The 68,849-nt window shown below is 36.4% G+C and overlaps 2 long non-coding RNA genes across 2 annotated transcripts; one reads left to right on the top strand and one right to left on the bottom strand.

The window, feature by feature from the left end:
- Positions 1–8,830: 8,830 nt before the first annotated feature.
- Positions 8,831–54,096, bottom strand: LOC116575183. Its single transcript, XR_004279639.1, has 3 exons — positions 54,021–54,096; positions 36,740–36,846; positions 8,831–9,013 (listed from the first exon to the last, which is right to left on the bottom strand). It is a non-coding gene; the product is annotated as an uncharacterized LOC116575183 (long non-coding RNA).
- LOC116575184 lies at positions 26,112–30,888 on the top strand. Its single transcript, XR_004279640.1, has 2 exons — positions 26,112–26,188; positions 30,612–30,888. It is a non-coding gene; the product is annotated as an uncharacterized LOC116575184 (long non-coding RNA).
- Positions 54,097–68,849: the final 14,753 nt, after the last annotated feature.

The following is a 68,849-nucleotide window of genomic DNA, read 5'->3' as shown; positions in this document are numbered from 1 at the left end:
CTTTCATAGAAAGATCTAGTTCTTGGATCTGTTGCCTCTTGCTGTACCCTGGAGGGGTAGCTGTTAAGAACCCTTTCTCCATTGGTTATAGTCTTATGGGAACCCCTGAGCATAAGTCCCATTGGCCTCCAAAGCCAAATGATGGAAAGGTGTCCCCCAGTAGCAGTTGAAAATACCAGGGCAACAGACAAGGGTATAAGATCCTTTCTTTATGATATCAGCTGAAGTGAGGCAGAGGGAAAGCATAGTAATTGTGTTTACCAGCCTCAGTTTCCTAAAAATATCTCTCTAGGTCCCATAAATGTGCCAAACCAGAAGTCTGCTCCTCAGGCCATAGCTCCTGGTCAAGCAAATAAGCCTCTCTCTCAGAATGATTAGGGATGTGTTTCAGCCTGCTATTTGTGCAGTGCCTGGGGGTAGTAGATGGTAAACCATCTTTTTAACTGTTATACTCCCACGGCACCCAGGAATACAAACCGACAGGCCTTCAGAGCCAGGCAATCAAGAGATGTCCCCTGGGTTGCTGCTGCAAAAGCTGGGTCACCAGATGTAAGACCAGAGCACCAGACATGTGTGGAAGCTACCCTTCAGAAGATACTGGCACCTTGGAGTGTAGCAGAGGGAACACATAAAAATGGTGCCCACTGACTAGAACAAGGAAAGGGGGTGAGCAAAGATAGTATCCTCCAAAAAAAAAAAAAAAAAAGAAAAGAAAAGAATTTTAAAAAGAGGTAGTTCTGCAGGCTTTAACAAAGCAAAGAGAGAAGAAAAAATGACACCCACCAGCCGGTGTCCCCAGAGTGTAACCTAGGAGGACACTACCGCTTAGAATGAAGTTTTAGAATTTGCAAATGAGTCTTTTTCACATCAAGTCTGGGTGCTTTGCAAAAGGTGCTTCTGCACTGGGCCCTGAGGCAGGTGAGTCTGCATGCACCCTTTTGCTGCATACCACAGCACAATGGATCTTGTTGGCATGAGCCTTGTTAATCTTCAAAATTAGATGTTTGGGGGGCTTACCTCTCAGATGCCAATCTTAACAGTTGGGGTTCTTGATATGATATGCCTGATGAACTCTTTGTTTCTCAGGGACAAGTGTTAGGTTTTGGTTTTCTTCCTGAGTGTGAGTCACTGTGCTGGGGTGGGGCTTATTGTGACATAGGCTCTCAGCTTTTCCTACCTACTTTAATGTACTTTCCCTTTCATTTACATGACGTGAAGGGATCACTCTGCCAGTTTTTAGGTTCTTTTCAAAGGAAGTTGTTCCACGGTATAGCAGTTGATTTGGTGTGTCCATGGAAGGAGGTGAGTTCAGGATCTTCCAGGGTCACTATCTGGACCTGTGACCAGAATTTACTTGTTAAACTTTTCCCTGATACAGTGGGTTTCCCATGACTACTGATATCACCATATCCTTTCCAGGCTCTAACATGGATCACAAAATAATTAACTTAGAAAATCTCAACTGCGAGAGGAGTTTTTATTGACAAGGAGCAGAAGGCATCAGGACCTTCTTCCTCATATGTACAAGAAAGCACCTTTATTTTGCATCCCAACAGTACCAAGTACCTGCATCTGCTGATGTATACGTTGATTTCTTTTTATTTTTTTATTTTTTTATATATATTTTTTTAATTTTTCTTTTTAAGATTTTATTTATTTATTTGACAGACAGATATCACAGTAGGCAGAAAGGCAGTCAGAGAGAGGAGGAAGCAGGCTCTCTGCTGAGCAGAGAGCCCGATGTGGGGCTAGATTCCAGGTCCCTGGGATCATGACCTGAGCCAAAGGCAGAGGCTTTAACCCACTTAGCCACCCAGGCGCCCCCTATACGTGGATTTCTAGACTGCATGTCATTGACATTTTTCAGTCTCTCTAACTCTGTCGTTTGATAAAGGGATTTTACACACTGCTTTTCTGCTTTCTCTGCAAGCATAGAAGTTAGCATTAATTTTGTGGCACTTTAAAATTATCTCAGAAATGGTATCCTTTGTGTCTGATTTTTGTCATGGTAAATGTAGCTATGGCTACGTGGAAATTTTGGGCTCATCGCTATTTTAGCAACAAAATTTATATATTTCATACTGCAAGTCAATTGTTTTGGACCAGAGAACCCATTCTCCTTTGGTACATGATTATGCAAATTTTCCAAGGCTTTATCCCTCTATTTCAGAAAAGGTTTATGACACCACTCAAGAACAAAAAACAAATGAACTACTGCTGCAACAATATCCCATTTTTAGTTATTTATTATGCATCACATTCACATTTTATTATGCATCCTATTCACATTTTTTTCTTGGGCAAAACAACATTTGCAGATTTGCTTGCTTCATCCATAAATATTCCTACTCAATATTAATATTGAAATGTTTGCTACTTATGTTTAGAAGTTATTAATTATAGAGTTTACTGTTTTTACCATTACTTTTACATGTTAATAAACAGCTTTTGAGCCACCAAATCACTTTTGTCCATAAGAGCTATCACAAAAACAGTAGTAACAATGTATTTCTAAATATAATGAATGAAACTGATTCCATTACATGAAAATAATAAGAAAGACAAAATAATCACTATAGTCTTTACAGTAGATGAGCGTATTTAAAATTAAATGATTAAGGGACGCCTGGGTGGCTCAGTTGGTTAAGCAGCTGCCTTCGGCTCAGGTCATGATCCCAGCGTCCTGGAATCGAGTCCCACATCAGGCTCCTTGCTCGGCGGGGAGCCTGCTTCTCCCTCTGCCTCTGCCTGCCATTCTGTCTGCCTGTGCTCGCTCTCTCCCCTCTCTCTCTCTGATAAATAAATAAAATCTTTAAAAAAAAATTAAATTAAATTAAATTAAATGATTAAGATAGTTACCAGATTTGGGGGGAAAAATCTCAATTCTCATCTCTCAAAAATAGGCAGTATATGTGAATAAAACTATATAATCACACTTTGCTATAAAACTACCATATTTCCTGTCAATTTTTAGATAAATAAATCACAACCAGGGACCCCAGCAGTATCCAGACCAAACTTTGATCAATACAGTGTGAAAAAGAACAGAGGAATGGAATGATTAAAACAACCAAACAACTTTAAAATGTCTATAAAATGAAATCTCCACTGTCAAATCTATGAAAGTGGTTAGTAGTAACAGTAACATCACCAAAGAATTTTTGTAATTCAAAAATTTGCATTCATCGAAGAAACACAAACTCGGACTTCATTTTGTGCTGGACAGAGGGACTTAAGGTAAATGATTAGCACTGTGACCTAATAACACATCTAGCACAGAAATTAATGTTTTGATTACATATTCTTCAGTGGAAATTATAGTTTGGAAGTTGGGTCTTATTTTAAAACCAAACCAAGTAGAGATCATTTAGTGCTGATGATTATAAGACTTCAACTCTTCAGAACTTTAAAAGACACTTGGAAATCAGCTAATAAAAACTCTCCACTACTGTTACATATCTGTGTTTCTCTGCTTTACCTCACAAGTAGTAAGAAAATACCTCCTGAGTCAGCCTAGTGCAGTTTTGGACAAGTCTAGTATTTAGGAAATAAAAGTATATATCCAAGTTATCCAATATAAATGTATTTCTTTATATAAAGATAAGCATCACTCTCCACTTCTAGTATCGTCTTACTGACCACATGTTGATCCTCTAAGTGTAATACAGAGTACATCTGTTCTAGGTTCTTTTTTTATTTTATTTTATTTTATTTTATTTGTTTTGACAGAGAGAGATCACAAGTAGTCAGAGAGACAGGCAGAGAGAGAGAGAGAAGGGAAGCAGGCTCCCCACTGAGCAGAGAGCCAGATGTGGCACCCAATCCCAGGACCCTGAGACCATGACCTGAGCTGAAGGCAGAGGCTTTAACCCACTGAGCACCCAGGTGCAATACAGAATTCATCTGTTCTAGGTTCTGTGTAATAGCACTTGAGATGTTTAAAAGCCATTATATCTGCCTTTAATCTTTCCATCTACAGGCTACAGTTTCCAAAGCTTCCTCATCTAGTCCCTGCCTTTCAAACACACCCTACTCTGTCAGTATCCCACTTAAACCATGGTATCAGAAATGAACATCCGATCTAGGTGTGGCCTTAACATGCTTAGTAAAGTGGGAACATCATTTGCCTTTTTCTGGACAAGTATCTTTTTCATTAGTGTGTTTATTAATGTGCTCCCATTGGTTTAGGGCAGATACATCCTATTAGTGACTCTAGTTGAGTTTTCCACTAACTATAACCTTTTTCATACATATGACTACTAAGCCCCATTTCCATCGTAGATTTGTACAGTGCTGGTTTTGGATGTACATGCATTTCCTGCTGCATGAGTATGGGAGAGTACAAATTTCCTTTTTAAGTATAATTCTAATAACTTTACCCATCATTCCATTCTTGCAGTATCATTGAAGATCGTGATTCTGGCACTGGCTAATGCATTCCCAAATTCATGTCTTCTGAAAACTTATACTATAAAATTCACTAATAAAAGAAATGAAAAAATATGCCACAATTCATGTTGTATACAAATATAGATATGATTGTACTTAAGAAATGTCTATGAAAAACTAGTTTGTCAGCACTTTTACAGAGCATCTATTCAGTGACCTGAAAGGGGTCATGAGAGATGCTGACAGAGTCATGAAATCCAGCTACTCTGAGTCTACTACATTTCCTGATCCAGTGTCCTTATAACACTTGTGAAAACATTCTAGAATAACACAGTTCTTCACTAAACCAAAGAAGGAGCTCAAGTAAGATTTGAGAGTATCTTAAAATTATACTATAGATGATAAATTTGTCTCATTAAAATAAAACAAAGACAAGATGGTGTATTTAGAAATCAACTTGAATTAACTGAGCCTGTGACTTAGCTAGCAAGCCATGCCCATAGTTAACTTATGACAGCTGGCGTTTCCTTTACTTAAAAGATATAACTGGCCTGAATTTGGAGTTTTTATGAAGCAAGGTAGGAGTCTCTAAATTCTGAAATGATGCTTTGTGTTACACAGGCATGGGAGAGGCATTCAAAGTACATCTTTCTAGAATTATTTTTTTTAAAGATTTTTATTTATTTGACAGACAGACCACAAATAGGCAGAGAAGCAGGCAGAAAGAGAGAGGAGGAGGAGGCAGGCTCCCTGCTGAGCAGAGAGCCCGATGTGAGGCTCCATCCCAGGACCCTGGGATCATGACCTGAGCCGAAGGCAGAGGCTTTAACCACTGAGCCACCCAGGCGCCCCTCTTTCTAGAATTAAAAGAGTGTGTCCCATCTTTTGAATGTCACTAATCCATATCACCCAGGCTGACCTTCTGTTTGTTCCAGCAGCCCCTACTTTTTAACATAGAAGCCTTGGCATGGGTTTCTACAGTTTCAGATAATGTTTAGCTATTGAGCATGATCTTCAGTAGAGAGGAAAGACGTCAGAGAGGGACTGGCCCATGCCTCCCCCCAGTCACCCTAGCCTTCAGCACGAAAGATACACAGCAAGAGAGCTTTAAGGAGCCCCCAGAAATCACAAGCTCAACTGAAAAATAGGGACATGAGTGAGGGAAGCAGGCAGGTTAGGAAACTAGAGAAAGAACTCCATCAAAACAGAATAACAATTATGAAGTTCCAGCAACTAGTGCCATACAGGATCACAGGCTTAGAATACTGAGTCTTCTGATTATTTTCAAGAGAAGCCAAAAATCTGAATTTTTGAGTACATGGTACCATTGAGAACCTAAACAGCCAGATGTAGCACCAGAGGAAGGAAGGAGGCAGCTAGGTGCTGAGGATTTGCCCGAAGCTCTGGGATACAGGAAGAAGTGAGAAGAAAGTAGTTTCCCATGCTGTTGACCTGTCTATTTACCACAGCTCTCAAGGGTAGGTAGGAGAAGGCAGAAAATTTTGACCAATACCACAAAGTGTGTGATTGTTTGAAGTATTGCCATATTACGTACCTTGTACAAAAAGGAATTAAAATGCTAGAAAGAGACATGAACCAATGGAAAATAGTTTTCATTTCTATTCCCTTAACTCAGTGATGGAGAAGGCCTTTAAGATGCAAGGCTTTCTTGCCTCCATGGTTAGGAAAGACAGCAAGTGAAGAAATGTACATGGTGTGCTTTCTACTTCAGAGGCTAAAGTGTGGCTACATCATCACTGGAGACCTCAAACAGACCACCACTCAGCCCTTTACCCCCAAGAATTTAGGTTTTAAAATGAGCTTCAGGATTCAATACCCTAATGCTTTGTATTAAAGACTTCTTTTTAGGGGGGATAGAAATTAATATGATTTTATAATTTAAGATAATTTTTTAAAATTATATCATTCAACCAAAAATTTGTGTTAGATCCTAAAGTAGACTGGGTGGGTATAATTAGTGTCTTAATTTGGGTTCCCCCAAAAGCAGATGCTAAAACAGGGTTTATATATGAGCAGTTTATCTGGCTGAGGGATGGGGGAGTGAAAGAAGCAGCTGACTGAAAAAGCAAGACAACTACTACTGTGGGAGTGGCTGGGACTTAGTCCCCTGGAAAGACTGTGAAATATGCACCATAGGTCTAATTGCCTAAGGGGTGAGGGAGCTGAGGTATTTGCACACCAACTAAGTATTTTTGGTAGAGGGGTGCTGGTGAATATGGGGTGGTGCTAATTTCTTGCATGAGCAAACTGACTTTCCTCAGCTTAAAAAAATTTTTAGGGATTGAGATCAGCTGGTGTAACTTGAAGTCCTCTGAAGTATGGATGGGACGTCCACCAGTACTGTTCCACTCAAATGTCAGAGTCCTACCCTACCATAGTTTGTAGTTTAGTGGAGATAATTAGAAATAAATATAGCACAATGTGAATAATGATACATGTGCACATGTATTTGGAATTTAAATTTTCTGAGAGTCTCTTGAAGTATTAATATTCTGTATTCATTTCAAAATTATCAAGCTTAAATTATAGTTAGTATTATCTATTCATCAAGCAATTTAGTTGGTTCTAGACTTCTCCTCCAAAATATTTAATTCATAGAGTATTTTTCTTTCTTCCCATTATCTTTTTATTTCTCACCCATTTCTAATTATATCACTTAGCTGTATTTTATGTGTCATGTTGAGACACCATAAAACCTATCCTGAAACAGATTGCACAAATGAGCAAATGAGGAGAACAGTAAAAGAAAGGGAAAAGAGAGAATAGTAAGATTAAAACATGTCTTTTTATTGGATACAATGGCCCTTCAAAGAAGCAAAATTGATTCAATAAAATCTGCCTTTTCTTTCCACTTACATGTGATTTCCTGAATTAGTAAGGAGTTTTTTCAGGGAAATGTTTGTTTTTCCCTTAGAGAGTTCCTCTTAAATAAGAGAAGAGTAGATGGTCTTGCTTGAGTTGCTAATGAAAAAGTTCATACACGTAGAAAGAACTTAGGAAACTTTATAAAGCTGATCGAAAGAACAAGGTCCTAGGTAATTTATCTAAAATCCTCTGGTTAGAAGTATTATGTAAGAAGAAAAATACTGTGAGGAGTGTTAAAAAAATGGCTTCATGAACCCAGATGGCACAATGACTGAAGTAATAACAAACAAACTTGGATGAAGAACTATATCTCATCCAGAACTATTTGGATATACAAGGAGATCTGAGAGAATTTCTAAATGGATATGAGGTTTCTTTCTGGAGAAAATGTGCACAGCTGATTCAAAACATGTGATTATTTGTCAACAATGGTGTATCTTTCCACCACTGTTTATGAAGCTGGTGGCTAAGGCAGACAATAGTGTTTAAAACAGAGGCAGAACTTTAGAGTGAAGAGAGCATACTACTTCAGTTCAAAGACTTAGGTACTGATGAATCATTGAACATTACGTATGAAACTAATGATGTATTATATATTTTCTAATGGAATTTAAATTTAAAAATTAAAAAAAGATGTTTTCTACACACACATACACACAACTTTGGTTCAAATTCTAGCACTACCACTTAGTAGTAGCTGGGTGGTTGTGGGTAAGTCATTTATTTCCCAGCCTTATTTCCCAATCCTTAAAATGGGTTAGTAATAATACTACTACCTGTGATTAATACAGGAATAATACAGAATGTCTACAATAATCAAATAAAATAAAGGGTACAAAGATAATACAAATAGTGGTTGTTAGTGTATTTCTTCACTGTCAAATTAACCAATAAGGTATTTTGTTTAAGGTCCTGATATGGTTTTTATCAGAGAATGTGGGATCTTGTATTATAACTTACCTTTTATACTGTCCCTACCTCAAGTCTATCCTTGTTGAAATTATTCAGTTTTAATAAATGGATTCAGAAATAATGGTCTTTCTCACCACTTTAATATCTTGTTTTCTAATATTTTGAAATTAGTAGAGTATTGACATCTGAAATGCTTCTGATGTGGGAAGAGGTATTTCTTTGGCATTGCCTTATAAAGACCCAAAGCCTCTGTGATTACATGTGTTTATATATGTCAGATAATACATCACTGATTTTATGTAGGTCTCTATTCAAAAGCAATCTATCTGGTTAATATTTCTCAGGTCACACTACCACCACGACTTCTCCAGAGCCAAACTTCTTTATTTTGAATTCATCATATATTTTGTAAGTCCCAGTAACCAGGGTTTTGTGCTTGAGCTCATGGGCTTCGATCTCAACTTTGTAAAACACGTCAATAGACCTCTATGTTTGGCTTGTAGTCCTCGTACAATTTGAGTCAATTATAAAGATTTATTGACTACTTTACTTTGAAAATACTAATGTGGAACCAGAAAAACAAAATTTCCACACAATGCTGATTATACAAAATAAGATAGAAAGAGGGAGAGGAAAGCTCCAAACCTGTTTATTCATCATTGGCTAATAAAAATTTAATAATGGGTTTGCTGAAATGAACCCAATCATCAGGAGCCGGATCAACTCTGTTGTTGATACACTGTCAAGGCAGCCAGTTCTGCTGAGTTGTCTGTTATCTTTGGCATCAGGTGAGGTGTTCTTATATTGGTATACTGGATGTAAGAAGCTGGAAATAGCAAACAAATCAATTGGATAATTGCATCAAAATAAATCATGGTCTTCAAACATCTAATTAGATTGTAAGAACCCATTAACCAAAAAAAGTCTCAATTGATATGTAAAGAAAATACTTGTGTCAATAGCAGCTAGCTCACTCTATCCACAGAAGTGCCATTACAAACTACAGCCATAGTTATTAAAGACCAAGAAATGTCCTTTTTATGCCCATATATGATTAGAGTGTTATTCTAAAAATTGATGAGTATAAGGCACTTTCCAAACTCCAGTGGGGAGAAAAGAAATCATAGGGATTGTATTTCTTAAGAGCTTGATAGACACAACAATGTCACAGATGTCTTAAATGTTAAAAGTGTACATTCTTTACCAAAAACTTCTTAGAAAGAGACAAAGTCTCTTATTTTATTTTTTTCAATTTTTATTTATTTTTTATTTATTTTCAGTGTTCCAGAATTCATTGTTTATGCACCACACCCAGTGCTCCATGCAATACGTGCCCTCCACAATACCCACTACCAGGCTCAACAAACCTCCCACCCCCGTCCCCTCCAAAACCTTCAGTTACTTCCTCAGAGTCCAAAGTCTCTCATGTAAAGTCTCTTCTGATTATTAACTGTTCAAAATGTTTATGGATAAAGGCAGAGGAATGAATGAATATCTGAATGAGTTAAGTAAATTTTAAATATAATAATTAGATTCTAATGTTTTTCTTTTTTTACCAGTAGAATCACTGGAATGTACAAGTAATTGAGTATAAGTTGAAAAATTTCAGCAAAAGCAATACATTTCAGAGGAGCATTCTTTCTGTACCAATGCTAAGAAGAGAATGATCTAAGTGTGGAATGTCCTAATTACTGAGTTTGGATGTAATGTTTGGCATACAAATCTCCATTCTTATCTAAGACCCCAATGTTTGGATCAAGATGTAACTTCTTAGAAATATCCTAGGCAAGAATGTCTATCAGCAATGCCTCCCAGTGTATAGCCATATACTTCAGTTGAAAATGGGATGTCTTTCCTCTCAGTGTACCTCAAAGCTCAGTCCTGTCTTCTTTTTTTCATTATATTTTATTTCTTTTCAGTATTTCAGCATTCATTGTTTATGCACCACACCCAGTGCTCCATGCAATATGTGCCCTCCTTAATACCCACCACCAGGCTCACCCAACCCCTACCTCCCTCCCCTCTAAAAACCCTCTGTTTGTTTCTCAGAGTCCACAGTCTCTCATGGTTATTTCCCCCTCCAATTTCCCCCAACTCACTTCTCCTCTCCATCTCCCAATGTCTCCATGTTATTCCTTATGCTCCACAAGAAGGGAAACCATATGATAATTGACTCTCTCTGTTTGACTTATTTCACTCAACATAATCTCTTCCAGCCCCATTCATGTTGATACAAAAGTTGGGTATTCATCCTTTCTGATGGAGGCATAATACTCCATTGTATATATGGACCATATCTTATTTATCCATTCGTCCTTTGAAAGGCATCTTGGTTCTTTCCACAGTTTGGCAACTGTGGCCATTGCTGCTATGAACATTAGGGTACAGGTGGCCCTTCTTTTTATGACATCAGCATCTTTGGGGTAAATACCCAGTAGTGCAATTGAAGGGTCATAGGGAAGTTCTATTTTTAATTTCTTAAGGAATCTCCACATTGTTTTCCAAAGTGGATGCACCATCCTGCATTCCCACCAACATCCTGTCCTACACATGTTGTTTACTGACTTGTTAATTTTGGCCATTCTAACTGGTGTAAGGTGGTATCTCAATGTAGTTTTGATTTGAGTCTCCCTGATAGCTAATGATGATGAACATTTTTTCATGTGTCTCAGTCCAGTCTTGATTCTTAAACCCAAAGATCAATTTAGAGACAAATCTAACAAAGATGCTTTGGCCTCAATCACCTACTTTACCTTTCTACCACTTGAATTCCCTAGAAAATAGTTCATAACCACAGTATTTCCCAGTCCTACTCAAAAAACAAAAGGACCCATGGAACACATGGACCTTACATTTGGCTTCAGACATTCACATCTAGTCTGCCAAATCTGTCATTTTCAGTGAGTATTGAATATTCAGATTTTCCCCTTTTTTCATTTTATTTTTAAACCAGGCATCTGTCTAGGTCCAGTTATTAAATAAAAGAGAACCTGCCCACATTTGCCAACCTAGATGGAGAAGTCCTAATTTTCTTTAAAGAGGCAGTATATCTTGGCTCCTTGAAATATTGGAAACCAAGATGTAAGAAAAAAAGGGTGGGGCTAAGAATGTTTTAGAAAAGTAAGAACATATCTTCATTTCCCTGTTTCTCTTGAATCTCGAGTTTACATTCATCTTCCTTAAAGTATATGTTTGCTTAGTTTCTTTAATTTCCAATTCCACATACCAAAACTGCTACTTCTACGACAATTGAGACATATTTTCTTGCTGGAAATTGTTTTCCTACAACATATCAATAGCTAATATTAAGGACTTACCATTTGCTGCACTGCACAACATTCTTTTTTTTTCAAGTTTTGAGATGTAATTGACATTTAACATTATATAAGTTTGAGATGTACAACAGGATGGTTTGGTATGTGTATGTATTATGAAATAATTAGTACCACAAGGTTATTTAATACATCAATCACATCTGATAGTTACTGTGTATGTGTGGTGAGAACTTTTAAGATCTATCCTCTTACCAACTTTTAAGCATACAATATAGTATTGTTGACTTTAGTCATCATTACATCCTCAGGACTCACTCATCTAATAACTGGAAGTTTGTAGCATTTCATCCGCTTCACCCATTTCTCTCATCTCCCACAACTCTCTCTATTGACAACCACCAATCTATTTTGTTTCTATAAGTACAGTTTTTTCAAATCCCACACATAAATGAGATCATGCAGTCTTTATTTTTCTTGTTTCCCTTAGCATGACAACTTTACGTCTCACTCATGTTTTGGCAAATATTTCATTTTTGAAAGCTAAATAATATTCGTGTGGTGGGAAGGGGTCGTGTGATGTTTTGTTTATCCAGTGGATACTGGCCCAAGGTTTATCCAGTGGTCACCTGACATTAAATGTTGAGGTTGTATCTATGCCTTGGCTATTATAAGTAATGCTGCAATAAATATGTGAGAGGGGTGCAGATATCTCAATATAGTGATTTCATTGCCTTCAAACACATACCCAAAAGTGGGGTTGCTAGGTCATATGATAACGCTATTTTTAATTTTGGGGGGAAACTCCATACTGTTCCCACAATGGTTGTATCAGTTTATTTACCAACCAATGGTACACAAGGATTCCCTTTTTCCACATCTTCACCAATACTTGTTATATCTTGCCTTTTGCTAAAAAGCCATCCTAATAGGTATAAGATAATATCTTATTGTGGATTTTATTTGCATATTCCTGATGACTGATGGTGGTGAGCACTATTTATTCAGATCTTTTGTTTCATTTTAGATGGATTCTTTTATTATATAATCATATGAATTACTTTTATGTTTTAGATATAAACTCCTTGAGATATATGCTGTGCAATATGTTCTTATATTCTGTAGCTTGTCTTTCACTTTGATGATATCTCCTTGGCAATATACAAGATTTTTTTATTTTGATGTAGTCCCATATTTCTATTTTCACTTTGTATGCTTGTGCTTTTGAAGCTGTATCTACAAAATTATCGCCAACATGTTAAGGTTTTTCCCTATTTTCTTCCTCAGGGATTGTTGTTTTTAGGAATTACACTTAAGTCTTTAATCCATTTCCAGCTAACTTTTCTTAGAGGTGAAAGATAGGGATCCATTTATTCTTTTCTATACAAATATCCACTTTTCTAATCACCATTTATTGAAAACATGTATCTTTTTCCCATTCAGTATTGCTTATGAAGTATTAGTTAAACAGATAAGCATGGGTTTATTTTCAGGCTCTTGATTTTGTTCTATGTTTTTTGATTCTGTTCCATGTTCTATGGTTTTTATGTTTACTTTATTTCCAGTACCAAAGTGTTCTGATTACTCTAGCTTTGTAATACAGTTTGAAGACAAGAAGCATGATGCCTCCAGCTTTTTTCTCCATCCCCGCCCCAAGATTGCTTTAGCTATTCAGGGTCTTTCATAGTTCTGTATGAATTTTAGGATTGTTTTCTCTACTTGTGTAAAAAATGTCATTGGAATGTTGAAAGATGTTGCATTGAATCTATAAGTTGACTTTGAGTAGTATGGACATTTTCATAATACTAATTCTTCCAATCTATAAAAACAGGATATGTTTTCATTTATTTGTATCTCTTTCAATTTCTTTTATCAATGTCTTATTTTTTTCAGTGTAGAGATCTTTCATATCCTTAGTCAAATTCATTCCTAAATATTTTTGTTTGTTTTTGATGCCTTTTAAACTAGATCTATGTATTTTTAGATAATTCATTTTTTGTGTATAAAATATAACTAATTTTTGTATCTCAATTTGTAATGTGTAACTTTATTGAGTTTATTCTAACAGGTTTTTGTTGTTTTTTGTTTTGTTTTTGGTAGAGTCTTCAGGGATTTCTATACACACAATCATGTCATCTACAGAGACCATTTTATTGTTTTTTCCATTTGGATGCCTTTTATTTCTTTTTCTTGCCTGATTTCTCTGGCTGGGACTTCAGGTACTATATTGAATAGGTGTGTTAAGTGTGGACATTCTTGTCTTGTTCCTGATCTTAGAGGAAAAGTTTTCAACTTTTACCATTAGTATTATAATAGTTGTGTGTTTGTCATATATGACCTTTATCGTGTTGAAGTACATTCCTTCTACATTCAGTTTGTTGAGGGTTTTTATCATAAGTGGATGTTAAGTTTTGTCAATGTTTTTTCTGCATCTATTGAGATGATCACATAATTTTTATCTTTTATTGATGTGATATGTTTATTGATTTACATATGTTAAAACATCTTTTCATCCCAAGGGTAAATCCTACTTGATCATAGCATATGATCATTTAATATGTTGTTGAATTCAATTTGCTAGTACTGAGATTTTTATGTATATATATCCATCAGGCATATTGGCTAATAGTTGTCTTGTAGTGTTCTTATCTGACTTTGGTATCAGGATAATGTTGTCCTCAAAAAATGAATTTGGGAATGTTTCCTGCCTTTCAATGTTTTGGAAGAGCTTGGGAAGGTTTGGTGTTAATTCCTCTTTAAATTTTTGGTAGAGTTCACCAATGAAGCTAGCTGGTCCTGGATTTATCGTTGTTGGAGGTTTTTTATTATTGATTCAATCTCCTTACTCACTGATCTGCCCAGATTTTCTATTTATTCTTTTTCAGTCATGATAGGTTGTATGTTTCTGAAAAGTAATCCATTTCTTTTAGGTTGTCCAGTTTGCTGGCATATAATTGTTCATACTTTTATGACTGTATTTCTGTGGAATCTGATGTGATATCTCTTCTTTCATTCAGAATTCTATTTGTCCTTTTTTGTTTTTCTTTGTTAGTCTAAATGCCAGTTTCATTTCTCTTTCCAAGGAACTCTTAATTTTGTTAATCTTTCCTATTGTTTCCCTGTCTCCTATTCCACTTATGTCTATTTTTTTATTAACATATAATGTATTACTTGCCCCAGGGGTACAGGTCTATGAATCATCAGGCTTACACATTTCACAGCACTCATCATAGCACATACCCTCCCCAGTGTCCGTAACACAGCCACCCTATCCCTCTCCCCCAACCCCCCACAAACACTCCATTTGTTTCCTGAGATTAAGAGTCTCTTATGGTTTGTCTACCTCTCCATCCCATCTTGTTTCATTCTTTCCCTCCCTACTCCCCATAGCCCCCCGCCCTGCCTCCCTAATTCCTCATGCCAGAGACATCATGTGGTAATTGTCTTTCTCTGATTGACTTATTTTGATTAGCATAATATCCTCTAGTTCTATCCACATCATTGCAAATGGCAAGATTTTGTTTCTTTTGATGACTGCATAGTATTCCTGTGTGTGTGTTTGTGTGTGTGTGTGTGTGTGTAAATATCTTCTTTACCCATTCATCTGTTGGTGGATATTGCTGCTATAAACATTCAGATACACATGCACCTTCACATCACTACATTCGTATCTTTAGGGTAAACACCCAGTAGTGTGATTGCTGGGTCCTAGGGTAGCACTATTTTCAACTTCTTGAGGAACCTCCATGTGGTTTACCAGAGTGGCTGCACCAGCTTGCATTTCCACCAACAGTGTAGGAGGGTTCCCCTTTCTCTGTATCCTCACCAACATCTGTCATTTCCTGACTTGTTAACTGTAGCCATTCTGACTGATGTGAGATGGTATCTCACTGTGATTTTGATTTGTATTTTCTGATGGCAAGTGATGTGGAGCACTTTTTCATGTGTCTGTTGGTCATCTGGATGTCTTCTTTGTACAAATGTGTATTCATGTCCTCCGCCCATTTCTTGACTGGATTATTTGTTCTTTGGGTATTGAGTTTTATAAGTTCTTTAAAGATTTTGGATACCAACCCTTTATCTGATATGTCGTTTGCAAATATCTTCTCCCATTCTGTCAGCTGTTCTTTGGTTTTGTTGATTTTTTCCTTTGCTGTGCAAAAGCTTTTGATCTTGATAAAGTCCCAACAGTTCATTTTTGCCCTTGCTTCCCTTGCCTTTGGGAGTGTTTCTAGGAAGAATTTGCTGTGAGATCTAAGAGATTTCCACCTCTGTCCTCCTCAAGGATTTTGATAGATTCCTGTCTCACATTGAGGTTTTTCATCTATTTGGAGTATCTTTTTGTGTGTGGTGTAAGGAAATAGTGAAATATCATCCTTCTGTCCAATTGCTGTCCAATTTTCCCAACACCATTTATTGAAGAGGCTGTCTTTTTTCCATTGGACATTCTTTCCTTCTTTGTCAAAGATTAGTTGACCATAGAGTTGAGGGTCCATTTCTGGGCTCTCTATTCTGTTCCCCTGATCTATGTGTCTGTTTTTGTGCCAGTACCACACTGCCATGATGATTACAGCTTTGTAATAGAGCTTGAAGTCTGCAATTGCGATGCCACCACTTTGGCTTTCTTTTTCAACATTCCTCTATTTGGGATCTTTTCTGGTTCCATATAAATTTTAGGATTTTTTGTTCCATTAATTTGAAAAAAAACTGATGATATTTTGATAGAGATTGCATTAAATGTATAGATTGCTTTAGGTAGCATAGGCATTTTCACAATATTTATTTTTCCAATTCATGAGCATGGAAAGTTTTTTCATTTCTTTGTGCCTTCCTCAATTTCTTTCATGAGTAGTTTATAGTTTCTGAATACAAATTCTTCGGCTCTTTGATTAGGTTTACTCCTAGGTATTCTCTGGTTTGGGGTGCAATTATAAGTGGGATCAACTGCTTAATTTCTCTTTCTTCTGTCTTACTCTTGGTGTATAGAAATGCACCTGATTTCTGTGCATTGGTTTTATACCCTGACACTTTACTGAATTCCTGTATGAGTTCTAGCAGTTTTAGAGTGGAGTCTTTGGGGTTTTCCACATAAATTATCATATCATCTACAAAAAGTGAAAGTTTGACTTCTTTGTTGATTCGGATGTCTTTTATTTCTATTTGTTGTCTGATTGCTGACGCTAAGACTTCTAGTACTATGTTGAATAGCAGTGGTATAGTGGACATCCCTGCCATGTTCCTGCCATGTTCCTGAATGATATACACTGTGGGTTTTTCATAAATGGCTTTGATGATATTGAGATATATACCCTCTATGCCTACACTGTCAAGAGTTTTGTTCAAGAAAGGATGCTGTATGTTGTCAAATTCTTTTTTGGCATTTATTGACAGTATCATATGGTTCTTGTTCTTTCGTTTCTTAATATATTGTATCACCTTGATTGATTTGTGGATGTTGAACCAATCTTGCAGTCCAGTAATAAATCCCAATTGGTCATGGTGAATAATCCTTTTAATGTACCGTTGGATCCTATTGGCTAGTATTTTGGTGAGAATTTTTGCATCCATGTTCATCAAGAATATTGATCTGTAATTCTTCTTTGATGGGGTCTTTGTCTGATTTGGGGATCAAGGTAGAGCTGGCCTCATAAATTAGTCTGGAAGTTTTTCTTCCATTTTTATTTTTTGGAACAGTTTCAGTAGAATAGGTAATTAATTCTACTTTAAATGTTTGGTAAAATTCTCCTGGGAAGCTGTCTGGCCCTGGGCTCTTGTTTGTTGGGAGATTTTTGATGACTACTTCAATCTCCTTACTAGTTATGGGTATGTTCAGGTTTTCTGTTTCTTCCTGGCTCAGCTTGGTAGTTTATACATCTCTAGGAAGCATTCATTTCTTCCAGATTGTCAAACTGGCTGGTGTAGAGTTGCTCATAATATGTTCTTTTAAAAAAAAAAAAAAAAAGATTTTATTTATTTATTTATTTATTTATTTATTTGATAGACAGGGATCACAGGTAGGCAGAGAGGCAGGCAGAGAGAGAGAGGCTCCCTGCTGAGCAGAGATCCTGATGTGGGGCTTGATTCCAGGACCCTGGGATCATGACCTGAGCTGAAGGCAGAGGCTTTAACTCACTGAGCCACCCAGGTGCCCCTCATAATATGTTCTTATAATTATTTGTATTTCTTTGGTGTTGGTTGTGATCTCTCCTCTTTCATCCATGATTTTATTAATTTGGGTCCCCTCTCTTTTCTTTACTAATTCTTTCAGAGAACCAGCTACTAGTTTCATTGATTTGTTCTACTGTTTTTTGTTTGTTTGTTTGTTTGTTTGTTTCTATTTCATTGATTTCTGCTCTGATCTTTATTATTTTTCTTCTCCTGCTCATTTAGGCTTTCTTTGCTGTTCTTTTTCCAGCTCCTTTAAGTGTGGAGTTAGGTTGTGTACTTGAGACCTTTCTTGTTTCTTGAGAAAGGCTTGTATTGCTATATACTTTCCTCTCAGGACTACCTTTGCTGTGTCCCACAGATTTTGAACCATTGTGTTTTCATTTTCATTTGTTTCCATGAATTTTTTTAATTCTTCTTTAATTTTCTGGTTGACCCATTCATTCTTTAGTAGGTTGCTCTGTAGCCTCCATGTATTTGAGTTCTTTCCAACTTTCCTCTTGTGATTGAGTTAGAGTTTCTAAGCATTGTGGTCTGAAAATATGCAGGGAATGATCCCAATCTTATGGTACAAGTTGAGACCTGGTTTGTGACCCAGGATGTGACCTATTCTGGAGAATGTTCCAAGTGCACTAGAGAAGAATGTGTATTCTGTTGTTTTGGGATGGAATGTTCTAAATATATCTCTGATGTCCATCTGGTCCAGTGTGTAATTTAAAGCCTTTATTTCCTTGTTGATCTTTTGTTTAGATGATCTGTCCATTTCAGTGCAGTAACAGGGGTGTTAAAGTCCCCTACTATTATTATATTATTGTCAATGTGTTTCTTTGATTTTGTTATTAATTGGTTTATATAATTGGCTGCTCCTATGTTAGGGACATAGATATTTTTGTTGGACAGACTCTTTAAGTATGATATGGTGTTCTTTTTCATCTCTTATTATAGTCTTTGGCTTAAAATCTAATTTATCTGATATAAGGATTGCAATCCTAGATTTCTTTTGATGTCCATTATCATGATAAATTTTTTTTCCAGCCCTCACTTTAAATCTGGAGGTGTCTTTGGGTCTAAAATGAGTTTCTTGGAGACAAAATATCAATGGGTCTTGTTTTTTGTTTTTTGTTCGTTGTGTTTTTTTTTTTTTAATCCCTTCTAACACACTGTGTCTTTTGATTGGGGTATTTAGCCCATTTACATTCAGATAATTATTGAAAGGTATGAATTTAGTGCCATTGTATTGCCTGTAAGGTGACTGTTACTGTATATTGTCTCTGTTCCATTCTGGTTTGTTAGTTTTAGGCTCTCTCTTTGCTTAGAGGTCCCCTTTCAATATTTCAATATTTCCTCATTTTGTGTTTGCAAATTCTTTTAGTTTTTTCTTTCCAGTGTCCTGGAAGCTTTTTATCTCTCCTTCTATTTTCAATTACAGCCTAACTGGATATAGTATTCTTTGCTGCATATTTTTCTCATTTAGTACTCTGAATATATCTTGCCAGTCCTTTCTGGCCTGCCAGGTCTCTGTGGATAGGTCTGCTGCCAATCTAATATTTCTAACACTGTGTTACAGACCTCTTGTCCTGAACTGCTTTCAGGATTTTCTCTTTGTCACTGAAACTTGTAAGTTTTACTATTAGATGATAGGATGTGGACCTATTTTTATTGTTTTGAGGGGGTTTCCCTGTGCCTCCTAGATTTTGGTGCTTGTTCTCTTCACTAAATTAGGGAAATTCTCTGCTATAATTTGTTCCAATATACCTTCTGTCCCTCTCTCTCCTCTTCTTCTGGGATCCCAGTTATTCTAATATTGTTTCATCTTATGTTATCACTTATCTCTCAAATTCTCCCCTCATGGTCCAGTAGTTGTTTGTCTCTCTTTTGCTCAGCTGTTTTATTCTCCATCATTGGGTGGTCTCTATCACTGATTCTCTCTTCTGCCTCATTTATCCTAGCAGTAAGCACCTCCATTTTTTATTGCTTCTCATTAATAACGTTTTTTATTTCAGCTTGGTTAGATTTTAGTTCTTTTATTTCTCCAGAAAGGGATTTTATTTCTCCAGAGAGGGATTCTCCAATATCTCCCATGTTTTTTTTGAGCCCAGCTAGCACATTGATAATCATAATTCTGAACTCAATTTCTGACATATTATTAATGTCTGTATTGATTAGCTATCAGTACTGCCTCTTGTTTCTTTTTGTTTTGTTTTGTTTTGTGGTGAGTTTTTCCACCTTGTCATTTTATCCAGATAAGAATAGATGAATGAGATAACAAAATACTAAAAGGGTATCAATAAGCTGAGAAAAATATATACACTAACCAAATCAGAAGAGACCCAAAACCCAGGGAAGAAGAAACGGGGGAAAGGGAGAAAGGGGGAAAAAAAGAATAGGAATATATATATTAGACTCATGAATAGAACAGAGTGACACACTTGATTTTAGGTATATTTTGGTCAGTTAGAATAAACTACTTCCCAAAATTTTAAAGAAAGAAAAACTTATATATATACAAAAATAAGGGTAAATGATGAAGGGATGGAATATGAATGTAAAGATGAAAATTTAAAAAGATTCTATAAAAGTAATTTATAAGATAAGTTGGTTGAAAAAAGAAAAGAAAAAAAAAAAGGAAAGAATGTGATCAGGCTGGAGACTAGAAAAAAGCCATTCACTAGATTTAGGGTATATTTTGATGTATTAGAAGAAATTGTGTCCCAAAATTTTAAAGAAAAAAAATATATGTGTATACAAAAAATAAGGATAAATACAATGAAGGGATAAAATATGACTATAACAGTGAAAATTTTAAAAGATTTTTGAAAAGGTATTGGTAATATAAAATAGTTAAAACGTTAAAATAGGAAAGAGGAAAAATTTTTAAAAATAGAATAAGAAAAAAATAAAATTTTAAAAATTAACTTTGAAAGACTAAAGGATCATGGGGAAAAGTCATAAATTCTATGTGTTGCTTCCCCCAGCTCTGGAGTTCTGCAGTTTTCATTGATCAATGAACTTGTTCTTGGCTGGATGTTCTTGCTGATCTTCTGGGGGAGGGGTCTGTTGCACTGATTCTCAAATGTCTTTGCCTGAGGCAGAATTGCACCACCTTGCTTGGGGCCAGTCTAAGTAACCTGCTTGGGTTTGCTCTCAGGAGCTTTTGTTCCCTGAACGTCTTCCGTACAGCTTGGGAGGGCAGGAATGAATATGGTGGCTCCCAATCTCTGGTGCCAGAGGAGCTGAGAGCTCAGGGCCCCACTCCTCAATGTGCCCTCAGAGAAGAGCAGTCAATCCCTCCCAACTCCCTCATCTCCGTCTGCACTTCATACTCATCTGGCTTATGGCCTAGTGTTTCTATCTCTGGCAAACAGCCCTGTTTGGAGTCTTCAAACCCAGCAGATTCTGGCAGCATGCTCCCATGCTGCTGCTCCCAGAGGAGGAAGGAGGGAGTCTCTCTGGATCTGCCACTTGTGGGGTCACTTCTTGAAGAGCAGTGGTCAAACTCTGCCTTGAATCACAGTTTAAGGTAATCCAGAATTGAGAGCCCACTCTTGGCTCCATTTCTGCAGCCAACTTCCCCACTTGATACCAGGAGCTCTGCCACACTCAGACACCCCTGGTCTTTTTGTGTCCCCACAGGTCCTGAGACCCACTGTCCCCATGAGAGCTCCATCCCCCACTCAGTCTCGTCTCTGGAGTGACATCCCTCAGTGGAGAAGACTTCTAAAAGTTCCAATTTTGTGCTCCACTGCTCTCTCACTTGCCAGGAACTGGACCCTCCCGCCATGGTCTATTTCTCCATCACTTCAGATTCACTTTTCCACATGTCCTACCTTCTGGAAAGTGGTCAATTTTCTGTTCCTAGGGTTGCTGATCTTTTTCTCTTCTATTTCCTGATGAGTCTGTAGGCATTCAGAATGGTTTGATAACTATCTAGCTGAACTCCTGGGACATGAGGACATTTCAAACTCCTACTCTTCCATCATCTTGCTCAGTCTTCACCCATTTATTCCTATTCTAATTTATATTATTCCTCCCCCCATCTGCTAGCTTTGGGCTTAGCTCATTTTTCCTTTTCCAGTTTCTTAAGGCATGATGTAAAATTATTTGAAATCTTAATTTTTTTCTTGATGTATGTGTTTATAGCTTTCACCTTCCCTCTAGAATTGCTTTTGATACAACCCATAAATTTTGGTATATTGTGTTTCTATTTTTCTTTTTCTCAGGAAATCTTTTTATTTTCTTCTTGATTTCTTCCTTGATCCATTTGTTATTCAGAAGTGTTATGTAATTTATATAGATTTATATATGTTCTGGGTCCTTACAAGAAGAATGTGCAGCTTTCTGTTCCTGGATAGAATGTTCTGTATATGTCTGTTATTTCCATTTGCTTTATATTGTTGTTCGAATTCACTGGTTCTCTCTCTGGATGATCTATCATTATTGGTAGTAATGTATTAAAGTCTTTGACTATTATTGTATTGTTTATTAGTATAGTTTATTTATATTTCTCAGTATTTTCTTTGTATATTTAGGTGTTCTGATGTTGGATTCATAAATACTTACAAGTATTACATCTTCTTGATGGATTGACCCCTTTATTATTATATAATTGCCTTCTTTGTCATCAATCTTTTTTTTTTTTTTTTGGCTTCACACCTATTTTGTCATCAATCATTTTTAACTTAAAGTCTGTTTTGTCAGTTTTTTTACTTTTTTGCAGATCCTTTGTTCCTTCTTCTTTTCTTACTTCTTTTAAGCTGTAAGAACTTCAATAGCATACAGAAACTTTATATTTTACCTCCTATTTTAGTTATTCATGTTACAATTTCCATTTTTAATATGATGTATCTAACAAGTTATTATAGTATAGTTATATTTAATACATTTGTTTTTTAAGTTTTCAAGTTGATATTTATGTACTACCATTATAATGTTAGAGAATCTGGCTTTGACTACATATTTACTTTAACTAGTAAGTTTTATACATTCATATGTTTTTATAATATTAATTACTATTATTTTATTTTAGTTTGAAGAACACCCTTTCACATTTCTTATAAAGTGATTCTAGTGGTGACAGACTCTCTCAGTTTTTGTTTGGGAAAGTCTTTATCTCTCTTTCATTTCTGAAGGACAGCTTTCCTTGATGTAGTCTTTTAATGACAGTTTTTTCTTTCAGTATTTTGAATATGTCATTCTACTTTCTCCTGGTCTGCAAAGTTTATTTTGATAGTCTTACGAAGGCTCCTCTGTATGTAATGAGTAAATTTTGTCTTACTGCTTAAAATTTTTCCTTTTATATTTGACTTTTAATAATTTAATTATAACGTGTTTCTTTGTGGCCCTTTTGGCTTCAACCTGTTTGGAATCTTTTGGGCTGATAAGTCTGGATGTCTGTTTCTTTCCCCAGGTTTCAGCCGTTATTGCTTTAAATAGACTTTCTGTCCTCCATTATTGGTTTAAATAGACTTTATCCCATTCTGTCAGTTGTCTTTTGGTTTTGTTAACTGTTTCCTTTGCTGTGCAAAAGCTTTTGAGCTTGATGAAATCCCAATAGTTCATTTTTGCCCTTGCTTCCCTTGCCTTTGGCGATGTTCCTAGGAAGATGTTGCTGCGGCTAGGTCGAAGGGGTTGCTGCCTGTGTTCTCCTCAAGGATTTGGATGGATTCCTTTCTCACATTGAGGTCCTTCATCCATTTTGAGTCTATTTCCATGTGTGGTGTGAGGAAATGGTCCAATTTCATTTTTCTGCATGTGGCTGTCCAATTTTCCCAGCACCATTTATTGAAGAGGCTGTCCTTTTTCCATTGGACATTCTTTCCTGCTTTGTCGAAGATTAGTTGACCATAGATTTGAGGGTCTATTTCTGGGCTCTCTATTCTGTTCCATTGATCTATGTGTCTGTTTCTGTGCCACTACCATGCTGTCTTGATAATGACAGCTTTGTAATAGAGCTTGAAGTCCAGAATTGTGATGCCACCATCTTTGGCTTTCTTTTTCAATATTCCTTTAGCTATTCGAGGTCTTTTCTGGTTCCATATAAATTTTAGGATTATTTGTTCCATTTCTTTGAAGAAAATGGATGGTACTTTGATAGGAATTGAATTAAATGCAAAGATTGCTTTAGGTAGCATAGACATTTTCACAATATTTATTCTTCCAATCCAGGAGCATGGAACATTTTTCCATTTCTTTGTGTCTTCCTCAATTTTTTCATGAGTACTTTATAGTTTTCTGAGTATAGATTCTTAGCCTCTTTGGTTAGGTTTATTCCTAGGTATCTTATAGTTTTGGGTGTAATTGTAAATGGGATTGACTCCTTAATTTCTCTTTCTTCTGTCTTGTTGTTGGTGTAGAGAAATGCAACTGATTTCTGTGCATTGATTTCATATCCATCAGATAAAGGGCTAGTGTCCAAAATTTATAAAGAACTTAGCAAACTCAACACTCAAAGAACAAATAATCTAATTAAGAAATGGGCAGAAGACATGAACAGACATTTCTGCAAAGAAGACATCCAGATGGCCAACAGACACATGAAAAAGTTCTCCATATCACTTGGCATCAGGGAAATACAAATCAAAACCACAATGAGATATCACCTCACACCAGTCAGAATGGCTAAAATTAACAAGTCAGGAAATGACAGATGCTTGCAAGGATGCAGAGAAAGGGGAACCCTCCTACACTGGTGGGAATGCAAACTGGTGCAACCACTCTGGAAAACAGCATGGAGGTTCCTCAGAATGTTGAAAATATAACTACCCTATGACCCAGCAATAGCACTACTGGGTATATACCCTAAAGATACAAACGTAGTGATCCAAAGGGGCACGTGCACCCGAATGTTTATAGCAGCAAGGTCCACAATAGCCAAACTATGGAAAGAACCTAGATGTCCATCAACAGATGAATGGATCAAGAAGATGTGGTATATATACACAATGGAAAACTATGCAGCCATCAAAAGAAATGAAATCTTGCCATTTGCGACGACGTGGATGGAACTAGAGCGTATCATGCTTAGCGAAATAAGTCAAGCAGAGAAAGACAACGGTCATGTGATCTCCCTGATATGAGGAAGTGGAGATGCAACATGGGGGGTTAAGGGGGTAGGAGAAGAATAAATGAAACAGGATGGGATTGGGAGGGAGACAAACGATAAGTGACTCTTAATCTCACAAAACAAACTCAGGGTTGCTGGGGGGAGGGGGGTTGGGAAAAGGGGGGTGGGGTTATGGACGTTGGGGAGGGTATGTGCTATGGTGAGTGCTGTGAAGTGTGTAATCCTGGCGATTCACAGACCTGTAACGCTGGGGATAAAAATATATTATATGTTTATAAAAAATAAAAAATAAAAAAAACCCAAACAATAAATAAATAAATAAATAAATAGACTTTATCCTTTCCTCTAGTCTGGTTTTCTATAATGTGTACATGATTTCTGTTTATTGTATTCCATAACTCCTGTAATCTTTCTCTTTTTCATTCTTTTTTCTTTTTGTACACTTAACTGGATAATTTCAATTATCTACAAATTCAATAACTTCTTTTTTCTGTTTTGTTGGGTCTGCTATTTAATTTCTCTGTTAATATCTGCAATACAGTCATTGGAGTCTTTAGCTCTAAGATTTGTTTATGTTTTTTTATTAACGGCTTTTATTTTGTTGTTAAACTTATTTTGTTTATGCATTATTTTCCTAATTTCATTTAGTTGTCTGTACATTTTTGTAGTTTACTGAATTTCTTTTTTTTAAGATTTTTTTTATTTATTTGACAGACAGAGATCACAAGTAGGCAGAGAGGCAGGCAGAGAGAGAGGAGGAAAGAGGCTGCTTATGGGGCAGAGAGCCTGATGCAGGTGTCAATCCCAGGCCCCCAGGATCATGATCTGAGCTGAAAGCAGAGGCTTTAACCCACTGAGCCACCCAGCTGCCCCAATTTACTGAATTTCTTTATCAACATGGATGAGACTAGAAGAGATTATGTTGAGTGAAATAAGTCAAACAGAGAGAGTCAATTATCATATGGTTTCACTGACTTGTGGAGCATAAGGAATAACACAGAGGACACTGGGAGATGGAGAGAAGTGAGTTGGGGAAAATTGGAGGTGGAGACAAACCATGAGAGACTATGGACTCTGAGAGACAAACTGAGGGTTGGAAGGGAGGTGGGGGTAGTGGGTACTGTGGAGGACACATATTACATGGAGCACTGGGTGTGGTGCATAAACAATGAATGAATTTTGGAACACTGAAAAAAATGTTTAAAAAAATAAATAAAAATTTAAAAATAAAAATAAATTTAAAGAAAGATGATATTCTAAATTCAGAGATTCCAAATTCATAGATCTCCATTTCTTTAGGGTCAGTTATCAGTTTTATTTGTTTCCTTTGGTGTATAACATTTACCTGATTTTTCATGATCCCATATCTTTGCATTGCTATATATGCACTTGAATAAGCAATCTCCTCTTCCTGACTTTACAGATTTGTTATGACAGTAAAAGACCTTCATGAATCAGCTCAGCATGCAGCATTCCACGAGTCAGTTGGCAGGATTCACAAGTAAGTGTGGTTTCATATTGGGGTCTCCAGTTAAGCAAGGCTACTGCCTATTGTCTAAGGTGGGAAATGGTGGTGCTGGCTGAGCTCCATGTTCAAGTGGAGCCACTAGGTGAGCTGTCTAATCAGGCAGGGCTGCTGGTTCTGCTTTACTAGCTAGGTTCTATATTCACATGTAGTTGGGCAAAGTTGCAGGCTATGTTCCCTGGCAGAGCAGTGTTACTGGTTGGACTCTGAAGTTGGGCAGGGCTTTGAGCTAGACTCCACAAATGCTTCTGGTTGGGTGAGGCCTCAGGCTATGCTACCTATCTGTGTTCATGCAGGGCCACAAGAAGAGCTCCATGATCAGACAGGGGCCTCAGGCCTTGCTCTGTGTTCAGGTGGGGCCACAGACTGTGACCTAAAGTTGGGCAGTGCTACAGCTGCCCTGTGATAGGTTAACGTTGGCTGAGCTCTGTTGTAAGGTAAAGTCACTTGCCAGGCTCTCTGTGCTGATAGGTTTTCCAACAGTTGGGTGGTGTTAGAAACTAAGCTCCACAGTAAGGTAGGGTCAAAATCTAGACTCTGGTTAGGTAGGGTACCAAACTATGCTCTGTGATTAGGAGGGATCACTACTTGGGCTTTTTGCCTGGGTGAGTCCATAGCAACTGAGCACGGCCATGTGTTGGTATCTATTGCTGAGTAGGGCTATAATCTGGTCTCCATGGCTGGGCAATATCATAGACTGTGCTCTGAGTCTTCCCAGGGTCACTGTTTAGGATCCCTTATTATGCAGGGCTAGAGGCTCAACAGTTAGAAAGGGTTGCTGATTTGGCTCTCTGCCCAAGCAGGACTGAAGGATGGGCTCCACAGATACCCAGGTTCTCTGGCCAGGTTTTCTGATCAGGCAGAATTGGAGACTATACTTCACATTTGAGCGGGGCTGCAAATTTATTTCCATTCTACCAACATGTAGAATGGGTTCCACAGGTGGTATAGCTAGTTGACTGGGGAACTAAATCACACAGAACTGCTAACCAAGCTCCTGGCCAGATGGCGCCACCGTCTCAACTCTGCAGTTGGGCAGAGCTGCTGGCTGGGATTTCTGCTTGGGGCCACTGCAAGCAAGAGTGTGGTCCACTAATATATGATTGGTGGGTGCTATAAACTCTACCTTCTTCTTTCATCTCTATCTGATTCTCAGTGATTAACCCTTATAGACTCTCCCTATGATCCCTGTGGGGAGAAACCTGAATAGGCTTCCAAGGAAGTGTCCTACAATGCGGGGAAGCTGGATATCTACTGTGGGTTCTCTTTTCCTACTGGAAAAACCATAGGCCTAAAAGAGCCTTCTCAGTGCTGTGCGATGCCAGCATGAGAAAGGGGCAATGTGGGCAAAGTAAAACTACTCCTCTTACCCTTCTAATGAAGACTTTCTCAGTCATTGTGTTCCTGGCGGGTGTTTCAGCCTTACCCCCAAGTTCTGATATTTTCAGTGGTATCTTGTCTAGGGTTAATTTCTAGCTTCTTGTCTTGTAAGGGGAACTGAAGTCAGAAATGACCTGTCACCATCTTGATATCACCTCCCTACAATATTCTTTTTAAATATATATTTTGTTTAATAATCACAACACCTCTATAAGATATGTTCTATTATTGTTCCCATTTTATAGAACAGAAATGGAGGCTTGGAGAAAAGAAATTATAAGTGATCACAAAGCTAGTTAGTGAAATAGAATAATTTAAACCGGGTCCATCTGATTCCAAAGCCCATCAGAGTTCCTAATACGACTGTTTGTGGTCTTAGGGAATAAAAATAAGAATAAGCATTAGGGAGGGCAGTAAAGGACAAATTCTGTACCTAAACTTTAATATTTATTGACTGTCAATTTAGGTAATATTAGAAACAAACATTAAAAAGAGTAAAATATATCAGTATCCAAATAGGGGACATCATGTCTTTGCTGAGAAGAGAGACGAGACATCTTATGGTTATCATCTTTCAGGTAATAATTTTATACATAGTCAAATCCATGACAAAAATCAAAACATCCTGAACTAAGTAGAGAAGCCATTTATAAGTCCTGACCATGTTTAGCCCTAAAAGTACATTACATTCCTTTCCTCTGTTTTTTTTGAGGATCTTTCGACCTTTTTGTCCGAAAACTGAATCATCAAAAGCAGAAAATCAACATCATCTTTTTACTATTTATTGAGTGTATTATGCAAGGCATTTGAAGATAAAATATAATTAAAATAAGATCCTGAGTATACAAAATTTGCAGTGTGGGAAGAGAGAGGAGTAAAAGAAATATTTGCTTTGTGTAATGAATGTGCAAGATACAGTAGGGACAAGAACGTAGACTGATTGCCTAAGAATGCATTGTAAAATGTGGCAGTACACCACATGGAGCACATCAGAGTATTTTTATTTCTGTTCCTCCTCTCATTTAAAATAAAGGAATAATAATAACTCGAGAGGTTATTGACTTAGAAGATACATATCATCTTACACAAAACAGGTTCTGGCAGGAAATTATTTCTATCCAATTAGTCCTGTGACAAGAGTAAGATTAGTCTGTGACATCTAACTGTGTCCCATGGGATAGCAGAAGTCTACCTGAGCCTAACTAAGATGGATTTCCCCTTCAATACAATTCTCTCAGGTGAGGCTATGGAAAGGGAGAATTTCCCCATCAAGTAACATACCTCATCTCACAAACCATTCTCCCCACTCCATTCAAGTCACTTTCTTTAGTGGAGCACAAAATTATCATGTATATTCCCACCCCTATGGCTTCTCACTAGGAATGTCAACCCTCCTTCTCTGTCTATCCAGACTTCAGGTTCCTCCTACTAAAAACCTTTCCTAATAGCTTCAACTCTCTCACGGTCCCTCAAGAATACAACATTTTGGGTTCCATCAGAAAATTAAATGCTTGATTGTGTCAAATCTTGTATTTTTCTTTAATAATTTCCTGCATGCATATCCAAATGATTTCTCTATAATAGCAATAATTGTGTCCTATATGGGTGCTCACGTAATTTCTCATCCAAAATGAGAGCAAAAAGAAGATATTAGTAATAGTTCTTTGATTTCAGACACAAGTAAGGGCTGTCCCTGGCAAACCAAGACTAAATGTCACCTTATGTTATTTGTATCTGTCACAATCTCTAATGTGAAACTCAGGTGGTCAATAATTACTTGATTAAATTGCTGTGCTACCCTCCAAAGGACAAAGAGAATTTTATTTAGAAATCTTTGGAATTCTCTTTTTGGTTGCAGAGTTGTACCACAAGATTGCTTTCAGTTTTGTATCACTAAAAAACAGTAAGAAAGAGATGGGTACTACTTTAAGCTGTGGAAGCAAAAAGAAAGAAATTACAAAGGACATTGAAAATTAAAGTTCAACTTTATTTAGTAGACAGTAGAGTACCATTGATGACTTTCAAGTAGTGTGGTAATTTGGTCAGCTTATTTATGAATGGGTGTGTTTACAATGGTAAGGAGCCTGAAATCATGACCGGAGCCAAAGGCAGATGCTTAATGGACTGAGCCACCCAGGCACCCCCAAATACATTACTTTTAACAATTCCATATTGACCTTAATTTTCTCTTCCCTACAAGGAACAAGGAACAATATAGATATGCCTGAGTATTTATGTATTCCTCATAATATTCTAAGTCACTTCACTCTATTAAAGTCTATAGCCACTGTGAAGGAAAGAAGTCCTACTATCCTTTAATATGGACCTGGGACAAACAACTCTTCAGCAACAGGAGAACTCACTGCATTTTAAGAAGAGACTGACTCTAATTCAGCAAAAGGGAAGAATTAGCTTGCCAGTTTCTCCTAGGTGGAAGCTGTTCATCCAGTATGGCTAGGGGTAAGCATGACCCTTGTAGGCTGATAAAATATATATGAATATATATAATATAATTTTAGAAGTTCTAGGATGATCCTCCTGTCTAAAAATAATCCCTAGTCCCTGTTCAGTAATGCCTCTAAGAATATGTTTCTTACAATATACCTGAAGTCATTGTTTTAAATGTATGTAACTCTGTAAAACGTAACTTCAAAAATGCATCCCAACACATAGGTGGCTTATACAATATTGTTTCTGAAGAGTAGGCTTTAGTAAGGAGGAAAAAGGAATGCCATTCTATCTGAAGAGTACCCATGCTTCAATACTCAGCTCTAAGTCTAAATTCTGTGTAAAGCCTTCTTCTGAAAAACTATGATTTAAATGTCTATTCTTATCATATACTTCCTGCTGTTATTATGTGTTTATCTTATCCCCCCTGTAAGAATGGAGAGTACAAGAAGGACAGTGGCTATGATGAATATCAGGTCATTTCACATCAAAGTTCTGCTAGGAGTGGGCCCTGCCCAGTGGCACAGAACCAAACGGTTTATTCTATCCCATGAATGCACCTCTCATTTAGGATGAGGAAAGAGAGGTCATCATATGCATGTGTGTGGAGAGAGAAATCTTGAGACAGTGCTTCCTGATGAGCAACATCAAAAAAAGGAAGAAAGAACCATTCCAGGTAGTATTTTTGTATGTTTACATGTTAAAGGAATACTCATTCATTGAAATGATCTTTTTTTTTTTTAATTTTTCAGCCATGCCACATAACTCATTTGTGGCCAGTAGTTGATGCCATGCGCACACACACACACACACACACACACACACACACAGAATCTGGAATACAATGTGAAAACTAAGCAAACAAAACAAATCCCCAGTGACTTCGCAAGAACAGATGAGGAAACAGGGAGGAAATGCCTCTGAAAAGCCTGGTGGATTCCTGCCTAGAGATAATTTGTTAATATATTCATGAAGGCCAAATATCAAACTATTCCTTATCAGGTGGGCCCTGCCATTTTTTCCTATAGGAATCTTGGACTTTTACAAGTTTGATGCCGATGCTGAGAACCACATATAAATATAAATAACACAAATAGTACCAATATTAAGTAACTTGACCCTGAAGAAAACATTACTCCCAGTAAACCTCAGTTTAACTTGAGAAACACTTGGGAAATGTAATTTTAAAAAATCCTTCCCCTGTCATCCCTGTCCTCCTCCTTTATTCCCCTCTCACCTCACAAGACTGAAAATATAGTCTCTGTTACATAAAATTCCTTTTCTAGACTCCACTGATAAAGAACAGCCTCCCATGTTGAAAGCCCCATTGTTTTATTCCTTTTTCTAGTCTGTGTGAAACAAATGATGGCAAGTTATGTAATCAGTTTCCATCACCAAACATAACAAACAAAAGGTTGGGTATTTTCCCAGCAGTTCTCAAGCTTTTTCCTCTTCTCCTATTGTGTATTCATGTTTTGTATTATCAATAGGAAAATTATTTAAAAGAAGAAAAGCTTATTTAATAGTACACTGAGAAGCCAATTCCTAGTTTTTGCTTCCAGAATAATGAGCAAATCTGAACTATGGCCTAAATCCAGTCACACAAAAATAAAGCCAAAGGGGTGAACAACTTATCAGAAAGGGAGGTATTATTGCCCACAATGAATGCTTGTGTGGAGAGCAGCAACGCACACAAAAAACAATCTGAGATAAGACAGAAACTTATTAAACTGATGGAGGGGAATAATCATGATTTTAGTTAAAAGAAGAAAAATATTAAAGCATGATCTTTGGGACACCTGGAAGGCTCCGTTGGTTAAGTATCCAACTCTTGGTTTTGATCTTGGTTCTGGGATTGACCCCCCATGTCATGCTTTGCACTCAGTGTGGTGTCTGCTCTGAATTCTCTCTCACTCACCCCGTGCTCTCTCCCCATACACATGCTTGTGCATGTGTTCTCTCTCTCTCTCCCCCAAATAAATAAAATTTAAAGATAAAAACATGATCTTCACCAGAAAAGACTGACATAGTCAAAGAGTAGATTTTAGGACTGGAATACCAGAAATGATATATCAAATGATCTATGTTAAGAATAACATTTTAAAAGTGCCAACACTACTGCTCTTCTAATGCCATCCTGGAGCTGAAGTAGGATGTAGGGGTCCCTTATTTTAGAGCTACCCTTGACTAAGAAAAATGTCCTGAGAATAGGAACCATTTCCTCTACCTTTGCTTTATTCCCACTAACACACCAACATCGTGGGTGTTCCAAGAGAAGCTCAGTTCATCAGTGGCAGACCTAAAATGCAAATAAGGCATTCTGACTCCAGTTTGGTAAGCTCCCAATATCTCAGTTTCTTCAACTGTTAAATGAAAATGATAATGATAATCCATGAGCTCCCTAAATGGGTTATTAAAATAATTAAATCATTAAATCATTTAAAATACAGAAAGCACTTATAACGATGTCAGCACTCAGTCTCTTCTCAGGACAAAGTGGGTGGAAAATGGTTTATTACAAGCAAGGAACCCAGTCTTAGATTTTTAGGGAGTTATAGTTGATCCAGGATGAATTCCTTTACATGAATGGCTTAAAACAAATGTAGGGCAAATTGCCGTCCTGCCAACTTCCACCATGGTACCCAAATCTATTCCATCTGAAGAAGGAACACAGGCATCAGCAAGATACACAGTGCAAATCCCATAGTAGAGGATCATTTTTTTAAACTTCCAAGACTCAACCTCTAAAAATGTGACTCAGTTAAGTGATTTCTAATTTCACCATTCTGCAAATATACTCTGATATTTGAGAATAGAAGAAGAGAGTGGGGAAAGTATGAGCATCTGTGGAGCAATACACTCCTTATGACCAATAATGAGTTTAACAATGACACTTAATCAAAGCAAGAAATCGTAGAGAGTTTTTAATTCTCACTCTTACTTTCCACATTCTACTGATAATTTTTCTCTGCCCACACTACTACTATTCCTAATTTCTGAATAGTCATCCTAGAAACTGTCTCTAATCTTCATTCTAAGTACAGTGACCACACTGTTAATGTGTTTGGTTGCAAAAATGGCCATAGTACTTCATAGCTCCTCCCATCAAGAGATGGAGTCTGTTTCTCTACTCTGGGATAGCCATAACTAAGGAATACTTTAGTTAACTTCTCTGACCAATAGGAAACAGCAAAGGTGATACATTGTGAAAGGACCCAGCCTAGACCTCAAGAGGCTAACCAGCACATAATGAAGGATACCCAACCTGGTCATCCTGGATGCTTCAGCTGCTACTCAATCTATGAGCTGGCTGTAGACATACGGGAGAACCTAGCAGGATCAGCTGATCTGGTCCAGGCATGAAGAATAAAATTAACTGACCCACAGAATGGAGAACTAAATAAAAAGTGGTTGTTTTAAGTCACAAGCTTTTGAGGTAGTTTGCTATGCAGTAAAAGAGAACAGATAGAGATTCTACTTAATCCTTTAAAATTTGCAGGTAAGAATATCAATTAATATAGAAGCAACAACCATAAGGGAGAAATTATAAAAGATACAAAGCTAAATAGAAATGCTTAAAAATAGGAGATTTGCATTTCCCCTTCTTGGTTCATGAAACCTGAGTGGGAAAAAAAATAAAGATATAAAATACCCAAATCGGGACACCTGGGTGGCTCAGTCATTAGGCGTCTGCCTTCCACTCAGGTCGTGATCCCAGGGTCCTGGGACTGAGCCTTGCATCAGGCTTCCTGCTTGGTGGGAAGCCTGCTTTTCCCTTTCCCACTCCCCCTGTTTGTGTTCCCTCTCTTACTGTATCTCTCTCTGTCAAGTAAGTAAATAAAAATATTTAAAAATAATAAAATAAAATACCCAAATCATTATGAGGTAGACTTGATTGATATTTATTGACCTCTCCATCTTACAAATAGAGAATATACCTTTTTTCAAATGGAATGAAAATAGAACTTAAATATAAAATAAAATAATAAAAGGCTTTTCTACCTAGAAATGTTAAAACTCTTAAATAAATTTTTAGAAAGTAATAATAATGAAAATGCTACAAATCAAGCCTACAAAATTGAGCTAAAACAGTTTTTAAAGGAAATTTTTGGCATTAAAAATTTAATCAGTGAAAAATCTGACTCAAAAATTTAGAAAAAGAATATTAAACCAACAAAAAGCAGAAGGAAGAAATTAATAAAAGGTTTGCTCTGTTAGAAAACTGGCTTAAAAAAAGATTAACTGATTAATCTTTTAAATATCAATGAAACAAACCACTAACAAAGTTAATCAGGAAAAAAAGAACTGAAAATAGAGTTAAATGAAATTACAAGGAGGAAAAACATAAAATCATTAAAAACAGGAAATTAAAAGAATCATAAGAAACTTTGCTCAAATCTAGGCAAACAAAATAGAAAACTTGGATGAAATGAATAATTTTCTAGGAAAACATAATTTACCACAACTGGGGAAAAAAAAAAAAACTAAACAGAGTAACATCTACAGAAGAAATAAGGATACATGCTAACTCCTGAACTCCCCAAATAAAGCTCAGAAGATTCACAGAAGAATTCTAACAAACTATTGAAGACTAGATAATTTTAATACATACAAACTGTTCTAGAGTATTCAAAAGGAAGAAAATTCCAGTTTTTTAATGAAGCAAATACAGCATTGATACCAAAATCTGGATGACACTAAAAACAATAACAACACATACATACTGTAGGTTAATTTTTTGTGTGAATATAATAAAATCACCTATGTAATACATTGTAATTGAAAGAATGATCCATTAAGATCAGGTGAGATCTAGTCCAATAATGCAAAATGGCTCAGAATTAGGGAAACTATTAATATAATTTACCTAATATAATTTATTAAATTAATATTTCTGAGGAGAAAAAATAAACATCTCCTCAAATGCTAAACAGACAAAATTCAAAGCATTCTTGATTTCCAATCATTAATAGTATCAGTAGAGATGAAAAAATAGTCTTTCCCTAAAGCCATCATTCTGCTTAACTGAGGAATTACTATTAGAGACAAGAGGAAAACAAAATATGATCAGTATCTGTATTATTAACATTTTACTCCAATTAGCTGTCAAATCAATTAAAAACAAATAAGCAACATAATAACAACATTTGGAAATATAAAATTTGGAAAGAAGGTGATAAACTTTTTAAAAATGATAGGATTGAATACCCTGAAACACATGGAAATCAACCAAAAAATTATTGCAAACAGTAAGAGAATTAGTAAAATCACAAGGGTAAAAAATAAGTACACAGAAATCAGTGGTTATCATATATTCAAAGACCAAACAATCAAAATATATAATGGGAGAAAAGATCACCTTCACATTAGCGATGAAAAATATATGAAATAATATAAATTTATCAAATATCTTAGACCTATAAATTCAAACTAGTGCATGTCTAAGGGTCACAGATGGACATGTTATAAATGAGAAGACTCAAAATGTCACTTCTCCTTAATTTATAACACAATTGCAATTAAAATGCTAATAATTTTTAAATAGACAATCAGATTCCAGAGTATCTGGAGATGTATATGTAAAGAAACCACTGAAAGAGAAAAGCAATGAGTGGCTTAGCCTCAACAGATATTAAAGCTATTATAAAGTCTCAATAATTTTAAGAGTATGATATGAGTATATAAATTTTAAAAACTAGAATAATAAGTCTAAATGAGGCCAAATACATGTGTAATTCTAATATATGTTAAAGGTGCTTTCTCAAATCAGTGCTAAAAAGATAGACTGCTCAAGAAATGGTATTGGGGGTTGCCTGGGTAGCTCAGTGGGTTAAGCCTCTGCCTTCGGCTCAGGTCATAATCTCAGGGTCCTGGGTTGAGCCCCGCATCAGGCTTTCTGCTCAGTGGGGAGCCTGCTTCCCTCTCTCTCTCTGTCAAATAAATAAATAAAATTGAAAAAAAAAAAAAAAGAAACGGTATTGGGCCAACTAGGTGTATATCTGAAGAAAAAAAGATTATATTGGTATCTCAAATCATATTTCAAGAAGAATTCTTAAGAGATGAAATAATTAAATGTAGAAATGAAACCCTAAAAGTAACAAGAAAATATAGAATTATTTTATAAAATTTGAATATTAAAGGCCTTCCTAAGAATGAATCAAAAGCCAGAAATAAAAGCAAGTACAAATTAATGATCATTTTAATGCAGTTCCCAGACCTTGCCTTCACCAAATATTTTGTTTAACACACTAAATCAGTGGCTCCATGGATGAACTTCTACCTTGTAATTTACTACAATTGTAACTTTGCCTTAATCTTAACTTCAAGAACCTATTCTTTGACCAGTAGTTTCTTCAGTGCCCTTACTCCAATAATTCTTTGAACTCACGAGGTTTTACAAACTATTGATTCTACTACTGTTTCATTGATCCTCACCTTTCTAACATCTTTACTGTCCTTAATCACCTTAAAATCCAGGATCAGTTATTCTAGTTACTACCTTAAATATACCCTTAAGTCCTTTACCCTCTCTTTCTTCACCATACTTTGAAAAGCACATTTGTTAAGTATAGCTGTCTACTTATTGCACCAGGAAAGACAAACCTGGCTCTGGAAACCATAAAACCTAAATGCTCTCATTTTGGTTCATGATCACTAACCTCCTATCAACCATTAATGCTCCCCAACAATGTGACTTACTCTATTCCATTTGTTCTTCTCTCTTGGCCGTTTCATAACTTCCCTCTTCAAAATTCCAACATCATTCCCACTTCTGTTACTCTCAGGTGATGACTTTGTTTATAATTCTTTGAAAAGAAAAAACAAGTTTAGAGAAGAACTTACAACCACACTTCCATTTTTCTTAGCCCCTACCCTCTCCCCATTATTATGGATAGCAACTAATACCATCTCCTAACTAGACCTCTAGATTTGATTCCATGATCTCTCCTCTCCTGTAGATTATTGTGTCAGCAATTCTTTTTGACCAGCACCAGCATCAGTTTTCCCCTCCACGTAGAAAAAAGTATATTTAATATATATATTAACATACTTTTTTATCGCCTGCAACTTTTTCTCTGTATAATGATTCCTTGGAACTCTCTAGTCCCCTGCCTGTAAATAGAGGATGATAATACACCACCATCATCAAATGTTTATCTCCAGAGCAGAATTCTCCCCTGAACGCCAAACCTTAATTTCCTATTTACCTTTTCTCTGTAGATATCCAATGGGCATCTCAATTTCAACATGTAGAAAACTGAGTTCCTCATCTTCTACCCTCTTTAAGATTGCTGGTCTATTATTCCAGTTACTTAAACCAATAAACTTGGAGTGATCCCTATTTCCTCTCTTTCCTCTGTAGCTGGAATCCAATTTTTATAAGCACAGTCTGAAATACAGCATTTCTTCTCATACTGACACTATTACCTCTCTGGTCTGATGACCACAGCATTAGCTGTCAGCTATTGCAGTAGGCTATTAACCAGTCATGGTTCTACCTTTACCCCTTCAGTATTTTCTTCACAATAGCCAAAGTGATTCTGTTAAAAATCTCTTGCACTGTTGGTGGGAATGCAAGCTGCTGCAGCCACTGTGGAAAACAGTATGACTGTTCCTCAAAACATTAAATATAGAACTACCTTATGATCCAGCAATCACACTACTGGGTGTTTACCCGAAGAATATGAGAACAATAACTCAAAAGGATACATGTGCCCATATGTTTCTTGCAACATTATTTACAATATTATAATATGGAAGCAATCCAAGTATTTTTTGATGATTTGATAAATGAGATGATACATGCACACACACACACACACACACACACACACACACAGAGTGGAAAATTACTCATCCATAAAAAGAATGAAATCTTGCTATTTGCAGACACATGGATGGAGCTAGAGAGTACTATCCTAAGTGAAATCCCAGTTGGAAAAAGACAAATGTCTTTTTTTTTTTAAAGATTTTATTTATTTATCAGAGAGACAGAGGGAGAAAGAGTGAGCACAGGCAGACAGAATGGCCCGCAGAGGCAGAGGAAGAAGCAGGCTCCCTGCTGAGCAAGGAGCCCGATGTGGGACTCGATCCCAGGATGCTGGGATCATGACCTGAGCCGAAGGCAGCTGCTTAACCAACTGAGCCACCCAGGCGTCCTGACAAATGCCTTTTGATGTCACTCTTATATGGAATTTAAGAAACTAACATATATAAATAAAGGAGAAAGAAGATACAAACAAAATACCGACTCTGTGGTTACCAGAGTGGAAGTGGATAGAGGGATGAGTGAAATAGATGATGAGGACTAAGAGTATACTTTTCTTGATGACCGCGGAGTAATATAGAGAATCACTAAATCACTATATCGTACACCTGAAGCAAATATATCACTGTATGTTAACTCTACCTGAATTAAAATAAACAATAAAAATTTTTTTCTTTCAGTAAAAAGAATATAAAATATAATAAAATAAAAAAAAATCTTAGGTCAGGTCACTGTTCTATTCAAATCCTCTAGAGCTTTGGTTCCCAAATGGTATGCCAAGATACCCTAGGGCACCACAGTTGAACTCAACAAGGATGTTCTGAGATAAATTTTCAAGAGCAAAGACAATGATACCTAATATCCTTGAAACACAAGGCCAGTTACTAACACTAGATAGTTGGCAGTTTCAATATTAGATCACATTACATTTCTTTTCATGACATGATTATCTTTGTAAAACGGATTTCTAAAAATTCCAGCAGGTGCTGCAGCAAAAAGCAAGTACCACACAAAAGATTTTGTGGAATTAAATATGAGTTTGTCAGTGTTCAATCTGATTCCAAAGTTTGAGAATTTGTGCTATGAAAAGTGGTACACATGTCCCATTCATTAATAATTGTGGTTAAGAATGAAATAAATTCTTTTCTTTCAATTTATGTGTATTTTTTAAACAGCTAATAAGTTGTTAGGACATAAATACTTATCAAGTTATTTGGTCATGACTCCTTAATAAATGAAACTGTTAGGCCTCCCTTTTGGCCTAGTAACATGATGAAAAAATTATATACAAAAGGCTACAATGGCCCCAATTTGAGAAATGATCTGGTGTGATTAAAGAACTGAAAAATACACACGTGCCTGAAGCATGGTGAGCATGGAGAACAATGATCCAAAACATCTTGTGGGGCAGACAGGGTCAATCATGCAGAACATCAAAGACCATACTGAGAAATTTAATTTTTAAATTTTTGAACTTATTTTAAGCAGATTAGCAAATGGATCTGATTTATAATTGTAACTGATCAACCCAATCCATGGGGAATGGGTTAGGAAAAGGGTGAGAAGTGAAGAGCCTGACGGGCAATCATTTACTCCAGAGAACATGGAGGCTTGGACAAGTGAGTGACAATAAAGATGGAAGTATATGGAAACCAGGAGCACTTCGTAGATGAAATTGATAGGACTTGCTGATGAAGAGAATGGAAGTAGTAAGGAAGGTGGAAACATCAAAGAGTGCTCTTAAATTTCTGACTTGAGCAGCCAGGTACCTATAACTAAAATGAAGAAAAGACCCAGTTTGGGAGAAAACACAGAAGCTTACGTTTAGATGTGTTAAAACTAAGATACTTAGAAAACAACCTACAGATGACCACTGGCAGGCATTTGGGTTTCGATATGGTATCAGTAGTCCTTTCCCTAAATACAACCTGAGATCATCCAACCCTCCTTCAGTCCTTCTTTTACTGAGTTTTTTTATCTGTAACCACTCAATACCCTTCACATATACGATATCATCCAAACTCAACTCAAATACATCCTGCCAAAGCAGGCAGCCCATTAGGGTTTCCATCTGCCACTGTGTACAAAATTTAGTTTTGCTATCGTAAAACCAGTTTTTAGTGTACTTAGATGAAAGCAAGGACAACCATATGTTTTTCAGTCTTCACACTGTTCCTTGAAAACAAACTTGCTTCACTTGGCTGTTGACAGCCTTCCTAGCCCCTTCTAATTTCTCCTCCCTCGAGGTTGCACATTATTCTAATTAAAATAGCTAATGCTGGGGTCCCATGGCAAACCCAGCAAACCTCCAGAGTGTAAAACCATTGCTCCCGACTTTAAATTTTACCACAGCCTGGATCCTCCTGATGTACTGATACAGCTTACCAAATCAAAGCACCACAGATTTGAGTAGTTTAAATTAAACTCAAATTTTCGGACTCCTCTGTTGTCGCTGTATTTTAGACTATCTACCACATTATGTGCAGTTTTCTCTACTTTCACTCATTGGCCCACATATGGGCTTCCCACACACCTCATCCAATCTTGTTTTGTTGATCAAAGTCTCCATTTCTTAGTACTAGATTTATCCTCTTCCTCTCTGCAAACAGATCTATCTTTTGAAATCCAACTCCGTTATCACCTTATTCTTTCTTGAGATTGTTCTTATGGAACTCCACATCAGAAATGAATACTTCCTTCACATTGCCTTTAGTCATTTACTGGTGTTTTCTATACTGTAGCAGAATACATACATATTTATGGATTTTTTTCCTTTTGCACTAGATCTTTCAATAATTTAATCTTTAGTTGCTGAATCAAACTACCAATAGTATCTAGCCATTTGTATTGATTTCTACTTATGCCTGATTCTATTTGCATAAACAAATAAAGCATAGAAAGTGTTTTATTACTATTATGATTACTGAAATAGTGGTTTCTTGTAATTGTGGATAATGAATTTAATGTTGATGTTCCTATTTCTACATTTGCTTAGTCTCTCTTCCAGAGCCACATTTTTCAGATGCGTATTTCTATTGGACAGTTTGGGAGGAGAAAAAAACTTCCCCTGCTTTACTGAAACTATTCTATAGCAGAATGTACTTCCCATAACAAGAGCAATTTGATCTGTTATGGTGCCTCATGTAGCAGTTCTCTTCTAAAAAATTCTTGAAGTCATGCCTCCTGTACCACACCAATTTGTTTCAGCCCACAATTGAGGTTTAATCTGAGAAATGTTATCTACTTATTTGCTATAATTTATTGCCTTATATGCCTCTTGCAATTACTAGTCATCCCTCTCAGAGCTATCATGTGTCTTTCTGCTTTTTCTCGGTGTAAGAGACACATCAATATTTATAGACTTTTCCCTTTGCACTTGATCTTTTAATAATTTCATCTCTTTGGAATGAATCAATCCATCAGGTTCACTCATTTTTTTGTCTGTTATTTGCACTTATACTATCAGCATTTTTATCACTGAAATGCTTGCTGACCAATTTACTAGAATTCTTCAAGGTGTGTTTTAATGTTGGCATACATTTTTAAATCATTCAGGTATAAAAGAAAACCTGTAATCCTACTTTTGTTTTGCTCTGTTTTCTCCTTAATCGTTTCTGTGTCAAGTAAAAGCAGGAAGAATTAAATTTCCTTAAATGTCTCCTAATTTCTATTCCTTTTCCTTAAGAATATGTTAGTAACTGTTTTAAGTCTGAATCTCAGAAATATTGATGATGAATATTAAATAATAGTTGATTGATAATTTCTATTTGGTAAACATTTCTTCCTTACACTGTGTTTTTTTAATCACATTTCTTGCTTCAGTTCAATATTCTTTTAGGCAGCTGAAATGAAAGACTTTTATTCTGTTTAACTCTGCTTCTCCCAGGGTAGTAAAGCAAGCGCTCTTCAAATGAGAACAACTCAGTCAATATTTGTTGAATTAAGTCATTAGACATATTGAAGGAAAGGCTTACAGGCTTAAGTCTCTTAAATTAATATAAATATCTCTTCTCTGGTAGCTCTCCGGTCCCTAAATTGATCTGGTTTCCCAGTTTTCTGTTATAGCTCCATATAGAACACACAATCAATTTAAAACAAATAGCATAGCCCAGCTGGGAAATTCTCGACAAAAAATTAACTCTAGGCAAACAAAACTCAAGGAGTCACTATATGTAGTGAAAATTATCATTTTCCTAGCTCTTTCTAGATCTTAATGTGATAAAGTCGTATGTTTAAAGTATAATTTAACTAAAAGTCCCCTTTTAAACATCTTTTCTCTCCATTCTGCCTTATAGGAAAGAAAACGGTCAAGTTTTTGATGGTGTATTCTCAGACTTGGTGATACTATGATTTCATGTATTTTTTTATTGTTCATTTGCTGGAATAATGAGAGGAAAATTTTCCTTGGGATGAAATGATTTCTGCTGGAACAGAACTATTTTTCTTATTCAAATCTTTTAGTACTTTGTGAGATTTAAAAAGCAATAAAATATCTGCACCTGCATTTTTGTAGGACTAAGTAACATGAGGAAAACTGAACTCTGTTCATGGGGGTCAAATGGGAAAAATCCATTTGACACCATTAGCCTTCGGGTCCCAATGTGAGCACATAAAATACATTGCACTTCCCTATCTGAAAACATAACCCGAATCTATGTAAAACAATGCCAAACATGTGGAATATGAACAGCCCAACCAATTAGTCACCTAACAGTATGTATGATGCCAAACATCTGGATATTTGGAAACTTCCAAATGAATGAGCGAATTTTTTCATTTTTCTTCCGATTTTTTTTGGCAGCATACAAACACAGCCAAATGTGGCACTTTGATTGTGGTATTATTTTCAGACAGCAGGTTCCAAAATATCTTAAAAGTCCTAGCCCTGCAATATCCAAAGAAAACCCATTTAGAATGCAGTCTTTCGTGATTCATTTTGATAAGGGATTTATATTAAGCACTTATAATGGCAAAAATCAAGCTCATTAGATGAAATTGTATATTCATTCAAATGATTTTATAGAACAGAGAATTAATGTTCTGCTTTCCAGGGAAAATGTCTATATTGAGATAATCTGTCTTACACTTCCTATAGACCCCATTTTCACCTCATCATGTATTGTGCCCAACCTCTAATCCTTCCCCTGCTGTGTGAGAGATTTCCCCAGAAGAGATGTGAGACAGGAAAATCCTTTGTGGCTGGGAGCAGAAAAATGAAAAAGTAAGGGTCTAATGCTCAGAGGCCACGATGGGACAGAGCTTTGGCAACAGCCTGAGACGGAACAACTGACATCCAAGTGCTGACAGGAAGTCTACGAGGATGGAGAAGCCCCTCCCCCAGTAAGGACAACAGGGAAAGCTACTAGGAATTTGGACAAACGCCAAAGAAGAGGAGAGAGATTAGGGACTGTGACTGGAAATGCCAAAACTGCTTCCCTGATTCTCTTCCTTTTTCCCTCCTCTTCTTTCTTTCCTCCTCCCCCCATCATTGCCACAGGGGCCTCCCCATCCTCCTCTGCCCCTTCTCCTTCCCCTTGGTCCTCCCCCTTTCTCCCTCCTCTATCCCTTCTCTCCATCCCCTCCTCTTCCTCCTTTCTCTTCCCCAACCCTGTATTCTCCCTTCTCCTCCACCTGCTGCTCCTTTCTCTCCATTTCTACCCTCTCCTCTGTATATTCATACCCCCAGACTTAAAAATGCAATCCACAGCTCCACAAATAGAACCTTTGCATATGATCCTAACTCTCTTTCTAACCACTACTCTGGCTTTTCTTTCTTTCCTGGCTAATTCACCAAAACCCTCAGGCTGCTATAAGCATTATATTGCCTACCCACCAGATACTCCTTTATTTTCTACAGACCAGCTTCTGTTCCTGTTGCTAAGGGTTAAAGCTTTAGTAAGCTAATGAAGCTTAGCTTAGGGTCCCTCACTAAATGGGCCTACTGCCCAAGGCCCTGGGAATGGCCCTAGGAATATGTTCACATGGACATATGTTGTGGTAAAATTCTCAAAATGACAATGTTGAAGGACCAGAGGTTGTATCACAGTATCATACTGACATATGAAATATGTTGATTGGTAGAGCATCAAGATTTGAAAATACAGAGCCAGAAGCTTGTCTGTGGAAAGTGAAAATGGAAGACTTGATTCTCATTGATGCTTAGTCAAATAAATATTCTCTCTTATCAAAAAGTACTTGATCAGGCACCTGGGTGGCTCAGTGGGTTAAGCCTCTGCCTTCTGGCTCAGGTCATGGTCTCAGGGTCCTGGGATCAAGGCCCACATCAGGCTGTCTGCTCAGCAGGGAGCCTGCTTCCCTCTCTCTCTCTCTCTCTGCCTGCCTCTCTGCCTACTTGTGATCTCTCTCTCTCTCTCTCTGTCAAATAAATAAATAAAATCTTTTAAAAAAAGTACTTGATCAACATAAATATACAATTATAAATACACTTTGTTTTTCCTTCTTAATGGAGACTATAATGAATTAAAGTAGTTTGAATTCCCATTTATAGCATACACATCTTTGCAGGGCTACAAAAAGCTAATATGTGTGTCTATCTAAAGTCCCCTCTTGTTATAAAGACGCCAGTCATATTGTATTTAGGGCCACCCATAGCCAGTAAAACTTCATCTATACCTACTTATATTAGCAAAGACCCTATCTCTAAATAAGATAATATTCATAGGTTCTAGGTAGATGCTGAGTTTGGGTAGGGGTGAGGCTACTCAGTCCAGTATACACCTCTGCAAATGGTAGCCTACAATTTGAAAACTAGTCTTTGAAATGTTCCAATATCCTGTTAAACACAAATCAAATTCAAACTATGTTCTCCTTTCCATCCACCATATAAAACAGCTCCTGGTGTAGTGGATGGACCTTGTACTTCTTCCTCACTTTGACCCCATCTATCCCAACATGTCAGATCAAACCAGGGAATTTATTCTATCCTACTAAGAAAGTATATCCATGTAATTGTGTCATGGAACCAATCACCATAAACACTGATTTCAGTTTGCATGTATCATTTATAATGGCCTTGCAAAGTTAGATTGAATGCTATGGTCTTAGAGTGATTTGGTCATGCTCATTTACTTTTAGCTTAAAACTGGTATCTCAGTATTATAAAAGTTTCCATTGCAGACTACAATGCTAAAGTTAGTTGAATTTACCATGTCAGTAAACAATTTACAAGGAGTTAATAGAATTATTTAAGAAAAATAGAAGTACACAATGTCAGTATTATATTTATGATAACCCTGGAAAACTGCAGGGATAGCTCCAACTCTGTTTTAAAGGTGAGGACAGCAGCACACTTAAAAACAGTGAATAATTATTCTTTAAAAAATCAAAATGGTTGCTATCATTTGAAGAAGAAATTGCCATAATTACAGTAAGTAGTACACTACTTCTAAAGATTACAAAGGATTTTACAGATACTCTGATGGTAATCATTATTATGTTTGGAAAAACAAATATTAAGCAACTGATAACTTAATACTTTTTTTCTGATCACTGAGTTATAGTGTCTTGTAGCTAAAACACTATTCAGAATCTAAGTGAAACTGAGTAGTTGTGATCATTCTCTAAACATTTTTGTCAATTGCCAAGTAGCCGTAAATTTCTACCCAGTTGACTCTGGAAAATGTAGAAAATGGAGATCTTTATAAAATAATTAAAATGCTCTTTATCTTTTTAAAAAGTTGTTTAATGTGCATTTATATATTTTCCTGTTTCTATCAAACAGAATATTATAACTGTTCCTTGATCTTTACATCTGCTGAAATCTATGTTTATTCTGCCTGGCTGAATTATATGATGTGATAAATTGCTTAAAACACTATGATAGCATTCTGAAATCATGTTTTTCCTTCTCTCTACACAAACAGGGAGAGAGAATTTAAAAGAAAAACTGGAATTATCCAAAGTTGCATGGCTGAATATTAGCCCAAAATTTAAAATACTCTGGCCTTTAATTTTGTGGCTAAATAGGTGTCCTTCATAAAACATTCAGTATCCAAGCAGCAATATCCCAAGCAATTACACAGAGTTACAGGGCCATTCATTGCTCACAATATTAGAAATGGGATATTTGCACAGGTAATTAAAATGGATTGTGGGCTCATCAAAGGTTATTTTGAAATGGTCTGTGGAAAGGGCACAGTTTTCTGTCACTCACTTAGAAATTATTCTCTCAGACCCTTGCCAGTTGATTTTTTTAAAAGCAATTCAAGAGCCAGAAAGGAATCTTGAATATAGTTTTCAGACATAAAGAAGAATTACAGCATAGATTTACAATGAACAAATTGTCCTGGGCTCCCAAATTATGCTATTTGTAGATTGAACACAGAAGTAGGGGGTAGCCATATGGCATAAGCCACCCTTCGCCAATACAAAAAGTTATTAAATCCCCTGGAGTTGGCTAAAGGAAACCATAATCATTTTAAAATGGGAAAAAGCCACAAATTTCCTCTCCCTCTCCTTACAGACCATTTTCTTATCCCAAGTTACATATTTTCAACTTCATCACACATCAGAACATTAGGTCAAACCCCTACCCTAAGCATATTAAAATTCTTTCCTATTCCTGAACCTGCAGCACAAACAAGACTACTATTTCACAATCATGATCATTTCATACTTGCCTCATGGTGTTTCTATCAGTTGTTTTTTAGTGTCAATTAAAAAACAACTGAGAACAAGTTTCCTATTCATTATGATTGTCTTCAAGAAAAAGCTAAGGCTGTGTTTCCCTTTTATCCCTATTAACATTTCCAACAAAGCATCATTAGTGTTTCTCTTCTATATCTGATGAAGGGTCAACACCATCAAAAGAAGACATTTAGAAGTGAGAAGGCCAATGCAGATTTTTAGTAAGGGGTTATGACTTGGTTTTCTCAATCCAGATCTTCATTTACCCTGAACCTTACTGCTGATCCTGGGTCAGAGATTCTTATTTCCTAAAGAACGTGAAAAAATTATTTCAGCATTTCTTATTAAGCAATTCTTATTTCTGAGAAATACTTGAGAATTTAGGGTGAGCAGAAATGAGCAGAAATTTGAATTTATTTTTCATATCTATGTTCCCTAACTACATCCCCTGTTATCCTTCAGCTTAAAGAGAGCACTCATCCTTGTGAGTGCATCTGGCAGTAAACAGGTTTTCCTCCCTGACTTCAAGTAGTACATCCTATATATTAGGGTGACTAGTTCGTCCACTGTTCATCCACAGAGCTAGGAATGTTTGAGACTACAGAATGGTTTGCATAACCAGAGCACTTGGAATAGTCAAACATGGACATCAAATGAGAAATGGGTAAAAACAATAACTTGAAAAAGTTCAAAATTTTGAGAAGTACTGCACTGGATAAGAATGAAGAATATGGTTGGCTCATAATTTCATGTATCATTCAAACTCTTCAATGCCTAGACTCAGGTACATTGTGTCAAAGAATAATAGGAAGAATACTTACGTGTTAAATGAATGAATCGTCTCTATGTAAATCACACACTCTATCTCATAGATTCTTAGCATCACATTTTTTTCACATATTAACAAGCCTGATATCAGGATGCATCTCACTATTGACGGTATGAATAATTAATTATTTGGTGGTATGTTTTCTATCTGAAAGTAGTTCTGCCGGGAAGAATGGATTGTCTCACAATTGATAAAGGCTTAATTTTAATGATGTACATTCTTGTTTCATTTTTTTGTAAATGCTTTCATGCTGTTCTGAAGAATATGTGCCTTGAATTTGAATGGCACAGACTCATTTTAATGGAGGGATTTATATAAGGTTATCAATTTTCATTCTTCTAAGAAAGGTAATTAAAAATACATGTACCAATACCTTACTTTTTCCAAAAGGATATTGTAAAGGCCAAAATGTAGGAAGACCTTAAATTCAGAATTAAGGTAAATCCTTTAATTATTAGCTCTATGAAAAACTCATATTCTTACTTTTCTCTTTCACTGTGTGTGCTTGTATCAATCTATAGACTGGCATTTTGGAAACAACTCTTCTGAGATACTGTGGCACAAATACTCTAGCACTCATTCATACACTCCCTCCTGCAGACAAAGAACATGCAGAGCAATGTGTGAGAAACATATTATGTACAAAAATCTGGTGGCATTTTCAGAATATTTTTCTTTTGATTTAAAAAAAAAATTCTATCTCAGCTTCTTCTAAAGAGGCAGAAGTATTGAATTTAATTGGAATAGTATCCACTTGAACTAAACTCCATTCACAATTCTTTTTTAGGGCCCAGAGCAGTGGTTAAGCATTGGCTTTGAGGTCAGTTTCATATTTGATCTCTTTGTTCAAATGTATCCTGAGCTGACAGAGGAATGGGTTTGGTAATATTATCCTGTGAATCTTTTTCTATATCTGATATTTGCAATCTAAAATTAGCTTGCTTCTGGCTTTAAATCCCCACACTTTGGCTGTTTCTTCTCAATCAGGCCCCTCAGCCAGTGGAAGCCAAACCCCAGTTATGCACACTTCTGATCTATAAAGTACATTTTCATTGCTGAGCCACCTGCCCCCAATCTTCCTTTTCCACTGTTCTAAACTCCTCTCAGGTGAAAACATTTGAAAAGTGTTTAGATTGATTTATGTAGTTTACATTTTGGTAAATATTTATTTGGTCAAACTCTTATTTAAAAAAAAAATCAACCACAGGACTAAATACCAAGTAAATAAAAGGACAAAACAGAATTAGTTGATTAGAGCCAGTAATTCTCACTCCCATACTGTATTTAATAAGTATCTTGATTCCCAGGTTTGGCTGTAGAAGGAATCTTCCCTTACAGCTTTAGAATACTCTCGTATGCATCCATTTCCTTCAATGAGCAGATATTAAGATAAAGACTATCTACAAAAAAGACTATCTACAAAAGGGTGACCACTATTTTGATCAAACTTCTCAGTTAACATCTTGATAGTGTTGTGAGGGTAAAATTGTTGCTCGACATGGACTTCTTTAACTTTTAGGAGAAAAATCAGACTCCATTCACCTATTATAAGACTCTGATTATATTATACTAGGAAGATAAAACCTAGACCCTCTATAACATCATCAGTAATGCCCAGTATGTTATCAAAAATTATAAAATATATGAAACCAAAGAATATAGGACAGTCAAAAAGCAATTTGTAGAAACAAACCCCAAGATGATCCAGATGGAAGAATTAATAGATATAACTATTATGTGCAAAACCACATGATATGTGCAAAAATATAATGAAAACATTAAAAGATAAGAAATATGAAGAGATACAACAAAACTAATAGAGCCAAGTTGAATTCCAAGAGCTGAAAAAGAAAATTATGTAAAGTAAAATATTCACTGTGTGGGTTTAAAAGATTGCAAAAGTGGATCTGTAAATTTGAAGACCATCAATAAGAAGTATCCAATCTTAGAAAAAAAGAGCAAATACAAGGAAATTAAATGAATATTCAGTAACCTTTAGGAAAATACCAACTTGTCCAACATGTTGTGTAATTGAAACTCCGTAAATTGAGAGAAAAGTTTGAAAAGAAAACAATGTTTGATGACAAATATTCACATAAAATATTAACTTATACAGCCAAAAAAATGGGGTGAACATCTAACAGAATAAATATAGGGAACAGAATATTAAGGCCCATTAGAATCAGACGCTAAAAACAAAAAGTCTTAAGAGGGCCCAGAGGTCCCAAAAGTTTATTTTCGCTTTCGTTTCCTTTGCCTTTGGAGACATATCTTGAAAGAAGTTGCTGTGGCTGATATTGAAGAGATTACTGCCTATGTTCTCCTCTAGGATTCTGATGGATTCCTGTCTCACATTGAGGTCTTTTATCCATTTTGAGTTTATCTTTGTGTACAGTGTAAGAGAATGGTCGAGTTTCATTATTCTACATATAGCTGTCCAGTTTTCCCAGCACCATTTATTGAAGAGACTGTCTTTTTTCCACTGTATATTTTTTCTTGTTTTGTCGAAGATTAATTGACCATAGAGTTGAGGGTCCATATCTGGGCTCTCTACTCTGTTCCACTGGTCCTGTGTCTGTTTTTATGCCAGTACATGCTGTCTTGGTGATAACAGCTTTGTAATAAAGCTTGAAATCAGGTAACGTGATGCCCCCAGTTTTATTTGTGTTTTTCAACATTTCCTTAGCGATTTGGAGTCTTTTCTGATTCCATACAAATTTTTGGATTATTTGCTCCAATTCTTTGAAGAATACCAGTGGAATTTTGATCGGAATGGCATTAAAAGTATAGATTGCTCTAGGTAGTATAGACATTTTAACAAAGTTTATTCTTCTGATCCAAGAGCATGGAAGGGTCTTCCATCTTTTTGTGTCTTCTTCAATTTCTTTCATGAGTGTTCTGTAGTTCCTCAAGTACAGATCCTTTACCTCTTTGGTTAGGCTTATTCACAGGTATCTTATGGCTCTTGGTGCTATAGTAAATGGAATCAATTCTCACAGCAAAGGAAACAGTCAAGAAAACAAAGAGGCAACCCACGGAATGGGAGAAGATATTTGCAAATGACAGTACAGACAAAAGGTTGATATCCAGGATCTATAATGAACTCCTCAAACTCAACACACACAAAACCGGCAATCATATGAAAAAATGGGCAGAAGAGATGAACAGACACTTCTGCAATGAAGACATACAAATGGCTATCAGACACATGAAAAAATGTTCATCATCACTAGCCCTCAGGGAGATTCAAATTAAAACCGCATTGAGATATCACCTTACACCAGTTAAAATGGCCAAAATTAACAAAACAGGAAACAACATGTGTTGGAGAAGATGTGGAGAAAGGGGAACCCTCTTCCACTGTTGGTGGGAATGCAAGTTGGTGCAGGCTCTTTGGAGAACAGTGTGGAGATTCCTCAAGAAATTAAAAATAGAACTTCCCTATGACCCTGCAATTGCACTCCTGGGTATTTACCCCAAAGATATAGATGTCGTGAAAAGAAGGGCCATCTGTACCCCAATGTTTATAGCAGCAATGGCCACGGTCACCAAACTGTGGAAAGAGCCAAGATGCCCGTCAACGGACGAATGGATAAGGAAAATGTGGTCCATATACACTATGGAGTATTATGCCTCCATCAGAAAGGATGAATACCCAACTTTTGTATCAACCTGGACGGGACTGGAAGAGATTATGCTGAGTGAGATAAGTCAAGCAGAGAGAGTCAATTATCATATAGTTTCACTTATTTGTGGAGCATAACAAATAGCATGGAGGACATGGGGAGTTAGGGAGGAGAAGGGAGTTGGGGGAAATTGGAAGGGGAGGTGAATCATGAGAGACTATGGACTCTGAAAAACAATCTGAGGGGTTTCAAGTGGTGGGGGGGTGGGAGGTTGGGGTACCAGGTGGTGGGTACTATAGAGGGCACGGATTGCATGGAGCACTGGGTGTGGTGCAAAAATAATGAATACTGTTATGCTAAAAATAAATAAATTAATTTTAAAAATTAAAAAAAAAATTTAAAAAAAGAGGGCCCAGAGGGAAAATGACACACATAGGATCGCAGTAGTAAGAATGACTATCTTCTCATCGGAAACAATGGAAGCCAGAGAAAAATGGAACAGCATTTTTAAAGTCCTGAAAGAAGAGAACTGTCAATTTAGAATTCTCTATCTTGTGAAAATATTCTTCAAAAAAAGTCAGTGATGGATATAATGGATAAGACAGGCAAAAGACAGAATCTATCACTACTTAACCTGTATTAGAGGCAAAAGGACATTGAAACTATACCTGCAAAATACATACATTTTTTTAGGTTCTTACTGGATGTTCACAAAGACAGACTCTATCTTGGGCCACAAAATAAGTATTAGTAAATGTTAAAAGACTGAAATCTTATGGAGTATGTTCTCTAACAAATTAAAAATCAATAACAAAAAAATTTATTTTAAAAACAAAGGGGATTAAGAGTACACTCACCTTGATGAGCACTGAGAAATGCATAAAATTGTTGAATCATATCATACACTTGACAGAAATATGACCATATGTTAATTATACATCAATTTAAAAAACAAGTACTTGGAAATTGAGCAGCACACATGTAAATAAACACTGAATCAAAAATATATCAAACTGAATAATGATGAAATACATGTCATTTGGGGGAGATGCAGCTAAAACAGTATTTTTTAAAAATGTAGGGCTGCCTGGGTGGCTCCGTCAGTTAAGCCTTTGCCTTTGGCTGAGGTCATGATCCCAGGGCCTGGGATCAAGTCCCATGTCGGGCTCCCTGCTCAGTGAGGAGCCTACTTATCTCTCTCCTTCTCCCTCTATGTGTGTTCTCTCTCTCTAGCTCCCACTCTCTCTCAAATAAATAAATAAAATCTTTTTAAAAAGTATAATTTTTCATTTCTAAATTTTAAAAGTGGGAAGTTCTAAAATTGTTGTACTTCAACATACTGAAAGAAAAAAGCAGAAAATCATAGGTACAGAAGAAGTATTTAAGACACATCATTTAAAAATAAACTCTCAGGAAACTAGGAATTTAGGGAATTTTTTCAGGGTTAATTAAAAAGAAAAAAAAAAAAACAAAACCATAACCAACATCACACTAAAAGCTGAGATATTGAACACTTTTGCCCTGAAATTGAAGAGACAAAGATTTCTTCTCACTATTTCCATTCGACATTTTACTTAAAGTTTTAACAAGAGCAATAAAGCAAGAAAGACAAAGTCCTATCAATTCGAAGGACAAAAAAGCTGCTTTTATTCACAGATGCCAATATCCTGTACACAGAAAATCTAAAGGAGTCTACAAATAACTAGGTCAATAAATGAACATAGCAACAGTAGCATGATAGAACAGCAATTTAAAAAAATCACTTGTTGGGGCGTCCTGGGTGGCTCAGTGGGTTAAGCCTCTGCCTTCGGCTCAGGTCATGATCTCTGGGTCCTTGGATCGAGCCCCACATCGGGCCTCTCTGCTTGGCAGGAAGCCTGCTTCTCCCTCTCTCTCTCTGCCTGCCTCTCTGCCTACTTGTGATCTCTCTCTGTCAAATAAATAAATAAAATATTTTAAAAAATAAAATAAATAAAAAAATTTTTTAAAAATCACTTGTTTTTTCTACATGCAAAAATTGAAAAATAAAGTTTTTTAAATAATCCCACCTATATTAACATTGAAAACATAATATATGTAGGAATAAATTTAACAAACACATGTAAGTCCTCTGCACTAAAAACTATAAGACATTTCTAAGAAAAATCTAAGACCTAAATAAATGAAGAAATAAATCATGTTTTGAATTTAAAGAACCAGTACAGTTAAGACAATTCTTCCCAAATTGTTCTATAGATTCAATACCACACTTATCACAATACCAACAAATGTTTCCAGATGTTGATAATTAGAATTATATACAAACACATAATATAGCAAAATAATTATGAAAAAAACAAAGTTGATTCAGTTTACATTCAAGAGTTACTGAAAAGCTATAGTAATCAAGGCACAGTATTAGGTTCATAAATATAGGCAAATAGATCAATGAAGTAGAATGCAGTCCAGAAATAGATCCACATATATATGCACTTGAATTTTTTACAAAAATGTCAAGGCTATTCAATGTGATACTCAAATGGCCAATGAGTATATACATTATTTGCCTGTACTTACTGGCAAACAAATTCTAGTGACAGAAATCAAAAGAGTTGTTGCTTGTGAGAGGTTATGACTGGAAACTTTTTTTAAAAAAATATTTATTTCACAGAGAGAGACAGAGAGACACAGTGAGAGGAGGGAACACAAAACAGGGGCAGTGAGAGAGAGAAGCATGCTTCTGGCAAAGTGGAGAGTCTGATGCAGGGCTTGATCCCAAGACCCTGGGATCATGACCCGAGCCTAAGGGCAGACGCTTAAGGACTGAGCAACCCAGGTGCCCAACTGAAAACTTTCTATAGTGAGGGAATGGCTTAATATCTCAGGGTAGTATTTATTTATCAAAACTCATTGAACTTTCTATATATACTTAAGATCTGGATGCATTTCACTGGTATTCTATTTTCATTACAAAAATGCAAGAAAGAAAAATATCCTCCAACTTTTGTGGAAAACAATGCTTTCCCCCAAAGAGGTAATTTCTTTCACTTACTACTACAGAAATTTTCACCAAAACATAAAAGTAGAAACAATAAAACAATGTATCCATTTATCCATGTATCCATTTCTCACCTTCAATCTTTGTGAACTTTATACCAATCTCAAGAAATCTTTCTTAGCTTTGTTAATGAGAAAGACATGCTGACACTTGGAACAAAATTGTTTACTGAATTACAGATTGAGTTTGGAAGAGACAGGCAAAAAGAGCTTTGTAAACATTTTGTTATGTCACCTCCATGATTATTACCTCCTTTTACCTTATATTCAAGTTATTAATTTAAACCTCAATCAGCAAAAAGGATAATTAAATTCTTGAAGGAATAATTCCTCTCTGCTCCATTTTTTCCCCATCCCAGCTAATGATTTATTTAGGAAAGTGAAAGAAGGCCCATGTATAGAAAGCTTGCATTTTTCAAGTGTGTAATTCAGTAGTTTTCAGTATGTTTACAAGTTTGTGCTATCATTACCACTAATTCTACAACATTTCTATCATTCCCAAAATAAAATCCCAGTATTCAATATAGTCACTCCCTATTCCCCCTGCCCAGTCCCTTACTCTCACTAATCTACTTTCTCTCTCTATGGATTTACTATTCTTGACATTTCACATGAGTGGAATCATATAGTCTTTTGTGTTTGACCTCTTTCATTTAGCATAATGCTTTCAAGGATCATTCATGTTGTAGTATGTATCAGTACTTCCTTCCACTTTATGACTAAATAACGTTGCATCTTATGACTACCCAACATTTTATTTATGTGAGTCTGGCACATAGGAATTGCCCAATAAATGATGAGGGAACAGAAGGCTGGAGGAGGACAAAGCAAAAGCTGACACACAGCAACCTTCTCTCACCGGCACTCCTGGGTGGGACATATATGACATTCTTTTGGAATCTCCCACCTATCTTAATGTTAACATCTTGCTAGAGGGAAAAATCTTGACAATGACAAGGCCTCAAGGCCTCCGGTATCTTGTAGGTCCTCTTTAGCATATGAAAGTTCTTTTGAAAGCTAGCTTTTTCCTTACCTCCTCCAACCCCATCACATATAACCTGCCACCCCTCACAAACCCAGTGCAGCAGCTCTTTCTGTCCAGGGGTCCTGTCCCTGTGCTTTCATAACCCACCATTTTGTACCAAAGATGTCTCAAGAATTCTTTCTTGGTCATTGGCTCCAGACTCCACCCCACCAAACCTCACCTATATTCTAAAACCTCATCAATAAACACTATTTTTTATCTTCATTTTTTAACCAAAAGAGATAATGTAAACCTTTTTCAAAATTGTGACTTGAAAACTGTAGGATTTTACTTTGATATTTAAAGCAGGTGCTTCAAAGTCAATTTCAGGAGGTTTTATATTACTAAATTGCTAAATTGTTTCAAAGAGGTTTCTCTTGTTAGTTTCTCTCAAAGGATGTTTTGTGGTCTGAACAAATAGATATTTCTTGCTCTCTGGCTTGGTCTCCAATGCCCATCACAGACAGTTCAGCATTTCTACATTACAAATTCCAGATCCCTGGACACTTTGAGAAGCCAAAAAGCGCATCACAAATAGAGAGAAAAATGGACTTTTTCCATTGCTTTATTATTTTTTTGCTGATCGTGTTACCCAAGGAAATTCTGATGAGGGCTTTTTCCATGCTATTTACATGTTAAAGTACAAAGGAAAAAGAAATTACTTTCTTGAAAGTCTCCAGGACTTTGGTGTTGCAATCTTTCTTAATCCACAGCTCAAATCACAGTCTTGCAATAGTAATTGAGCTATCCAGGGTGAGAAGAGCAGGAGGCTTATTTCAATCATCTGAGTCAGGAAGATTTTTGCCATTTTGCTGGACAGATATATCTGAAATGTGAAATTTTCTTAAATTTCAAGACTGGCGTCTTTCCTTTAAAGGGTAAAAGGTGGAAAATCCCTTTAAAAAATCTTTTCCTGATACCTGTATACCTCTGCCTTCACTTCACAAGAGGGAATATGGCATTCATACTGAGATGCCACATTGAGAAGAATCATTGTGCAAGATCCTTTGATTCAGAGTAGTATCTGATGTGATGTCTTCTCAAACTACAATCTGTAGTGACAATAAAGCATTTTGATTTAGTTATCTAATGTTCAATTTCCAGGGGTTGTATCAAATGGAATGTTTTCCTAGCTACATTTTTTTTCCAATCAATTTAGAGAAAGCAAAAATAAAAAGGCAAATTCTTTATTGGCCTGAATGATAAGAAAATTTTGGTAGTCTGTTTAAGTGGTGTATCAATTAACATATGTGTATAGGGTCAGGACCTGAAGGAGACTAGAAATGACCTAACCAAAATCTAGTTGTACATACATAAGAATGTGGACTATTCAACATAGTGATAGCATAGTTCCTTAGGATGCTTGTACTGCCTTTGGCTATCATAACAATAGGATGTTAAGAAATGAACTGCTAAAAAATGCCCAAGCTGTTAGTTTTGAAGAAGCTTCTATAATTTACAAAAACAAAGCAAACAACCTCACCTATTTTTACTTACTGATCTGAATTCAATGGAGAAGGTTTTAAGAGATGCAACCATTTCAATAATTCACCTTATAGTATTTAGTTCATATATTCTAGATTATTCTATTTACTTTTTTCAGATTTTAGAACCAGGGTGAATCATGATTCTAATATCTTGCCTGAAAGCAGGGGATAGGATTACATTATTTTTGGATGCCCTTCCAACTCTGTGATTTCTATGAGTCACTGAAGCTTAATGTAAAGCCCCGAAAGACATGCTTATTGTCTAAGACATTAAACGTGACACCCCAAAAATACACAAAAGGAAAATTTGACATGAGAGAGAAATTTACCAAAGTGTCTCAGTTCTTTGGAAAATCTTGGAGCCATAGAACCAAACTAATAAATTTATTATTCATTTACTAGAAATAGCAAATTATTTCTTTCTGATAAGAATGAGAAGTAAGGGCGCCTGGGTGGCTTGGTTGGTTGGGCAGCTGCCTTCCACTGGGGTCATGGTCCCAGAGCCCTGGGATCAAGTCCCACATCAAGCTCCCAGCTCTGCGGGGAGTATGCTTCTCCCTCTGGCCTTCTCCCCTTTTATGCTCTCTCTCACTGTCTCTCTCTCAAATAAATAAGTAAAATCTTTAAAAAAAAAAAAAAAGAATGAGAAATAAAAGCCTTAAAAAAAAAACCAGAGCAAATAGCATATAAATTTATCTCTTAAGAATGTTTTCAAAGATCTCCAATCATCAGCGTTAATCTAATTTGCAGTCTGATTTAAGTATTTTCCACTTCTGGTCTTAAAGACGAAATACCATTCATCTAAAATACAGTGTTTTATACTTTTAATCCAAATATCTTGTACAAATCCATAGCCCAACACATATTTTGTTTTTTGTTCTTTTTTCCCACTAATTTTGGCTCACTTTTTCTCACATTCTGTAGAAATGGAGAATTTGCAGGTTTTTAACTGAAATAAATGTGACCAAATTTCAAGTCTGAAGTTATTTAGTTACATAATCATCATTTTCTAATTCTTCTGTTAAATTCTTACCCTATTAGCTGACCACAGCTGTTGGTATTGGCTCCCTAATAACTCCTTCTGAACTTGTAATACCCGAGAACTCAAAGGAGGAGTTCACTGAATGCTGATGACCCAAAGTGGTCACACGGACCTCACCCCTGATCTCAAGAAATTTTCTGGCAGTTTTATGAATTATGCTAAATGCCACAAGTTCTCTCTGTGCTTAATGTATTTTCACTTAAAGATGAAAATGACCTTGTGTCAGCAGGGTGTGGAAGGGTAGAGTATGTCTAAGTATGTATGTGAGGTAGGTAAAAACCTCTGCCTATAAGCTCAAGAGAGCAAGAAATTAATTTTTAAAAATTTTCTGTAATTAAATTTCATGTCTAGTTTAAGGCTATTCTTTTCCAGATAGAGGAAATTTAATCTTTTTTTTTCTTTTTGGAAATTCAGTCTTGATCAATTCATGACACAATTCATTAAAAAACTTCTAAATTATGTGAACTTTAGTCTCTTCATTGGAAACATTAGAGGATTTGACTTTCTCAAAGGGTTGAGATCAAGACATTCTAACAAGATCATAGATAACCCACAGAGCACTCTCTGGTGCTGACAGGGCATCTTCCATTAACATTGCCACTATGACTACACAGAGATTTAAATTATCCAGAGTTAATTTTAACCTTCATTGAAATTGACAGCTTTTCACGTTGAATGTAAATAGTTTCTAAATATAAGAATTTAATGGAAAGTATAAAAGGAAGGTGTTCCTATTATGTTGCTTAATTAGACTGACCCAATTTTTCTTTAGAAAAGTCATTTGAGGGGTGGCTCAGTGGGTTAAGCCTCTGTCTTCAGCTCAGGTCATATCTCAGAGTCCAGGCATGGAGCCCCACATCAGGCTCTCTGCTCAGCGGGGAGCCTGCTTCCTCTCTCTTTGCCTGCCTCTCTGCCTACTCATGATCTCTCTCTCTCTCTCTCTCTCTCTGTCTCTGTTAAATAAATAAGCAAAATCTGAAAGAAAGAAAGAAAGAAAGAAAGAAAGAAAGAAAGAAAGAAAGAAAGAAAGAAAGAAAATAAAGAAAAGGCATTTGATTTTTAAGTTGAGGGAGGGCATGATATATAGAGAGGGAAGAACAAATAGCAATGTATGACTTTATCTCACATGTATTCAGAAACCTGAAAAGAAGCAGGAGAGACAAGGGAGAAAATCCAAGAAAGAACAGAATTGTAGAAATCAAAGGAAGAAATCAGTTCAAATACCAAAGAGTAGTTCCCTGAGGCAAATAGTCTCTAAAGTCAATAGGATGAAAATAGACAATACCGGTTGGTGACTTAGATGACAGTGGTTTTAATAGTGGGAGGCCAGCATGAGCTTGAAATGGGCCTGGGAAATTTGTAACTGAAAATGAGAGAAGAATGTGACAAGGCTGAGAAAGAGCAACAACAGGAGAGAAACTGTATGGATGGCTAAAATTGCCATATTTAAATGAGGATAGGAACAAACAGAAGAGGGAGACTGTGACAGCAGGTGTGGGTGACAGAACAGTGAGGAAGGGGAGTCCAGAATATCAAGAGAAGGACTGAGGGGTCACCTGAGTGATTCAATCCATTAAGCATCTGCCTCTCCATTTTGGCTCAGGTCATGATCTCAGGGTCATTAGATTATGCCCCACATTGGGCTCTGAGCTAGGTGTGGAGCTTGCTTGATATTCTCTCCTGATCCCTCTGCTCCTCCTCCCACCCCCTCTACCCTCTACCTTGTTCTCTCACTTGCTCTCTCTTTCTCTTAAATTAAAAGAACAAAAATAGAACCTGTGTCTCAGTCTGCAGGTACAATTATAGGAAACTGTCCTATAGCTGGGGTGCTGGGTGGTTGGGTCTTGGATTAGGATGATGAATCCTAGGTATTTAGATTTTAAAAGCCAGCCAAATTCAAAAAAAAGAAAGATGATCCAGATAGAGTTGCCAACTTTTTAACCTGTCAAAGAATTCTTTTTTTAAACTGGATAAAATACTCTTGGTTGACAGTTTCTTTTTTTTAGCACTTTGAATATATTATCCCATTCTCGCCTGGACTGCAAAGTCTCTGCTGAGAAATCTCCTGATAGTTTTATAGGGGTTCTCTTATATGAGAGAAATTTTTGTCTCTGGCTGCTTTCGAGACTCTCTTTTTGTCTTCAGTTTTAGGTAGTTTTACTATAATGTGTCTTGGAAAAGATAATTTTCATTGAAATTTTGGAATGACCTACTAGCTTCATGAACTTGAAATCTCTCCCAATTTAGGGAAGTCCTTAGCCATTACTTCTGTAAATAAATGTTCTCCCTCTTTTCTCCTTGTGGGGCTCTCATGACATATACATGGTTCCCCTTGATGATATCCCTTAAGTCTTGAAGCCTTTCTTTATTGCTTTGCATTTTTTCCTTTTTGCACCCCTGATTAGATAGTTTCAATTGACAAATCTTTTATCTCACTGATTCTTTGTTCTGCTTCAAGTCTGATGTTGAACCTCCCTTTTGAGCCCTTCAGTCATTGATTGTATTCTTCAGTTCCAAAATTTCTCTTTGGTGCTTTTTTTTTCCCCCTATCTTTTTGTTGAATGGCTCAGTTTATTATTATATTGCTTTCCTGATATCATTACCTTGTTTATCTGTGTTCTATTATAGCTCTCTGAGAATCTTTAAAACAGTTCTTTTGAATTATTTGTTGAGTAATTCCTGCATCTGCATTTCCTTGGGGCTTGTCCCTGAAGGTTTACTATATTCCTTTGCCAGAGTTATGTTTCCCTAATTCTTTATGATTCCTGTAGCTTTGCATAAGTATCTGCACATTTGAAGATGTAATGACCTCTTCCAGACTTTATGGACTGACTCGAGGAGGGAAGATTTTCACCTGAAGGTGGGGGGCATACAAGCATGCTGTAACCCCAGGTCTAGTAGTGCAAGGTTCCAAGTATGGAGGTGTGTGGGAGACATGAGCTCTTTTTGGCTCAGGCCATGGGGTCTACAACATTGACAACTACATGGTCCTTGAAAAGCACTGAAAGCCCACAGAAACTGTAAGTGCTGCTGGGTTCCTCAGTGGTTCCTCCAGGCCCAAAACCTAGGGACCAAGGCAAGAAACAGTAATAGCTGAAGCCAGTGGTGTACATACACTTGGCTATACGGGCCAGGTGCAGGTACCTATGTACTGGCAGGAGGCAGTTTCAGACACACATATAGTGGTAGAGGCCAAGACAAATAGCAAGGACTAAACCCGACTATGGGTTCACCGGCAGCTGCATGGGCTCTGGCTGTTGGTATGTGCTCCTGTAGCCCCACAATCTCTCCTTGAATGTGTGCACTGCAGTAAGGCTGGTGACAGTGGTTGGGCTAGAAACATGCAGTTACATAGCTAAAATTTTCTAGCTGCTGATGAGCTCAGTAGTGTAATCCAGTGACACAAAACAGAGCCTTATCCAGCCCACAAGCAGCTGTGCAGGTCCTGGTTGTTGCCCTGCTCTCCCAAGGCTATTCGGTCTCCCTCCAGGCATGTTTAATGCCATGGAGACCAGTGACAGGCATCAGGCCAGCAGCATCCAATGCAGAGCTGGAGGGACTAGCTTCACACACGCATAAGCAGTAAGTATCAACCACAGGAGTCTAAGCTGGCATCTTGTATTCATACAGTCACAGAGGCCTAAGCTGGCTCCCTCGGTGGTGGAGGGGGTCCCGGGATCAAGTGGGGAGGGCCTCAGTTGTCTGGCATCAGTGAACCCGGGGGACCAAAGCTGGTGAAATCTTCAAGTGAGTCTATAGTGGCTGTGTTAGTTTCTTCCGTGGCAAAGTCTGCTAGGTTTGTGTACAGAACAGGTCACTGTGAACCATATTGTCCTTGCTATGTAGCTGCTCTAGGTAACCCCTGCCTCACTTGCTAGTTCCTAGCTACCTCTATAGATCTCAGCTTTGCCAGTCTGGGTGGAAGGAACCAAAGTGGGACCTTTGTGCCTACCCCAAAAGTGCTTACCCTATGCTTTCTTTCCTGGTGAGAAGAATTCTTTCTAGCTGGGAAGTCTCCTCTTAGTACTAAGCAATGGACAGGGAGGATAAGGTGATGCAGACAAACTCCTTCCTTTCTGCTTTTGCAGTTATTCTCGGGTTTTTTGTTCAACTCTCTTGGTAAAGTTTCTTTATTTTTTTTTATTAAATTCAATTAGCCAACATATACTACCTCATTAGTTTTTGATGTAGTATTTAATGATCCATTAGTTGAATATAAAACCCAGTACTCATCAGAAATCAGGTGCCCTCTTTAATGCCCATCACCTAATTAGTGAACTCTAGAGCTCTCCCAGAGCTGTTTTTATGCCTGGAAAGCTGTCTAACTTTTTATCTTTTTTGGAAAGAGGATGGAATCTTCTACACCAAAGTTTTGCTGATACCATTCTCGTCAAAGACTTTTTTTTTTAATTACCTAATACCACCATCTTTTTAAAAAGTAGAAAGACGGGTACCTAGTTGCCTCAGTTGGTTATGTGTTCAGCTCTTGGTTTTGGCTTATGTCACAATCTCATGAGTTACAGTTTAGAGCCACGTGTCAGGCTCAGTGGGGAGTCTGTTTGAAGATTCTCTCCCTCTGCCCCTCCCCCCTACTTGTGTGCTCTGTCTCTCTCTCTCCAATAAATGCATACATCTTTAAAAAAATAAATTTAAAAAAAGTACTGGGGCGCCTGTGTGGCTCAGTAGGTAGAGAGCCTCTCCCTTCAGCTCAGGTCATGATCTCAAGATCCTGGGATGGAGCCCCGCATTGGGCTCTCTGTTCAGCAGGGAGCCTGCTTCCCCACCCCTCCCTCTGCCTGCTTCTCTGTCTGCTTGTGATCTCTATCAGATAAATAGATAAAATCTTAAAAAAATAATAAAAATAAAAAATAAAAAGTAGAAAGACACTAATTTGGGGGGAAATGGATAGTTCCTTAAATTTGACAAAATTCACTTTACAAAATTCTAACTGCACTGTCCTTATTTTTTTATTTATTTTGTACTACACTAACAAATTTCATTACAGTCTGCTCTTGGCTAAAGAACAGCATTTGGAAACCAAGTTCTTGATCTAGCAGCCCTCAATAGTCTACTTACTGTGCTGAACTTGTTCTTTACTTAAAAAGACTAATACTTCAAGGAACAATTCCTTTCTTACCATAATACTAAGCCTCTTCCTGGTCCCCTAGTTCACATAAGGAATCACCCAGTTTCTCTATAAATGGATCAATTTCTGCTTTCACATTTTTTAAATATCCTCTGGGCCCCTTGAGAGCAAGGATTGGCTTTCAGTTTAATGTAAGCAAAGTGTGCAGCTCAAATGTTTCAATGACTGAATGGACAAAGAATAAGTAGAATGAATAAAATCTCAGAATTTTGATGGCTGCCTACTGATTGGAACCCCACACAATGCCTGCCTCTTTGTGCTTGGACATTCTAGAATATACATGTACTTGAAACTTTGACTCTGCATATTTATACTCAAGCTTCCTTTGCTACCAAAGCTCTCCAGTAGCTTTGGAATCTTCTTTCTATATTCAATCTTGACATTCACTCTCTTGTGGTGATGCTCTCTCTCAACCTTAGAAATTTCAATTATACTCACTAGAAAAACTTACTGTTTCAAGGAAATGTTTCTCATTTTTTTCTCAAAATAAACAATCATTCTGGAAGTTTTTCTTTTTAATCTGAATTTTCATATACAGAGGTTGCATGAAGATAATTGGAGAGTTATAAATCAAATTATGCCTTATTTCAGGAATCACTTAGTAAAATGTCATCCTTGTTTTTGGACCTGGATCAGATTGTGGCCTCAGGAATGGAGTCACAACTCAAATATAAAATAATAATAATAATAATAATAATGTCACAGTTTATTATCAGATTACATACTAGCATTGAACTGAGAGAAAACTCTAAAGATGAAGCTTTGCATATCAGTGAACTCCTGAGTAAGGGAACATACAAAGAAAGGAGAAAGCACTGTAGAATAAGACTCACGATGAAGACTGGAAATAAACATGGGGGACTGTGAGAAGACTTTGAAGAGCCAAAGCAAGTCCCACATCCCTTCAAAATTATCTGACTTTCCCCATTCATAGACTAAGCTCATGGAATTACTATAGACATTATCAGGTCTTCTCTCTTGAAAAGCAACTATCCTAGCCAGAAGTAACACATTGTTATAAAAGCATGTGTTTAACTGGTTTTTAAAATCTGTGACAAAAGTTTTGAATGATGGCATGAAAGTCCAAGATATTATCTGAAGAAAACTAAACAAAGAGAAAGAACTCAGAAATCTTAAATAGGAAATTATATACCTCCAGCATTTCATATTTTGGTCTGATAAATCAAGATGTGTGTGTGAAAGGGTGTAAATAGCAGTTATGTGTGTGAATGGAGGTTACGCACAAGACTGTTAAATGGGGCTACTTTCTATGGTGAGTAAAATTCAGTCTTAAATAGCTTAGGAAGATAGGAAATTATCAATCAACAGAATATTCTTTTAGGTTTTAACTTTAACTTCAATTCATATATTAAAATTTAAGTTATAAGTACCTAAAAACTGTAATGTTAAGGATCATACCTGCTTGGAATTAGAATAATGAAATGTAGAAATTGTGATGATTACTGGTTCTATGGAAACAGATTAAGAGCCGCTACAAAGTTTATGCCAATTTTGTACATAATGAGCTCCATCTTGTTAGTTTTTTCAAGTTACTTCAGTACATGAGCGCATGGCCATTAAAGTTCAAAAAAACTCTCCATTCAGTCTTTTTATTTTATGCTCCAGTAATTCAAAGGTTAGAACAAAAGGAGACCAAAACTGAGTCAGCCTCCTTATAAGCTGCTGAGTCCATATGCTCTTTATCAACAGTTGGACTGCTGTGGGACATCCTTTTTAAGTGAGACTGATGATGGACCCATGAAGCCATAGAGCTGTATATTCATAAATCTGCCACTCAACAGTGTGAAGTAGAAGTAAACAAAAGGCACGTGTCCTGAAGGCAAGCGGCTGAGTCTTTCATTATTTGTAATGTATTATAAATCTAAGACTTTTTTTTTCATCAAGTACCCTACCCACTGAATCCAAATCCTAAACTTTCCAGAATACACAAATTGATTGACAAGCTCTTCTAAAATGTCAATTTGAAGTTAAGGAAATACTACCAGGATACTTTCAGATTACTACTTTAAAGATGAGCTAATTAGAGTTTCTAAAGGGCAGGTATAAACACCACAAACTTGCAGATGTTTTGAAGCATCCTTTTAAAAAATATATCAAAAGCTAGTGTTTTATGAAAAAGGAAATATTTGTGCTTTGAATTATGTAATCCACTAATAATTGTTACTGACATCAGTTTATTACATATATTTCTAAATAGAACTACATTCTGTGCCTATTGGCAAAAGCAACTTAGCAATTTAAATATTTTAAGAACTAGATGATTTCCTATAGAAAATTATGCTGCTTTATGTTATAATCTTATTGAACTCTAATTCATTTGCTACAGTTTAATATTGACTTTCATTCTGGCCATCATGTGGTAGACATGATTAGCTCCCAGTATAAAAGGCCTAGAAACATAAGCATACTTTTACATGCAAACCCCAAATTATTAGAAATTTTTTTAAAAAGACACTTCTGAAGGGGTAAAGATGGAATAGAAATGGAAAAAAAAGATCAATAACTGTGCAAACTTATAGAATAGCTGTGGGTATATTCATCTCAATAATATGAGGGACTTGAGCTTTACTTATATAGACACACAAAAAAAGAGCTTGGAAAATGATAAATTGGAATTGATATCCTTCCTGTAAATCAGGAACTCTAGAAGAGATATACCTTAAAAAATGTGGACAAGAGGAAAAATGTACACTGGCACAGGGGATAACAGGATGACTTGTCTGCCTCAGTGTAGGTTTGGGACAGGGGTAAGAAAGATTTTTATTAAAATTTATAATCACAGACCTGTCCCATTATGGATTTAGGTTTACATTTACACTATTCATGTGTGGCTAAGGAATCCTCAGGTTTTAGTCATTAATGTAAAATGGCCCCAAACTCATTCTAACTTTGCAGTACCTAGTAAAAGTAAATACAAAATTTCTGTACTAGAAAATATTTTCAGTTCAGGCTGCAAAGAATTCTCATAGGAAAACTTCATGGAAAGGGGATTTACACTCTAAATTTTAAAACAGGTGAGGCAGGCACCAGAATCCCCAGCCAGGCCAGCATGGTGATGGCACCAAGCACTAAGGCTGTCAGCCTCTAATCCCAAAGTGCCATAAATCTCAATGCTGGAGTGTGGGTCATCCATGAGAATCACTAAGACTGCCCTCAGAGGCCCTGGGATGGCAGTAGTGGCCTTGGGGAAGGAAAAAGAGGAGGAGAAAATGGTGATGCCCAGCCAGAGAAGACATTAACTGATTTTAACACCAACTTCTCTGGGGTGGATGAACATACAAATACAATGAGGACTTTGTGGACTTTTCTGATATTTACCCCTGTAATGAACAATAAGAACTAAAGGCTGACCACATGGGAACTATGGAAAAGTTAGAGAAAGTGTGCCAGAATAAATAAATTTAAAGGAAGTTCAGCCAATTATCATCAAGGAAGATGCTACTAGTGTCTCTTCCAGATTGGTATCAGATAAGAACCCCTATTACTTAATCTCCCTTAGTTCATCACTTTCAGACCTACATTTAGGCAGGTTTTCCTCCCGGTTTCATCTTTCTCTGAAGAAGAGTTGCAAAAAGTGTATCCTGAGGAAAACATTGTCAAGGAGCTTATCAACAACATGTAAGCAAAATTGTTTGTTGAAAATAATATTCAACATAAAAATGCTGACTTTTCCACCTGCTGAAAAGAAAATAAAAAAGAAGCGACAAGAGGGGCATCTGGGTGGCTCAGTGGGTTAGGGCATTTGCCTTGGGCTCAGGTCATGATCTCAGGGTCCTGGGATTGAGCCCTGCATCGGGCTCTCTGTTTGGCAGGGAGCCTGCCTCCCTTCCTCTCTTTCTGCTTGCCTCTCTGCCTGCTTGTGATCTCTGTCAAATAAATAAATAAAATCTTTAGAAAATATATTTAAAAAAAAGAAGCCACAAGAACGGCTTTTCAAAAGATAATCTGTTAGAAAACAGGAGAAAAAGGAAGGGGATATAAAATATAAATCAGATATTGCAATGGTACACAAACTGCTACAAGACAAATCATGTTGGACACCTGCAATTGATTATAATTTTACCTCAATTATATCTCAATAAAAAATAATACAAGTCCCCATTTTTTAAAAATGAGATTCAGAATGTAAAAAGAAGTTCCAGGTTAATCAAATTCCTGCATTCATCTCTTTCCCCCCTTTACTGTGAAAGAGTCAGCAAAATGAAGAACAGAGAGGTGTCTCTGAAGAAGAAAAAGTAAAGAAGCTCTTTTGGCTTCACAAAGCCATTTAAATTTATTGCAAGGGAAGAATAGATGCAAACAGTTTGGGGGGGAAACAACTGAAAGACTTTTTCAGGTTTAGAAAGAAAACAAATCAAATTTTATAGACAATTAGGAAACAGCTGAATGCCTGAACACTTTTACAGAATCCACCCCCCCCCCCACCAACCTTGTAGGCCGGTTCACAAGCTTTCCTACAAGGAGCCCCAAGCATGCTGAACAATGTGAAAGGTGGAAGTATAGACACAAACTGCTAATTTTGAAGTTCTTCATTATTTTTGGTGGGAAAAAAATGGCTTAGCATTGAAAACAAAAGGAGAAATATTGGACTTTGTGATTTGTTTGAAAAAGTTATTTTGGAAAGCATAAATCAAATATTTTAAATTTTAAAAATCAAAATAAAAACATATGAGGGGAAAAAAAATCCAGGATGAAGGAGTCACCTCCTTGAGGTGTTATTGAGGAATAACAATATATTCCTCAATAATGCCAAATGTTAAAACTACTGAAAAAAGACTCAAAAATAAACATATTAAAAATAATCTCATATTAAAAAAGAGAGAGAGAGGATTTGGAAACCTAAGAGAAGACAAAACTCCATAAAAACATCAGAGAGCTTTTGAAATAACAAAATTGGATATCATACATTTTATCATACATTTACTTATAATAATCATTATTATAATTCAAATTTATGGTTTTAAGAGACCAATAATAATAAGGAAAGGCATGATTTGAAGCTTAAAGAGTAAGAATTCTTCATAATTAAAGATAAATTCTCAGATTTAGTGAGCAGAGTAAGTCACAAGCAAAATAAATTTTTAGAAGAATCTAACAGGAAATGATTTCTATCAGAAGTGTCAAACACCAAAGACCAAAAAAAAAAAAAAATCTTTAAGGAAGCAGAGTCAAGGAATAGCAGTTAAGATAGGAGAAGACTTCTTCATAACAATGGAAACCAGAACACAAAGGAATACTTGATTCAAATTAAAAACAAAAGGAAATAATTGGCATTCTAGAATTTCAGTCAGCTGGAAAATTGTTAAAAAGTAAGGGCAATATAAACATTTTCCAACAAAACAAAATATAGAATTACAAGCTATTTATTAAATGATCTAATTAGGGATGAAGAAAAGTGAACCTGCAAAAAAGATGATAATGCAGAGTGAAAAGATGAGCAAAGATATCAGTAAAAAATATTGGTAAGCAGGTGAGTAATCCTAAAAAGTCAATATGGCAGAATTGCAATATTAATATTGATGAAATTTATAAAAATTAGTAAAATACTAATGGAAGGTCTATAAAAATGAAATGAGACTAAAATGTAGGGCAAGGATAACAGAAGTGTAAAACAGGGAATATGATCTATGTTAGAATGCCACAAGTCTTTGTTTTATTTGGGCAAAGGGAAGAGACTTTGATTTACTACATACTTTAATTCAATTACATATTTTGAAAATTTTAAGGGCAACCTGAAAATGAATACAATGTATGACTTCCAAAACAGAAGGGAGGAATGAAATAAAGAGAAATTAATCAATTCAAATATAGTCTTAAGAGGACAAAGAAATAAAGTGGGATAAAGAGAAAGTATAGAATAGATAATAGGAAAAGACGCAAAGAAAGAAATCAAATTATATGTAATTTGACAACCTCTATCTTTTAACCTATGGGTTGAGTCCACTTTTTATTGTGACCATTGGTAAACTGAGAGAGAGACAGCAATATGATATTTGAGACAACCTAAAAGATGAAAGCATGGAAATAGTGAAAATAAAAGATAGAAATAATATTTATATAAATACTAAACAAAATAAATATGAAGCTGAACTATTGTCAGATAAAATATACTTTAGATAAAAAATATTATTAGGAATAAAAATGTTTGGTATATAACGATAGAATAATCCATGAGGAAGACATT

The sequence above is a fragment of the Mustela erminea genome, chromosome 16, assembly GCF_009829155.1.
Source record: "Mustela erminea isolate mMusErm1 chromosome 16, mMusErm1.Pri, whole genome shotgun sequence".
NCBI lineage: Eukaryota > Metazoa > Chordata > Mammalia > Carnivora > Mustelidae > Mustela > Mustela erminea.
The sequence above is the reverse complement of the archived record's forward strand: the minus strand, read 5'-3'. Positions and strand labels throughout refer to the sequence as shown.